This window comes from Agelaius tricolor, unplaced genomic scaffold, assembly GCF_023055355.1.
Source record: "Agelaius tricolor isolate 1412-34295 unplaced genomic scaffold, bAgeTri1.0.p SCAF_41, whole genome shotgun sequence".
NCBI classification, from domain to species: Eukaryota; Metazoa; Chordata; class Aves; order Passeriformes; family Icteridae; genus Agelaius; species Agelaius tricolor.
Window position 1 is genome coordinate 1548455 of NW_027269301.1, and position 66977 is coordinate 1615431.

The following is a 66977-nucleotide window of genomic DNA, read 5'->3' on the forward strand; positions in this document are numbered from 1 at the left end:
CCAATCCCAGATGTACCTGTTGCATTCCACAGCAGCAGATAACCATTGGTTACATTTTGTTCCTGAGGCCTCTCAGCTTCTCAGGAGGAAAAGTCCTAAGGAAAAGATTTTCCATAAAAGATGTGTGTGACAGGTGCAGCCAACGTTTCCAGCAGGAAATCGGGATTTGGGCTCCCAGCACTGGATTTCCCAGCTCTGTTAGGCTGGGCCGCCTCTGCTTGCACAGGGTTAAGCTCAGACCTGCAGCCACCTCCCCTTCCAGGACTCTGCAGCCACACGAAGATTTTTTTGTCCCACAAAGGAGGCAGACCCAGGTTTAGGGGACATTTGTGGAGCACAAGGCTCAGTTCCCCTGGGGCTGCTCACTGGGGGTTTGCCTTTGGTGCCTTTTGCTTTTGCAGGAATTTTAATTCCAGCTGGGGTTGGGAGCAGCCCCCAGAGCAGGGCCCTGGGCCAGGGATGGGACCCAGCCCAAGCTGTGACCTGGAGTGACCCCTGAGTGACCTCTGAGTAACTCAAGAGTGATCCCTGAGTGGTCCCTGAGTGATCCCTGAGTAGCCCCAGAGTTACCCATGAGCTATCCCTGAGTTATCCCCAAGTTACCCCTGAGTTACCTGTGAGTTATTCCCAAGTTACTCTCAAGTTATCCCTGAGTTATCCCCGAGTTACCCCTGAATTACCCCAGAGTAACCCCTGAGTTACTGGTGAGTTACCCCAGAGTAGCCACTGAGTTACCCCAGAGTTTTCCCTGAGTTACCCGTGAGTTATCCCTGAGTACCCCGTGAGTTACCCCAGAGTAGCCACTGAGTTACCCCAGCTCTCTCAGGTCCCCGGGCAGGCAGTTCCAGTTCCTGTAATTTATCTTGCATGAAATGAGCAGTGTGAGCGGCCTGGAGAAGCCAAGCCATTAATTCAGGATCGCTCCTGGACTCTGCAGAGCTGCAATTCCGTTCTGCAGACCCGCTGCTGTAAAAGTGATGGGATTTTAATGCCCTTTTTTTATTATTATTTTATTTTATTTTTATTTTGTCCTGCTGCAGTCACAGCCCCGGCTGCCCCTGAAAGCAGCTTCACCTCAGCAGTCACCTGTGAACAATTGAATAAGTTTGTAAATCCTGTAAATCCTCATCTCTAAACTCATTAAATTGTGCCCAGCCTCTCCAGGAGCCATTTGACAAAGTCTCCCGAGCAGCAAAGTCGTGTTTATTGTGATTATTATTACTATTATTATTATTTTTCTCTGCAATATAAACACCATTACGTTTTAATTATCTGCTTGAAGAGGAGATTTCAGAGTGAATCCTGCAGGAACCTGGCTGGAATAACAATGGGAATGTCCCTGGAGGGGAGGAGAGGGAGGCACCAGGACGGGACGGGGTGAAGGTCAGGGCCATGAATCCCAGGGAAGTGGGGCTGGGAGCTGAGGGATCCCCTCTCCAGGAGGGGTTTTCCAGCTTTACCCACAGTTAGGGGCAGGAAGGGGCTGGCAGAGGTTGTTTGGGTGGTTGTGGTGAAGGATGAGGAAGGTGATTTATGTATGACCAGAGCAGCCTCCAGTGGCTGCATCCGTGAACTTTTCCAGCTGTGCTCCCATCCCATCCCATGGATCCCATCCTATCCCATTGATCCCATCCCATCCCATGGATCCCATCCCATCCCATCCCATCCCATCCTATCCCATGGATCCCATCACTATCCCATGGATCCCATCCCATGGATCCCATCCCATCCTATGGATCCCATCCTATCCCACTGATCCCATCCCATGGATCCCATCCCATCCCACTGATCCCATCCCATGGATCCCATCTCATCCCATCCCATGGATCCCATCCCATCCCACTGATGCAATCCCATCCCATCCCATTGATCCCATCCCATCCCATCCTGTCCCATCCCATTGATCCCATCCCATCCCATTGATCCCATCCTATCCCATTGATCCCATCCCATGGATCCCATCCCATGGATCCCATCCCATCCCACTGATCCCATCCCATCAATCCCATCCCATCCTACTGATCCCATCTCATGGATCCCATCCCATCCCATGGATCCCATCCCACTGATCCCATCCCACTGATCCCATCCCATCCCACTGATGCAATCCCATCCCATCCCATTCATCCCATCCCATCCCATCCCATGGATCCCATCCCATCCCACTGATGCAATCCCGTCCCATCCCACCCCATCCCATGGATCCCACCCCATCCCATGGATCCCATCCCATCCCATCGATCCCATCCCATCCCATCCCATCCCGAGTGAGGGACTCTCAGGACTCAGCCTGCAGCAGTTTCCATTTCTCCTGGGTTTGTTTTTCCCACCACATTCCCACTTCCTGATCCGAGTCAAACTTTTTGTGGGGAATTCAGCACTTCCAAGGGAAAGGGAGCAAATTCAGCCTGGAAAATGTTTAACTGAAACATTGCAGCACTTGTGAAATCAATGGTGGCGTTTAGAAGCTGTCAAAACAACAAAAAAACTCTGCTTCAATCATTCCCTCTTTTTGTTTTAATTTTTCTTTATTTCTTTAAATTTTTCTTTATTTCTTTAAATTTTTCTTTATTTTTTAAATTTTTTCTTCTTTTTTTAAATTTTTCTTTATTTTTTTTAATTTTTCCTTTTTTATTTTTCTCTTTTTTTTAATTTTTCTTTCTTGTTTTAATTTTTAATTTTTTTAAAATTATTTTTTATTTTCCCCCTTCTGGAAAAATAAATATTCCCTGCCCTTGACAGGAATTTGTAAATTGTTTTAATTTGGAATAGAACCACAGGACTATGGAAGGAAGTGATGTTTAAGGTCCTGCCCAAGCCAAGCCATTCCGTGCTTTGCCATTCCCACTTAAATCCAGGGTTTATTTTCTTTGCACAAGGAGAAAAAAATCACTGAGGCCTGGATGTACAAAAAGGGAGGGGGGGATGAGGTCAGATGGGAAAAAAATACCAAAAAAATCACATGGGAAGGAAAAGTACAAAAAATACCAAAAAAAACCCCCAAAAATACAAAAAACATTGCCTGGAAAGGAAAAATACAAAAACAAATACAAAAAAACACTGCCTGGGAAGGAAAAACACAAAAAAAATAACGAAAAAATATCCAAAAAAATCACCTTGGAAGGAAAAATACAAAAAATACCAAATAATAATAAAAAAATGCCTTGGAGGAAAAATTCAAAAATAAAAAAAAAAAAAAATTACAAAAAAAAAATCCATTGCCTGAGGAGGAAAAATACAAAAAAATAACTAAAAAAATCACCTTGGAAGGAAAAATAAGAATAAAAAAAATACAAAAAAATTGCCTGGGAAGGAAAAATACAAAATATAATTTAAAAAATACCAAAAAATAATCGCCTTGGAAGGAAAAATACAAAAAAACCCCTAAAAAATAAAAAAAAACCTAAAAAAACCCCCAAAAAAATACAAAAAAATACCAAAACCCCCCCAAAAAACCCCAAAAACCACCAAACCCCGTCCCCATTTCCTGCAGCCGTGGCTCCGGCGGGGTGCGGGGGAGGCTCCGCGGAGGATTTGGGGACATCGCCGCCGTCGCCGTCGCTGCTGCGCGGGGCCGCGGGCGCTCCGCGGTGTCCGCGCGTCCCCTCCGCGCCCAGCCCGGCTCGACCCGCGCTGCCTCCGGCCATGTCATGGCTTAAAATAGCAGCTGCTCCATCCGCCTCCGTCCCTCCCTCCCGCGGCAGCCAGACATGGCCGACCGGAGCTGATCCCGCTGCTCCCGCTCCTGCCGCGGCTCCCGGCGCTCGCCCAGGTACGCTCGGGGGGCCCGGACGCTCCCCGCGCCTCCCGGGGGGGCCCCGAGGCGCGGAGCCTCCGCTCGGCTCCCTGAGGGAGGGTCCTGCGTCCTGCGGGAGCGTTCCTGAATCCTGAACCCTCCCTGGGTCCCTCGGGATCATCCTGCACCCCATGGGATCGTTCCTGAATCCTGAACCCTCCCTGCACCCCATAGGATCGTTCCTGAATCCTGAACCCTCTCTGGGCCCCATGGGATCATCCCTGCACCCCTCGGGATCGTTTCTGAATCCTGAACCCTCCCTGCACCCCTCGGGGTTGTTCCTGCACCCCACAGGAACGTTCCTGCATCCTGAACCCTCCCTGCACCCCAAGGGATCGTTCCTGCATCCTGAACCCCCCCTGCACCCTATGGGATCATCCCTGCACCCCACTGGATCCTTCCTGCACCCCACAGAATTATTCCTGCACCCCTCAGGATCATTCTTGCACCCCACTGGATCGTTCCTGCATCCTGAACCCCCCCTGCACCCCTCGGGATCGTTCCTGAATCCTGAACCCTCCCTGCACCCCATGGGATCATCCCTGCACCCCTCGGGATTGTTCCTGCATCCTGAACCCCCCTGCACCACACGGGATCATTCCTGCACCCCACGGGAGGGTTCCTGCGTCCTACGGGAACATTCCTGAATCCTGAACCCTCCCTGCACCCCACGGAATCATTCTTGCACCCCACGGGATCATTCCTGAATCCTGAACCCCCCTGCACCCCTCGGGATCATTCCTGAATCCTGAACCCTCCTTGCACCCCACAGAATGATTCCTGCACCCCACAGAATGATTCCTGCACCCCACGGGATCATTCCTGCGTCCTGCACCTCTCCCTGAACCCCATAGGACCATTCCCCCCATTCCCCAGGGCTCCATCCCCCCCATCCCAGGGCTCCATGCCCCCATCCCAGGGCTCCGTGCCCCCATCCCAGGGCTCCGTGTCCCCATCCCAGGGCTCCGTGCCCTATCCCAGGGCTCCGTGCCCCCATCCCAGGGCTCCGTGCCCCCTCCCAGGGCTCCATGTCCCCTCCCCGCCGGGCACAGGGGCCGGGGGGCAGCGGGCGATCCCCGGCTCTGCCCCCAGCCCGGGGCCAGCCCTGCCCGGGCGGTGCCCGGAGCCTCTCCCGACCCTGGGGGTCTGCCCGGCCTGGCTGGGCATGGCTGATTTTCCATGGCTGTTTTTCCATGGCTGATTTTCCATGGCTGTTTTTCCAGCCAGCTGTGGCCATTGTTGCGGCTGGAATTCCGTCGCTCCAGCCCCTCCCCATGCTCCAGCCGCTGATTCCGGGGCTGGGGACGCGCTGCTACCAAGGTCACACAAGGTTCCCCGAGCTCGGCCGTGCCCGGAGCCTGTCCCAGCCCGGGTCAGAGCAGAAGGAACCGGCCCTGGGGTGACACCTGGGCAGGGCTGGCACATCCCGGGTACAGGGAAGGGACATGGGGACATCCCTGGGCTCCCTCCGAGCTCCCCCCTGCCCTTGGCGCATTTCCCTCCGCGTTGCCGAGACACGGCTGGAGAGTCTGGGGGCTCCTTCCTCCTCCTCGGCTGGCTGGAGCCCCGGGAATGTCACAGAGGAGCGACCGAGGGGGGACCGGGAATGTCACACAGGAGGGACCGGGAATATCACAGAAAAGGGACCGAGAAGGGACCGGGAATGTCACGGAGAAGGGACCGGGAATGTCACAGAGAAGGAACCGGGAATGTCACAGAAAAGGGACCGAGAAGGGACTGGGAATGTCACGGAGAAGGGACTGGGAATGTCACGGAGAAGGGACCGAGGAGAGACCGGGAATATCATGGAGAAGGGACTGGGAATGTCACACAGGAGGGACCGGGAATGTCACAGAGAAGGGACCGAGGAGGGACCGGGAATGTCACAGAGAAGGGACCGAGGTCTCGTCGCCTCCCCCAGCCCAGCCGGGCAGCGCTGCGAGGCTCGGCTCCGCTGCAGGGCAGCTCCGGGCATCAGCAGCGATGTGAGAAGGAGAATTTCTCATTTCTCCTCCCGAGGGAGGGGCGGCAGCGCAGGGAACACAAAAACGCCGCTCTGACCACACCCGGCAGCGGGCACTGCCCGGGCTGGGTCCTTGCAGATGTGTGACAGCAGCGGATGAGGCAGAGCCGTGCCCTGCAGGAGCTGCTGGCTGAAAGCAGCTTGGTCATGCCTGCAGTTAACCCTTCCCAGCCCGGAGCAGCCCCGGCCGCTCCCGAGCAGCTGCGGGGCCGTGCCCGTGGAGGGTTGATTGTCCCAGACATCATTGATGGAAAATCCTTTCCTTGGGACTTTTCCTCCTGAGAAGCTGAGAGGCCTCAGGAACAAAATGTAACCAATGGTTATCTGCTGCTGTGGAATGCAACAGGTGCATCTGGGATTGGGCTCATGTGGTTGTTTCTAATTAATGGCCAATCACAGTCAGCTGGCTCAGACAGAGAGTCTGAGTCACAAACCTTTGTTATCATCTGTGACGATGCTCACAGGGGTCTGAGGATGAGGGAAGAGACGAGGATCTGACTCCATGTTTCACAAGGTTGATTTATTATTTTATGATATATATTGCATTAAAACTATACTAAAAGAATAGAAGAAAGGATTTCATCACAAGGCTGGCTAAGAATAGAATAGGAAAGAATGATAACAAAGGTTTGTGTTTTGGACAGAGAGCCCGAGCCAGCTGACTGTGATTGGCCATTAATTACAAACAATTCTGTGAGCCCAATCCCAGACGCACCTGTTGCATTCCACAGCAGCAGATAACCGTTGGTTACATTTTGTTCCTGAGGCCTCTCAGCTTCTCAGGAGGAAAAATCCTAAGGAAAGGATTTTTCATAAAAAGATGTCTGCGACAATCATTCTTTCTTTTTCTATTCTTAGCCCGCCTTCTGCTGAAATCCTTTCTTCTATTCTTTTAGTCTAGTTTTAATATAATATAAATAATAAAATAATAAATCAGCCTTCTGAAACACGGAGTCAGATCCTCATCCCTTCCCTCAGTGAACACGGTCACAGGTTGATGCTGCCCCACCTGCCCCGCAGGGTTTTGTGTCCCGGCCAGGCTGCCCGGTGCCATGAGGAATCCTCCACCTGCTCGGGGCTTTTCCTGGTGCCGTGCCCAGCCCTGGCCGCCTTTCCTCGCCTCCCAGCGCGGGTTGGCAGCGCCAGCCCCGAGCTGGCACCGTCCCCTGGCAGCAGAGCCACGGGAGGGGCCCCTGGGCAGGGCAGCTCCTGCCAAGGTGGCCTCAGCCCAAACCACGGTGTCACCGTAGGACACGAAACAACGCGAGCACACAGCGCTGCTCTCAAGGCGAAGAAAAAAGGGAAGTTTACTTCCTGACTCCAACATTTATAGTTTTTCCAAAAGTGACAGTGGATTGGAGGGTGACGGTGCCACCTCTCCAACGGCACTGGACAATCCATCAAATTTCTCCTCCTCCACGAAATAATGCAAGACAGTGAGTTATTTACAGAAAGTGTGTGAGAAAGTTTGCTACAAGAATGTCAACATCAGAAGGCTCAGAAAATCTTAAAAGATCAGGGCGACACCGCGGGGCTGGAGCAATGCTGGGCCTGTGGAGGCTCTGGAAGCTGGAAGCTCTCCCCGGCTCTGGAAGCTGGAAATTCTCCCCAGCCCTGAACTGGAAGCGCTCCCCAGCCCTGGAAGCTGGAAATTCTTCCCATCCCCAAACTGGAAGCTCTTCTCAGCTCTGGAAGCTGGAAATTCTCCCCAGCCCCGAACTGGAAGCTCTCCCCAGCCCTGGAAGCTGGAAATTCTCCCCAGCCCTGAACTGGAAGTTCTCCCCAGCCCTGGAAGCTGGAAATTCTCCCCAGCCCTGAATGGGAAGCTCTCCCCAGCCCTGGAAGCTGGAACTTCTCCCCAGCCCCGAACTGGAAGTTCTCCCCAGCTCTGGAAGCTGGAAGTTCTCCCTGGCTCTGGAAGCTGGAAGCTCTCCCCAGCCCTGAACTGGAAATTCTCCCCAGCCTTGGCACCCGGAAGCTCTCCCCAAGCTGGAAGCTCTCCCCAGCCCCATCAGCTGGATGTTCTCCCCGGGTCTGGCCCCTGGAAGTTCTCCCTGGCCCTGGAAGCTGGAAGTTCTCCCCAGCCCTGGCCCTGGAAGCTCTCCCCAAGCTGAAGTTCTCCAGCTGGCCCTGGAAGCTGGAAGTTCTCCCCAGCTCTGGAAGCTGGAAGCGCTCCCCAGCTCTGGAAGCTGGAAGTTCTCCCTGGATCTGGAAGCTGGAAGTTCTCCCCAGCCCTGGCAGCTGGAAGTTCTCCCCAGCACTTTTCCTTCTTGGAAGTGTGAGAAGTGCTACTCGTTTTCCAAAGATTTAAAAAGGTTTGTTAAAACCTTATCAAAAAATACAGCAGAAGACTGGAGAGAGAAAATATTACAGCGCTGGGAGCAGAGGGTTTTTCCACCATGTGCTCACCATGTCCACAGAGGAGGTTTTGCCTTTTAACCCTTTAACCCCTTCTTCTTGCAATCCAGGTCTAATTTTCCAAGTTCTGTTTGCTTTTGCCAAGGCATCCTGGTATCAAATCTCTGATGTTATCCAGGTCCAAACTCCACCATCTGTCTCGTGTCCCCCAACATTCCAACACCTTCCCAGCTCCCTCAGCCCCTCCTGGTGCTCCAGCCCCATTCCCAGTGTGGTGGCGAGCAGGGGTCCCAGGATGAGGGAAGGGACAAGAATCTTGACTCCATGTTTCAAAAGGCTGATTTATTATTTTATTATATATATTATATTAAAATTGTATATTAAAACTAGAGAAGGCTTGAAAGGAAAGAAGGAAGAATGGAATGATAATAAAATCTTGTGACTGACCAGACAGCTGACTGTGATTGGCCACCAATGAGAAACAACCACATGAGACCAATCAGAGATCCACCTGTTACATTCTACAGCAGCAGATAATTATTCATAATTATTATTAATAATTATTCACAATTATTCATAATAATTATTACTAATTTATTATTATTTATTAATATTTATTTATTACTATTTATTTATTAATTATATATAATATAAAATAATATAGTACTATAAAATTTAAAATAATATTAATAGTTATTAATTCTTAATACTTGTTATTAAAATAAATTATTTTAATTATTACTTATTAATATTAATATTGATTATATATAGTATAGAAATAATTGATTGATTATATGTAGTATAGAAATAATATAATAATATCTATCATATAAAAATGTAATAGTAGATATAATTCATTTTTATATAACAATATAATATATTTATATATTATATATATAAATAGGTAATATATAAATATATATAAATATATATAAATATATATATTATATATATTATATATATTTATATATTAAAAAAGTAATAATTATTACTACTTTCCTATTATATATCATTATATAATTTTTCTATTATATTATTATTATATAATAAGAATAATATAATAATATATAATATGGAATTAATAATAATTATTAATAATTTTAGTTATTAATTATTAATAATTGTTACTAATTGTTAATTCATTAATTATTATTAATAATAATTACTGTTAATTGCTCCTTGGCTCCCCAGCAGGACCGTGGGTGGCAGCAGCAGCAGCAGCAGTGACCCCCAGGCTCCGGTGCGGCCTCCCCGTGCCCTCAGGCATGCCTGGTGGGGCTGGGCAGCGCCCATGGCTTTCCTGTCCAGGCTCTACAGGAGCAGCAGCCGCTCCCCGAGCCGCGCCCCGCGGGACGAGCGCGGCACCCACCCCATCCTCAGCGTCTTCGAGCTGGAGCGGCTGCTCTACACCGGCAAAACCGCCTGCAACCACGCCGACGAGGTGTGGCCTGGCCTCTACCTGGGAGACCAGTGAGTGCGGCCAGCGACGGGGCTGGGGGATCATGGCAGGGAGGAATGAACCGTGAGGGGGACTCAAAACCGCCAGGTTCTTACATCCAGGTCTCTCGGCCAGGAACATTTATCCAGAGCAGCCTTTCCAACGTGATGGGACAATTTTAGTGCTCTGAGCTGTCCATCCCTGCTGTGCCTGCAGAGATTTTATATGGGACAAAGGAGGAAGGAGGTGGCAGGGACAGTGTCCACGGAGCCAGGGCTGTGAGATCGCCACAAAACCCAATAATCTCAAAAATGTACCAGGTTTTTACATCCAGGTCTCTCGGCCAGGAATATTTATCCAGAACAGCCTTCCACCATTCTGGGACACTTTTAGTGCCCTGAGGTGTCCCCTGCCTGCTGTGGCTGTTGTCCTTGCAGAGATTTAGCTGGGACAAAGGAGGAAGGAGCTGGCAGAGCTGTGCAGGGAGGGTGTCCACAGAGCCAGGGCTGTGAGATCACCGTAAACCCAAAAATCTCAAAAATCCGCCAGGTTTTTACATCCAGCTCCCTCAGCCAAAAACCTTTATCCAGAACAGCAGAACAGCCTTTCCAGTGCTCTGGGACACTTTTTCCCGCTCTGAGCCGTCCCCTGCCTGCTGTCCCTGCAGAGACATCGCGTCCAACCGGCGGGAGCTGCTGCAGCTGCGCATCACCCACGTGCTGAACGCCTCCCACTGCCGCTGGCGCGGCGGCGCCGACTACTACGAGGGCACGGGCATCCGCTACCTGGGCATCGAGGCCCACGACTCGCCCTCCTTCGACATGAGCCCCTACTTCTACCCCGCCGCCGACTTCATCCACCAGGCCCTCAACGAAGGTTCCCCGAAGGGAAGCGGGAGGAGAGGGAGAAGGGATGGGGGGAGCGGCGAGGGGGTGGTGGTCTGGTGGTGGTTGTTGTTGAGGGTCGTGGGAAACAAAGGGGTTTTGGGGTTTTGAGGATACATCCCATGTGTCCTCATGGGATGGTCTTGGTGGTGTCCCCTTGGATGAGATAAACCTGATAGTGTTTCCTCATGGGATCACCTCAGTGGTGTCCCTGTCATGAGTTAATCCAAATGGTGTCCCCTGGATGGGATCATCTCAATGGTGTCTCCCCATGGGATAACCCAAATGGTGTTTCCTTGTGGGATCACCTCAGTGGTGTCCCCTGGATGGGATCACCTTGATGGTGTCTCCTTGTGGGATAATCCCAATGGTGTCTCCTCATGGGATCACCTCAACAGTGTCCCCTCATGGGATAATCCCAATGGTGTCCCCAGGATGGGATTACCTCAATGGTATCCCCTCATGGGCTGAAAATGTGGGATTTTTGGGCTGAAAATGTGGGATTTTGGGGCTGAAAATGTGGGATTCTTAGGCTGAAAATGTGGATTTTTGGGCTGAAAATGTGGGATTTTTTGGGCTGAAAATGTGTGATTCTTGGGCTGAAAATGTGGGATGTTTGGGCTGAAAATGTGGGATTTTTTGGGCTGAAAATGTGGGATGTTTGGGCCTGAAAATGTGGGATTCTTAGGCTGAAAATGTGGGATGTTTGGGCTGAAAACGTGGGATTCTTGGGCTAAAAATGTGGGATTTTTGGCCTGAAAATGTGGGATTTTTGGGCTCCAAATGTAGGATTTTTGGGGCTGAAAATGTGGGATTTGGGGGCTGAAAATGTGGGATGTTCCCGGCCGTGCCGTGACGGGGCCGCCGTGTCCCCCCAGGGAGGATCCTCGTGCACTGTGCCGTCGGGGTCAGCAGGTCGGCCACCCTGGTCCTCGCCTACCTCATGATCCGCCACCACATGCCCCTGGTCGAAGCCATAAAGACGGTCAAGGACCACCGCGGGATCATCCCCAACCGCGGCTTCCTGCGCCAGCTGGTGGCCCTGGACAACGCCCTGCGGCTCCAGAGGAGCTCCTGAGGGGCTGCCACTGTGTGAGCTCTGCCCGTGCCTCCCCCACAGCCCCCTGCAGCTCGGGGGGTCCCCCATGGTCCAGCCCAGACCCTCCACCTGCACTCCTGGCCATGGTTTCCCTCCCAGCCCCACCTCACCGGCTGCTCCATCCCCGTGGCCTCCAGGGAGCCTCCAAGGCTTTGTTGTCCCCCCTGGCGTTTGTGTCCCCGGCTGCCAGGACAGCTCCGTGTGTCGCCTGCCGTGCGTGCCGTGTGTTTGTGGTGATGTCAGGGCTCAGGCCGGCTCCTGTCGCGGTGTTTGGGTGTTCTCCGTGCCTCGTGCCACCCTGTGACAATAAAGGCAGAGCTAAGGAACGGCCTGGACACGTCTGGTGGGGCTGGGGGCAGCTCAGGGTGGCATCGGGCATGGGAATGAGGGACAGAGCATCACCCGAGTGCTCAGGGTTGAGATGGACCCGAGTACCCCCAAACTCAGCCCAGGGATCAAACCTGGGATCCCACTCGGTGCCCAAACCTGAGATCCCACACAAACCTGAGATCCCACCCAAACCTGAGATCCTGCTCAGTGCCCAAATCTGAGATCCCACCCAAAACTGAGATCCTGCTCAGTGCCCAAATCTGAGATCCCACCCAAACCTGAGATCCCACCCAAACCTGAGATCCTGCTCAGTCCCCAAACCTGAGATCCTGCTCAAGCCTAAGATCCCACCCAAATCTGAGATCCCTCCCATACCTGAGATCCAGCTCAGCGCCCAAACCTGAGCCCCTGCCCAGGGCCCCTGCTCAGGGCCTGTCCTGGGGTTGTCCCCTCTTTTTCCCAGCAGTGGGGACAAAGGGGGGCTCCCGGTGGGAGGCAGAGCCAGGCTGGCAGTGCCAGTGTCCCCCAGCAGAGCTGGCAGTGCCAGTGTCCCCCAGCCTGTCTGGCTGGGGATGGAGCTGGGATGGACCGGGATAATCCTCGGGACACGGGACAGGCTGGGGATGGAGCCGGGGTGACCCGGGATAACCCCCAGGACACGGGACAGACCCGGGATGCGCTGTCCCGGGATGCGTGGGCTCGGATCCCGAGGGAATCCCCGTCCCCGCGGGTGCTCTGGGGACCGGGCTGAGCTCCCGGCTGGAAATTCCCGGGATTTCCCGATCCGTGGCGTTTCACGCCCGCCCTCAGCCGCCGTCTCACCTCCCACGGCAGAGCTGCGCCGTCTGCCTGGAGGATTTTGGGCTGCAGGAGGAGCTGGGGGTGCTGCCGTGCCAGCACGGCGGGAGCGGCCAATTCCCGCGGGGAATCCGCATTCCTGAATTCCTGCCCACAGGAATTGCGGGAATTCCCGGCGGGAATCAGAATTCCTGCAATTCTTGCCCACAGCTGCCTGCAATTCCCAGTGGGAATTGGCATTCCCACGTTCCTGCCTGCAGGTGCCAGGAATTCCCGGTGGAATCGGCATTCCCGAATTTCTGCCCACAGGAATTGCAGGAATTCCCAGTGGGAATCGGCATTCCCACAATTCCCGGTGGCATTTCTGCCTGCAGGTGCCGGGAATTCCCGGTGGGAATCGGCATTCCCGAATTTCTGCCCGCAGGAATTGCGGGAATTCCCGGTGGGAACCGGCATCCTCACAATTCCCAGTGGAAATCAGCATTCCCGCAATTCCCAGCGCCATTCCCGCGTTCCTGCCTTCAGGTGCTGGGAATTCCCGCCGGGAATCACCATTCCCCAATTCCCAGCACCATTCCCAAATTTCTGCCCGCAGGTGCTGGGAATTCCCGCCGGGAATCGCCATTCCCCAATTCCCAGGGCCATTCCCACGTTCCTGCCCGCAGGAATTGCGGGAATTCCCAGCGGGAGATTCGCTGCCTGTGCCCCGTGTGCATCAAATGCCTCAAACCGCCCCACACCAGCCTGGGGATCCTCCTGGAGGAGTTGGTGGAGGCAGCCCCGTGGCCGGATCGCATCTGCGGGATCCACAGGGATCCACAGGGATCCACCAGGATCCACAGGGATCCACAGGGATCCATAGGGATCCACAGGGATCCACAGGGATCCACAGGGATCCACCCCACCTGCCCCAGTCCCTCTGCAGGGATCCGCGGTTTCCCGGTTGGGATTTCACCCCCAAGGCCACGGCTCGGTTTGGGGTTTGGCCTTGTCCGCGTTGTGGAATTCCCGGCGGGAAGCTGAGCCCTGGGTGAGGGTCGGGATCCTCGTCCCCGCCCTTGGTGTGGGAATCCACAAAATCAGAGGGGTTTGGGAAAGCTGCAAAAGGCCCCAGAGGCAGCAGAACTGTGATTAGAGCTGAGCAGCAGCCATGAGATTGATTGGGCAGCAGAAAAATTATTTAAACTGTAGAAAAGCAAGGACAAATAGAACAATGGTCTGTGTATTAACACTTGTCTAGAATAACTCCCTAAGCTGCAGAAAAGTTTATCTAGAGAGATATTAGGGAGTTCTAAACTTAATAATGGAGCTCTGTGCATTGTGTTTGAAGGCTCACAAGCAGGGATTGTATTTGAAATAAGCAAGCATTGTTTAACCAAAGGTACCTGTGCTTACAGTGGTTGGATAGAACTACTGTCAATGTGCTTTTGCTTTGTGTGATTGGTCAAAACACTCATAAAGTGAGTTGTAACATTGAGTTCTTGGTCTGCTGGCTGGGATGTGAGCTGGTGGCATCTTCCCATTGTCATCACCATGGAATGAGGCTGATGCTGGAAAATCAAACAGCTCAAGGCACGTTCCCAGCAGTCCTGTCCTGTTTGTGATTTGTACACAGCCCCTGGCTGGTGACACCTTGGCTGCACTGAGTTGTTTTTGTATCCCTGGAGCCCCCCGGGATCCCCACGGGGCTGAGGGATTGTCTGGGGATCTCTGCTGCTCACAGGGACCCCGGGATGTGTTCAAGTCTCTTTTCCCAGCCCGGCAGTCAAAGAAGGAGTCAGAGCTCTTCTGTTCTCATTCCCAAGGTTGTTTATTGTTTCTTATCCATAAAATTCTTTCTCTGGCCTGCCGAGGTCCCTTCAGCAGGACAGACAGAGGCACACTGACACCCTCAGTTATCTTTTCATACTAAAAACTACCTGTACAATATTTACAATTCCTTCCCAATACTCATCACCTGTGTTAGACACTGAGCTTCTACTCTAAACCAATCCCAAAGTGCCAACATCACAGCAGAAGATGCAGGCCAAGAAGAAGAAGAAGGAGAAAGGCTGGACACACCCAGATTCCTCCATCTTGCCCCCTGAACCCCCATTCTAAAAACCCCAAAAAAATCTCTTTTTCACCCCATGACAAACTAATTATTATTCTATTTAGGCTTTCGTGGCTTGCAGATCCTCATATAAGGTTGGTGATTTTTTCCATGGGTCATAATCAAAGCCAGAGGGGTCTTGAGCTCTGTGCCAGGGTCTCTGAGCCCCCTGGCAGGGGTTTGAGCAATCCAGGACAGACAGGGATGTCCTGAATTCCAACTGGATTGTACAGTTTTGTGTCCAAAAAATTCTTAAATGGATGATTTTGAACCCATCTGAGCTGTGGGTGCTGCAGGGATGGGCCAGGGGACCCCAGGGGGTGCTGAGCCCCCCAAGGAGGGGACACAGCTGGCTGTGACCCTTTAAGGTGGTGACAAAGTGCCCAAAATACATCAAACTGCCCCCAAACTGTGCCCAAATCAGGGCAGGACCCCCCGAATCCTCCCAGTTTCCCCGCTTTACACATATCTGAGAGATGATGACGTCAGTAGTGACATCACTGACCCTTCCAGGGCCGGCCGCTCCCCAGGCTGTGCCCACATCAGGGCGCACCCCTGGATTTGCCCATTCCCGATGATTTTTGACACGTACAGGAGAATGTGACATCAGCAGTGACATCACAGAGAGCCCAGGGGCTGTGCACGCCCCCCTTCATTTGCTCATTTCCACGGATTATCGACATGGGAAGGAGATGACGTGGCGGTGACGTCACAGAGCCAATCGCCAGCACCTCACCCGCCGAGGGGATGACGTCAGCAGTGACGTCATGCACCCCATAACATCCTCCTACCTATTGAATTTGATGGTTTTGACATAAGGGAATGACGTAGCAGTGATGTCACAGGGCCAATTACCAGGCACCTCACACGGCATATGGATGACGTCAGCGGTGACATCATGCACCCCATAACATCTTCCTACCTATTGAATTTCGCTTGTTTTGACATAAGGGAATGATGTAGCAGTGACGTCATAGAGCCGATCACCAGGCACCTCACATGGAGTATGGATGATGTCAGCAGTGACATCACACACCCCATAACATCCTCCTAACTACTGAATTTCACTGGTTTTGACATAAGGGAATGATGTAGCAGTGACGTCACAGAGCCGATCACCAGGCACCTCCCATGGAGTATGGGTGACATCAGCAGTGACATCATACACCCATAACATCTCCTAGCTATTGAATTTAGGTGGTTTTTACGTATGGGAATGACGTAGCAGTGGCATCACAGACCCGATCACCAGGCACCTCACATGCCGAGGGGATGACACACCCCATGACATTTTTCTCGCCATTGAATTTCACTTGTTTTGTTGTTGCGTGGGGATGACGTAGCAGCGACAGCTGATCACCAGACAGCGCATGCAGTAAGCAGATGACGTCAGCTGCGACGTCACCTCTAACACATTCCTAGCCAGCCGAATCTCTGTTTTTGCCATACAGGCGGTAAAATGACGCCATGCTGACGTCAGGACCCCCCGGCGGTCAGATGGGACTGTGCAACGTCGTAACGCAGGGTGCACACATCACGCAGGCGCGTGCCACTCCCATTCATCATTTCCATGAACCGGAAGGATCGCCAAAATGGCTGCCGCGCCCGAACCTACCACCGCGCCACTGCTCTGTGGGCCACGGCGACATCACTGCCACACTCAGCTCTCCCCGATTTTATGTTTATCCCCTCTGAGCCGTTCTTTTTGTCCCTCTTGTTCCCGTTTTTTCCGTTTCGCACCGCCGCACGGCCGCTCTGCCGCGCTCCGCAGTCGGAAATTAGCGATGCAAATTTATGCGCGCAGAACCACGCCCTCCCCGCCGCCGGCTTTACGGCAAGCGGGAGGGTTTGCGACAGTACGCGCGCGTGGTGCGGGGGGCGGCGGTGGCGCGGTGACGGGACCGGGGGTGCTCGGGGGGTTTGTGAGGGATCCCGGGGTGCTCGGGGGTTTGTGAGGAATCCCGGGAGTGCTTGAGGGTCTCTGAGGAGAACCCGGGGGTCTGTGAGGGATCCCGGGATGCTCGGGGGTCTCTGAGGGATCTCGGGGGTCTCCGAGGTGTCCCGGGGGTCTCTGAGGTGTCCCGGGTTCCCCTCTCCCCGCAGTTCGCCGCTGCCCCCAGCGATGTGTCCCTAGCGGGGTTCCAGGGCGGGCCGATCCCGCGGTTCCCGTGCGAGGCCATGGCCGCCAGCAGCACCAGCAGCATCCCGAGCCCGGAGCGGGGCCCTGTCGCTCCCTCGGCCGAGCAGGCGCTGCTGCGGGCCGGGCGGGCGCTGTGCGAGCGGCCCGGGGCGCTGCGGGAGCTGGGCGCGCTGCTGGAGGCGGCGGATGCCGCGGCGCTGGCCCGGCTGGCGGCGGCGCTGGGCGGGCTGGCGGCTCCGCCGCAACGGGAGCGGGACGGGGCCGAGCAGCCCGGCCGGGACGCGGCGTTAGCGGCCGTGCCCGAGCGGGCAGAGCGCGTTGGCGCCGCGTTCCTGCTGCTCCTGCAGAAGCTGGAAGATGCCCGGAGCCAGGAGTCGCCACCGGTGGGGTCCGTCCCGCGCCGGGTGCTGGGACACGCGTTCATCTTTGCTGTCACACACAAAGAGGAGAGGCCCTGGACCACGGCGAGGAGTCGGGCGGTGGCTCAGGAGGTGCTGGAGCGGCTGCTCCGGACCGCGGGCTGCGGGTCCGTGGAGGAATTCCTGCAGGGGAAGGAGGGGGATGAGGAAGGAAGATTCGGAGAGGTGATGAGGCTCCTGAAGCAGGAGTTAACCAAGTGAGTGGGGAGCAGAGTGTGGCATGGTTGGATAGGAAATACTGGGAAATTTCTGAGGCTCAAAGAGATGATAAGTACGAAACCAGGAGCTTTCCAAATGGAAGGTGTTGGGGGATGATTATCAGGGTTTGCCGCTAGCTGAGAGCCTCAGGTGGAGGGGAAATGAGCACTGTGGTGGCTCAGGAGCTGCTGGAGCGGCTGCTCCAGGCTGCGGGTCCGTGGAGGAATTCCTGCAGGGAAAGGAGGGGGATGAGGAAGGAAGATTCAGAGAGGTGATGGGGCTCCTGAAGCAGGAGTTAACCAAGTGAGTGGGGAGCAGAGTGTGGCGTTGTTTCAGGGTCTCTGTAGGAAATACTGGGAAATTTGACACTCAAGAGATGATAAGTATGAAACCAGGAGCTTTCCAAATGGAAGGTGTCGGGATCTCTGCTGCTCAGAGTAACCTCGAAAAAAGTCCCAAAGTCTCTTTGCCCAGCCCAGCGCTTGAAGAAGGAGTCAGGGCTCTTCATTTCTCGGTCTCAAGGTTGTTTATTGTGTCCTATCTGTAAAAACTTTTCTCCTGCCCTGCTGAGGTCCGTCCAGCAGGACAGTTCCAGGCACTCTGCCTGCCCCCAGGGCAGGGTTATGTCTTTATACTAAAAACTACCTGTACAATATTTACAATTACTGTCCAATACCTATCACCTGTGTTAGACAGTGAGCTTCTACTCTAAACCAATCCCAAAGTGCCACCATCACAGCAGAAGATGGAGGCCAAGAAGAAGAAGGAGAAAGGCTGGACACACCCAGATTCCTTCTTCTTGCCCCCTGAACCCCCATACCAAAAACCCTAAAATCTACTTTTCCACCCCGTAATAACTGCACTAATATTCTACTTGAACTGTTGTAGCTTGCTGATCTTCATACAAGGTTGGTAATTTGCTCCACGGGTCATAATCAAACCCATAGGGGCATTTTGGGCTCTGTGCCAGGGTCTCTGAGCCCCCTGGCAGGGTCTGGGCTGCTCAGGACAGCCAGAGGGATCCCTGGGTGCTGACAGGAAGGTGTTGGGGGATCATTGTCAGGGTTTGCCGCCGGCTGAGAGCCTCAAGTGGAGGGGAAGTGAGCACTGCGTGTTCCCTGAGCTGTGCCTGTCTCTCCAGAGACACCTGGAAGTGTAACCCTGCCTCCAAGGACGTGTTCTCCTGGTCTCTGCTCCGTGTCAGCCGGCCCCGCCTGTGCCCGCACCTGGAGCGGGTCCTGCCGCCCGCGCTGCTCCTCTCCGACGACTTCCAGGAGGAGAACAAAGTGCTGGGCGTGCGCTGCCTGCACCACATCGTCCTCAACGTGGTGAGGAAGGGAGGGCGTGGAGCCCCCTGCGGCCGCTGTGTGACGGGAGGGGCGATCTCGGAATGTCCTGAGCTGGGAGGGACCCACAGGGACCCGAGTCCCAGCCCTGGCCCTGCACGGACCCCCCCAACCATCTCATCCTGGAGCTCGGGCAGCCTCGAGGCCGTGCCTGTTCCCTGGGCAGTGCCCAGCACCCTCTGGGGAAAGAACCTGTCCCTAAAATCCAGCCTGACGCTGCCCTCACACAGTTCCACCTGTGGGTCAGGTTCCTAACTTCTCTTCCTGGTGAATGGCAGGGCTTAACCTGCATTTCCTGCAGTTCCCCAGACTCTGGGAAGGCCATGGCAGGGTTTAATCTGCATTTCCTGCAGTTCCCCACACTCCCCAGGTTTTGGGAAGGCCATGGCAGGGTTTAATCTGCATTTCCTGCAGCTTTTTACACTCCCCAGGCTTTGGGAAGGCCATGGCAGGGTTTAACCTGCATTTCCAGCCGTTCCTCACACTCCTCCAGGCTTTGGGAAATTTAACCTGCATTTCCAGCAGTTCCCCAGACACTGGGAGGGCCATGGCAGGGTTTAACCTGCATTTCCTGCATTTCCTCACACTCCCCAGACTCTGGGAAGGCCATGGCAGGGTTTAACCTGCATTTCTTGCAATTCCCCAGACTCTGGGAGGACCATGGCAGGGTTTAACCTGCATTTCCTGCATTTCCTCACACTCCTCCAGGCTTTGGGAAATTTAACCTGCATTTCCAGCAGTTCCTCACACTCCTCCAGGCTTTGGGAAGTTTAACCTGTGTTTCCAGCCATTCTTCACACTCCTCCAGGCTTTGGGAAGGCCATGGCAGGGTTTAACCTGCATTTCCTCACACTCCTCCAGGCTTTGGGAAGTTTAACCTGCATTTCCTCACACTCCTGCAGGCTTTGGGAGGTTTAACCTGCATTTCCAGCAGTTCCTCACACCTTGCAGGCTTTGGGAAGGCCATGGCAGGGTTTAACCTGCATTTCCTCGCACTCCTGCAGGCTTTGGGAGGTTTAACCTGCATTTCCAGCAGTTCCTGGCTGGGCTGAGGGTCCTGTGCTGCCCAGCAGTGATGTCCTGCTCTCTGTTGTTGCAGCCAGGAGCGGATCTGTGCCAGTTCAACAGGGCCCAGGTGGTTTTCCACGCCCTCTACAACCACCTCTACTCACGGGAGGCTCCTCTCATCCAGGTAGGACGGGGCTGCCCTGGCCTTTGGGGGACCCTGGGGTGCAGGGAGCCCCTCAGGTTCAGGCAGGAGGCTGAGCCTGCCCCTGGTGACAGCAAACAGGGAAAACACCACAGAGGGAGGAGCTGCTCCCTCCTGCCCATTCCAGGTGGGCAGGGAACAGCTTTGAAGCACTCAGCTGAGCCACGGGGTTGGGGTTTGTTGTGCTTTGGAGAGAACAGGATCTCAGAGTCCCCGCTGTCCCCAAACCAGGCGGTGCTGCTGTGCCTGCTGGACCTGCTGCCCGTGCTGGAGCGATGGCAGCGGCGCCAGGGCCAGCCCAGGGCCACCTCCCCCTGGGACCAGGTGCTGCAGCTGCTGCTGACCCACATGGAGGCCGAGCACCGGCTGGCGCTGCGCAGGGTCTACGCAGGGAGCCTGCCTGCCTTTGTCACCAGGTGGGACACGGGGACAGGGCCACCTGAGCACCTGCCTGAGGGGTGGGAGCTGCACCTGGGGCACTGCACACCTGCCTGAGGGGTGGGAGCTGCACCTGGGGCTGTGCCCACCTTCCTGAGGGGTGGGAGCTGCACCTGGGGCTGTGCCCACCTTCCTGAGGGTCTGGGAGCTGCACCTGGGGCCGTGCCCACCTTCCTGAGGGGTGGGAGCTGTACCTGGGCTCGTGCCCACCTTCCCAAAGGGGGTGGGAGCACAGGGATGGGCCCTGGGCTTGGTATCCAAGGGTTGTTTCCCCCCTCAGGGTGTGTTTTTGGGATCCAGGGAATTATCCTCCTTCCTCAGGGTGTTTTTAGGATCTAGGGGATCAATCCTCCCTCCTCAGGGTGTGTTTTTGGGATCCAGGGGATTATTCTTCCCCCCTCAGGGTGTTTTTGGGATCCAGGGGATCTGTCCCCCCTCCTCAGGGTGTGTTTGTGCTCCCAGACTCGGCATCCTCATCGTGAGGCACCTGAAGAGGCTGGAACGAGTCATCCTGGGCTACCTGGAGGTCTCTGATGGCCCTGGGGAAGAGGCCAGGCTGGGAATCCTGCAGACTCTGCAGTGCACCATAGAGCACGCCTGGCCCAGGTACCACAAAACTGTCCTGCCATGAATGTGTCATTCCTACCCTGGATCTTCCCACTTTAAAACCCAAAGTTACTTCAGGAAAAGCCCTGAAATCATTTCATTCCTGTCCTGACATGAATGTTTCATTCCTACCCTGAATCCTCCCACTTTAAAACCCAAAGTTACTTTTTCTTCAGGAAAAGCCCTGAAATCCTGAGGGAAAATTGTCCCACTGGCATTATTGAAAAACGTGGCTCCAAAATTAAGCTGGGCCCTCATTTTGACCCAACTTGTGCTGTTCCAAAAGCATAAATTGCACCACCATGGAGTAAACCCTGTGCTGTGGGCTGCATTTGTGCATTACCAGCATCCCCAACACCATCCCTGGTTCCTGCCTGTCCAGGGCTGTCCTGGCAGCAATCCTGCCCCAGAGCAGCCCCAGGCTGTGCTGTCCCTGCCTGGGGAGGCTTTGGGATGAGCTCTTTCCCTTGCAGGATGCCCTGCAGGCTCCCTGTGCTCCTCAAGGCCCTGCTGAGGCTGCTCTGGGACGTTCACAGCGATCAGGGCCCGACCCCTGAGCCCGTCAGGGCTGCTCTGCTGCACGGGGCCACCCAGTGCCTCATCCTGCTGGACCACTGCTGCCAGGGCCAGGTCAAGGTGAGCCAGGGCTCCCTGGGGCTGCTGGGGACAGGGCAAGGTGAGCCAGGGCTCCCTGGTGGCTCTCAGGGCCCCTTGGTGGCTGCCAGGGCCAGGTCAAGGTGAGCCAGGGCTCCCTGGGGCTGCCAGGGCCAGGTCAAGGTGAGCCAGGGCTCCCTGGGGCTGCTGGGGACAGGGCAAGGTGGGCCAGGGCTCCTTGGTGGCTTTCAGGGCTCCCTGGGGCTGTCAGGGCCAGGTCAAGGCGAGCCAGGGCTCCCTGGTGGCTGTTAGAGCCCCTTGGTGGCTCTCAGGGCCCCTTGGTGGCTCTCAGGGCCCCTTGGTGGCTCTCAGGGCCCCTTGGTGGCTCCCTGGTGGCTCTCAGGGCCCCTTGGTGGCTCTCAGGGCTCCCTGGTGGCTCTCAGGGCTCCCTGGTGGCTGTCAGAGCCCCTTGGTGGCTCTCAGGGCCCCTTGGTGGCTGCCAGAGCTCCCTGGTGGCTCTCAGAGCTCCCTGGTGGCTCTCAGGGCCCCTTGGTGGCTCTCAGGGCTCCTTGGTGGCTGTCGGAGCTCCCTGGTGGCTCTCAGGGCCCCTTGGTGGCTGTTATAGCTCCTTGGTGGCTCTCAGGGCTCCCTGGTGGCTCTCAGGGCTCCTTGGTGACTCTCAGGGCTCCCTGGTGGCTCTCAGAGCCCTTTGGTGGCTCTCAGGGCTCCCTGGTGGCTCTCAGGGCCCTTTGGTGGCTTCCAGGCCCCTCTTCCCCCTCAGCCCAGCAGGAGTTTGGGTACCCCCTCCCCAGCAGTGGTGCTGAGGGACTCAGGAGCTGTTGCTGGATGGGCTCAGTGTGGGCTGGCCAGGCTGGGTGGCACCATCAGTGCCAGGGCTCTGGCAGTGCTGCTCTGCTCCCTGCAGGTGCTGCTGGCAGGGCTGCACAGCAGCTGTGAGGAGAAGAGGCTGCAGGAGTGCTTCAGGAAGGTTCAGGAGAGCACCTGAGGTGTCTGACACTGCTCAATTTTGTACAATAAAAATGTTGTGTTTATTTAAAATTCTGTCCTTCTGTCCCACCTGCGAGCCCTACACCTGACAGAGGGGACAGGGGCACCTGGGGCCGTGCCCACCTTCCCAAAGGGGTGGGAGCTGCACCTGGGGCTGTGCCCACCTTCCTGAGGGGTGGGAGCTGCACCTGGGGCTGTGCCCACCTTCCTGAGGGGTGGGAGCTGCACCTGGGGCTGTGCCCACCTTCCTGAGGGGTGGGAGCTGCACCTGGGGCTGTGCCCACCTTCCTGAGGGGTGGGAGCTGTACCTGGGGCTGTGCCCACCTTCCCAAAGGGGTGGGAGCTGCACCTGGGGCCGTGCCCACCTTCCCCAGGGGATGGGAGCTGCACCTGGGGCTGTGCCCACCTTCCCCAGGGGTGGGAGCTGCACCTGGGGCTGTGCCCACCTTCCTGAAGGTCTGGGAGCTGTACCTGGGCTGTGCCCACCTTCCTGAGGGGGTGGGAGCTGCACCTGGGGCCGTGCCCACCTTCCTGAGGGGTGGGAGCTGCACCTGGGGCCGTGCCCACCTTCCTGAGGGGTGGGAGCTGCACCTGGGGCTGTGCCCACCTTCCTGAAGGTCTGGGAGCTGCACCTGGGGCTGTGCCCACCTCCCTGAGGGGTGGGAGCACAGGGATGGCCCCGGGCCTGGTACCCAAGGCTTGGCTTGGGCTCTGTGCCAGGGCTCTGGCAGTGCTGCTCTGCTCCCTGCAGGTGCTGCTGGCAGGGCTGCACAGCAGCTGTGAGGAGAACAGGCTGCAGGAGAGCACCTGAGGTGCCTGACACTGCTCAGCTGCTGTTGTACAATAAAATTCTTGGTTTTATTTAAAGTTCTGTCGTTCTTGTCCCACCTCTGAGCCCTACACCTCCCCCAGACACAGCTGAGCTTTCCCCAGCCTTACAGGGAGCAGCAGGGCCCTTCCTGGAGCAGAGTCTGGGCTCAGCTTTTTGAGGTTGCAGAGGAGGGAGGTGGGAGATGTTCCTTTGAGCTGGGCTTCACCCATTGTACAAACTCACTGCAGCTGCCTGGGCTCGGGGCACAGACCCCAGAACATGCGTGGAGTATCAAACAGGCTCCTGTGAGGGGTGGGAGGTGGGTGACAGATGCTGCAGTCACACTCTGGAGGCACATCTGGAGTTCAGTCAGTACCAAATGGGATCAGGAGGGCTCAGGCTGCTTTTGTCTTGGTGCTGGGCTCTGTCTCCTCCTCGTACTCTATCTCGATGTGGGGACGTTTTCTCCTGGCTGGGCCCTTCAGGGGCGTTTTCCCTTTAGATTTGGAGTGGGAGGCTTTCTCCTCCTCTTCTTCCTCCTCTTCCTGCTCCTCTTCACTGCTTGTCTCCAGTTTATCCATGTCCTGGGGAAGAATTGAGTGAGCAGAGTGATGTCAGGGCAGGTTGTGTAATTAAACCTCCTCCTTCCCCAAAATCACCTCCTTACGATCCCACTCAGAGCTGGGCTGGGCTCCCACTGCACAATTCTCTTCCACAGCTGATTTTGCTGCCTCTTACCCCTCCCCAGAGGCACCCAGGGGTGCAGGTGCCCCTGCAGCTCAGCCTCAGTTGGGCCCTGGTGCTTCACCCACCTCAAAGTCGCTGAGCTCGCTGTCCTCTGCTTCCACAAACTCCCTTTTATCCACGTCCTGCAAGGAACAGAGCAGGGACTGAGCACTGCAGCGTCATGGAAGAGCCACCAAAAGGCTCTTCTGAGTTGTTCTCAGCCCAGCTCAGCACCACAGCAGGGCTGGAAGCTTTACCTCATCATCATCCTCATCTTCTTCCCTCTCTGCATCCGACTCGCTCTCGCTCTCTGCGTCTTGCTGCTGCAGGGCCTTGTCAAAGGCGTGGATGGGGAAGTTGTAAATGTCTCCATACTGAAAGGAAAATTGGCATTTTCCATGAGCCACAGGAGGAGGAAGATGCACTTTGGGCTTGGGGGGGCACTGACAGCCTGCATGGGGCAGCATGAGACTGAGGTGTGGGTCAGCCCCTTCCCAGCTGAGCCCACGCTCCTGCACAGGACAGGAGGGGAGCCCTCGTGTTTGGGGAGCCCTCGTGTTTGGGGGAGCCCTCGTGTTTTGGGGAGCCCTCGTGTTTTGGGGGAGCCCTCTTGTTTTGGGGCTACCTGTGCACAGAGCAGGAGGGCAGCCCTCGTGTTTTGGGGGAACCCTCGTGTTTTGGGGGAGCCCTCGTGTTTTGGGGCTCCCTATGTTTTGGGGAGTCCTTGTCTTTTGGAGCTCCCTGTGTTTTGGGGAGCCCTTGTGTTCTGGGGGTCCCTGTGCACAGAGCAGGAGGGCAGCCCTTGTGTTTGGGGGAGCCCTCGTGTTTTGGGGAGCCCTGTGCACATTACAGGAGGGGAGCTCTTGTGGTTTTGGGAGCCCTATGTTTTGGGGAGTCCTTGTCTTTTGGAGCTCCCGTGTTTTGGGGAGCCCTTGTGTTTTGGGGCTCCCTGTGCACAAGAGGGGAGTCTTCATGTTTTAGGGCTCCCTGTGTTTTGGGGAGCCCTCATGTTTTTGGGCTCTTTGTGTACTGGAGAAGAGGGCAGCCCTCATGTTTTGGGGCTCCCTGTGCACAGGACAGGAGGGGAGCCTCTGTGTTTTGGGGCTCCCTGTGTTTTGAGAAGCCCTCATGTTTGGGGGCTCCCTTTGCACAAGAGGGGAGTCTTCATGTTTTGGGACTCACTGTGTTTTGGGGAGCCCTCGTGTTTTGGGGCTCCCTGTGCAGAGAGCAGGAGGGCAGCCCTCATGTTTTGGGGCTGCATGTGCACAAGAGGGGAGTCTTCATGTTTTGGGGCTCCCTGTGCACCGAACAGGGGAGCAGCCCTCATGTTTTGGGGAGCCCTCGTGTTTTGGGAAGCCCTGTGCACGAGGGGAGCCCTCATGTTTTGGGGTTCCCTGTGTTTTGGGGAGCCCTTGTGTTCTGGGGGGTCGCTGTGCACAGAACAGGAAGGGAGCCCTCGTGTTTTGGGGTTCCCTGTGCACAATAGGGGAGCCCTCATGTTTTGGGGTTCCCTGTGTTTTGGGGAGCCAGGCATCCCCCAGGGCAGCTCCCTCACCGTGTCCTGCTTCAGCCTTTCCAGCAGCTCCTTCTCGATGGCGTTGTCCAGCTGGGCAGCGATCAGGGCTTTCTCCTGGGGAACACAGAGCAGCTGGGTGAGCGCCAGGGACAGTGGGGACAGCAGCAGTGGCACGAGGTGACACGGGGGCAGTGGCACGAGGTGACACAGGGGCAGTGGCACGAGGTGACACGGGGCACTCGAGGTGACACGGGGCACTCGAGGTGACACAGGGGCAGTGGCACAAGGTGACACGGGGCACTCGAGGTGACACAGGGCCAGTGGCATGAGGTGACACAGGGCACTCAAGGTGACACAGGGGCAGTGGCACAAGGTGACACAGGGGCAGTGGCACGAGGTGACACGGGGCACTCGAGGTGACACGGGGCACTCGAGGTGACACAGGGCCAGTGGCACAGTGGCACAAGGTGACACAGGGCCAGTGGCACGAGGTGACATGGGGCAGTGGCACGAGGTGACACAGGAGCAGTGGCACAAGGTGACACGGGGCACTCGAGGCAACACAGGGCCAGTGGCACGAGGTGACACGGGGCACTCGAGGTGACACAGGGCACTCGAGGTGACATGGGGCACTCAAGGTGACACAGGGCACTCGAGGTGACACGGGGCACTCGAGGTGACACAGGGGCAGTGGCACAAGGTGACACAGGGCACTGGAGGTGACACAGGGCACTCAAGGTGACACATGGCACTCAAGGTGACACAGGGGCAGTGGCAGAAGGTCACACATGGCACTCAAGGTGACACAGGGCACTCGAGGTGACACATGGCACTCGAGGTGACACAGGGGCAGTGGCACAAGGTGACACAGGGGCAGTGGCACAAGGTGACACGGGGCACTCGAGGTGACATGGGGCACTCGAGGTGACACAGGGGCAGTGGCACGAGGTGACACAGGGCACTCGAGGTGACACAGGGCACTCAAGGTGACACAGGGCACTCGAGGTGACACGGGGGCAGTGGCATGAGGTGACACAGGGCACTCGAGGTGACACAGGGGCAGTGGCACAAGGTGACACAGGGCACTCGAGGTGACACATGGCACTCAAGGTGACACAGGGCACTCGTTACCTCCCGCCTGTTCTCGCGCCTCTCGATCTTCCTGCGCAGCGGGACGAGCTTCCTCCTGCAGGGAGGAACAGGGAACGTCACAGCCCTGGCAGGCAGCACCAGCAGCAGCTGCACATTCCAAACCTCCTGAGGTGGGGATGCCTCGGGATAAGGAAGATCTAAAGCTGGTAGAGAGCATCCAAAGGATGGGGAAGGGTCTGGAGGGGCCACAGGAGGAGCAGCTCCTCCCGAGGGACAGCTCTGATCTCGGCTCTGTGTGACAGGGAATGGCTGGAGCTGGGGCAGGGCAGGCTCAGGCTGGATTTTAGGGGAAGATTCTTCCCCCAGAGGGTGCTGGGCACTGCCCCCAGGGAATGGGCATGGCCCAGGGGCTGCCAGAGCTCTAAGATGGACACTGCCCCCAGGGATGCACAGTGGGGTTGTTGGGGGTCTGTGCAGGGCCAGGAGTTGGGATCAATGACCCCTGGGTGTCCCTCCAGCTCAGGACATTCCCTCAGTGCATTTCTACACTGCAGTCCTGCAGCCAGGGATGCACAGGTGGGGATTTTGGGGGGCCTTGTGGCTCCCTCCAGCTCAGGACATTCCCTCAGGGCATTTCTACACTGCAGCCAGGGATGCACAGGTGGGGTTTTTTTGGGGACCCTGTGGGTCCCTCCAGCTCAGGACATTCCCTCAGTGCATTTCTACCCTGCAGTCCTGCAGCCAGGGATGCACAGGTGGGGTTTTTTTGGGGGTCCTTGTGGGTCCCTCCAGTTCAGGACATTCCCTCAGTGCATTTCTACACTGCAGTCAGGGATGCACAGGTGGGGTTTTTTGGGGGTCTTGTGGGTCCCTCAGTTCAGGACAATCCCTCAGTGCATTTCTACACTGCATTCCTGCAGCCAGGGATGCACAGGTGGGGTTTTTGGGGGGCCTTGTGGGTCCCTCCAGTTCAGGACATTCCCTCAGTGCATTTCTACACTGCAGTCAGGGATGCACAGGTGGGGTTTTTTTGGGGACCCTGTGGGTCCCTCCAGCTCAGGACATTCCCTCAGTGCATTTCTACACTGCAGCCAGGGATGCACAGGTGGGGTTTTTTGGGGGCCTTGTGGGTCCCTCCAGCTCAGGACAATCCCTCAGTGCATTTCTACACTGCAGTCAGGGATGCACAGGTGGGGTTTTTGGGGGGCCTTGTGGGTCCCTCAGTTCAGGACAATCCCTCAGTGCATTTCTACCCTGCAGTCCTGCAGCCAGGGATGCACAGGTGGGGTTTTTGGGGACCCTGGGTGTCCCTCCAGCTCAGGACATTCCCTCAGTGCATTTCTACACTGCAGTCCTGCAGCCAGGGATGCACAGGTGGGGTTTTTTTGGGGACCCTGTGGGTCCCTCCAGCTCAGGACAATCCCTCAGTGCATTTCTACACTGCAGTCAGGGATGCACAGGTGGGGTTTTTCAGGGCCTTGTGGGTCCCTCCAGCTCAGGACATTCCCTCAGTGCATTTCTACACTGCAGCCAGGGATGCACAGGTGGGGTTTTTTGGGGGTCTTGTGGGTCCCTCCAGCTCAGGACATTCCCTCAGTGCATTTCTACACTGCATTCCTGCAGCTCATCCATGTCAGATCCATCTAAACCCCTCAGGAAAACGGGACCAGCTCCGTGTCCCAGCAGCACCAGCAGCTCAGGAGAGGGGCAGTGGCTCTCCAGAAGCCACCAGAGGTCACTGCCATGGTCCCTGCCGTGTCCCTTACTGCCTCTTGAGGGTCAGCTTGCGGATGCGGATCAGGTACTGCGTGATCTTGGTGAACCTCTGCTTGCACTTGTGCCGGATGAAGCGGGGCCAGTAGATGAGGTTCTCATCGATCTCCTCCAGAGCCTTCTCGTAGTTCTTGCTCAGCAGCACCTGCAGGGACAGGGGAAGGGCTGGGTGACAGAGCAGGACAAAAAAGGGACGTTTGGGGAGGGGCTGCATGGCCCCCAGAATCACGGGATTGGTAAGGAAAAGCCATCCAAGGTGGTCCCCACCTTGTCCCCATCCCCGAGCACTGAGTGCCAGCCCCAGGATGGGGATTCCAAACCTCCCTGGGCAGTGCCATGTGGAAGGGGCTGCCATGTGACAGCAGGCCTGTCAGCCAAAGGAGCAAGAAGAAGCTGACAAGGAGCTCTCTCTCTCCAAGGCTGGAACCAAGGAGACAAGAGGAGTGAGGAACTGAAGAAAGATAAGAAGAGAACTTTGCAGCTGGATGAAGTATTTTTAGAAAGTTAGCTGAAGCCACTGTAACTTTTCACCAATGGTGTTATGTTGATTTATTGTGGCCAATAGCTAGGGTAGAAGAAGTATAAACAATTAGAAAGTGTATGAAAGGTCAGCCATGTTCAATAATAAAGAGTTGCCATCTGAGACTGCTTGTGGTCGTGACTGCCTCGACAAGGACGGTTCTATGCCATGGACATATTTTATGAAAAATCTTTCCATTAGGACTTTTTCTCCTGGGAAGCTGAGATGCATCAGAAATGAAATGTAAACAATAATTATCTGCTGCTGTGGAATGCAACAGGTGCATCTTTGATTGGTTTCTAATTAATAGTCAATCACAGCCCAGCTGTCTCAGACTCTCTGGTCAGTCACAAGATTTTATTATCATTCCTTTCTATTCCTTGCAAGCCTTCTGATGAAATCCTTTCTTCTCTTCTTTTAATATATAATTTTCTTTTAATATAATATAAATCATAAAATAATAAATCAGCCTTCTGAAACATGGGAGTCAAGATTCTCATCCCTTCCCTCATCCTGAGAGCCCTGAGAACATCACCACAGTTCCATGCCTGAGCAGCCTTTCCATGGAGAAATTCCTGCTGCTGCCCACCCTGTCCCTCCCCTGGAACAGCCTCCCTGCCCTCTGTGGGCACCCCAGGGCTGCTGTCCCTGCTGTGTCCCCGAGCTCACCCGTTCCCAGAGGCGCCGGGGAAACGCCGCCCGCTCGATGGTCTTCATGTAGAGGTAACAGCGACCTGGGGAAACAGGGGAGGTGGAAAATGCCTGTTTTATACCTGGCTGTTCACAAATATTCAAATGAATATTGTCTGTGTTGTGTTGGAAAGTGATGCTGTATGAATTCTCTTAAGTAGTGTGTTAAATATAGTTATAGGTTATAACATAAGGTTAAAATAGAAACTATGCTATGTAAGATACTTTTTTAAAGAAAGGACTTGCACTGAGATAGCAGCCACAGGACACCTGAATCTTTCAGAGAAAGAGAATTTATTGCTCCATTATCAGAAGAAATTAACTTCTTCCTGCCTTCCTCAGTCAGGATTCAGAGGAAGAAGCTGACACTGCCCAGACAGAATCCTGTGTTTGAATGGAATTTCTGCATCATCTATGAGTGTATGAATATGCAACAGGCTGCTGCTTTTAAGGGTTAATCCTCTGTTAATGTGGGTCCTTTTTCAGGCTTATTTTACCTAGAAAAAGGTACCTGGACTGTCCCTAACTCTTTGTTTTTATTGTCCCATATTGTCCTAAATCCTAATTGTCCAAATTATTATTACTGTAATTACATTACTATTTTTATAACCATTTTATTACTATTCAACTTTTTAAAAAATTTTTAAAAACAAGTGCTTGGTGTTTTTTCACAGGGAACAAACCCCCTGAGCCCCTCCCCAGAGCCAGGCTGCCCTCAGGCAGCACCACCCACCCCTCCCTGCCCACTGCATCCCAGCCCCATCCAGGCCGGAAAAGATCAAATCCAAACTTGGATCCCCAGTGCCACATCCCAGCATTCCCATGGCACCTCAAGGACTGGGGACTCCAAACCCCTCCCTTTTCAAGGCCTGATGCCCTCTCCATGCAGGAATCCCTGCTCCCACCTTTCTCCTCCCGGACCGTGGCGTACTGGCTGTTGGCCAGCGGGCAGGAGGAGCGGTTGCACAGCCCCGTCAGGTTGTACTCGTTCCTGCAGAAATTCTGCGTTTTGGTGCTGCAAAAAATGGGACAGGGAATCCATGAGGGGAGGGCAGGAACACCCCACTGCTCCCACAGCTCACCCCAGCCTCTGTGACTCTCACATGTGGTGGCACAGAGGGGACATTTTAGTGTAGGAGAGGTGGCCTTTGAGTCCTAGCAAAATAGAAGTTTTGTACTTGAATTTCTGTGGAGAGGCTTTGCCCTGGGAGGTCCTGGTTGTCCTTGATGGGCTGCAGCTGCCATGTCCTTAATTGGGCTGCAGCTGTGATTAATGAAGATAACTGGGATAAAAGGGGGTGGGTTGGCCAGGCAGGGAGAGCCTTGAAGGAGCCCTGAACTGAGAGAGAACAGCATGTAAAAGAAGGAGTCTGTGCTGTGAAGATCTACAGCCATAAGAATGCACTGAGGAGGTATGGACTTCAGAAATCCGATAACAACGGTATGGGACTTCACAAATCTGGTAACAACAGTATAGGACTTCAGAAATCTGGTAACAACAGTATGGGACTTTAGTAATCTGATAACAGCATTATGGGACTTTAAAAATCTGTTAACAACAGTATCAGGTGTTGTATGATGTATGGGACTCTAGAAATAACAACACTTTAGGGGGTACCCGAGCATGTCCCTGCTGGGTCCCCCAAAGCCCCCACCCCACCGTGTCCCCCCAAACTCACGTCATCTTGTAGGAGCAGAACTGCCTGTTCCCCAGCATGCTCCAGACAACCTGCAGGGGACACAAACAGAGGTGACCTCATTTATCATCCCCACAAAAACCCCTCCAACAACCACTTTCCATGAAAATAACTGCCCTGATCATAACAGCCCTAGGCAGCACTTTAGCCCTAGAAATTTCAGAAATAGCTCAAACACTCATCCTCACAAAGCAAACTCCTCTCTCAAACTTCTCCTAGGATACTTTAACCCTTTAATCCACCGCCTAAGCATAACTAACTTCCTCAACAGAGGACAAAACGTTGCCTCTTACCTAATTGAGCTCTCCTGATACAAAATACAAAAAGCCCAGAAGGACCAGCCAACCTGCAACTAATAGCAACCAAAGCTGCCACCACCCTCCACTCCAGCCTAATCAAAGCTTACTTAGGATCATTTGTTTATCCATTCTCATCATCCTCATATCCACATAGAGAAACAACCAATGGCCCTCAACCTTCGTAAACACCATCAAATCCTGAAAATCACCCACGACGCCCTAATCGACCTCCTAGCACCATCAAATACCTTAACACGATGAAACACCGTGACACCCCTCACCCGCGTGTCCCTGCCAGCTCCGGCAGCTGACGGGGGACACCCCACAAACATTGGGGTTTGCTCGGTGTCCGCCGGCAGGGACAGCGCCCGGGCACAGCACGAGTGCTGCTGCCAAGTCCCCATTCACACTCCCGGTGCCCCCGGAGCCACAGCCGCGCTGGGGACACACAGGGGACCCCCGGAGCCACAGCCGCGCTGGGGACACACAGGGGACCCCCGGCCACGTGAGGCGGGCGCACGGCCGGGCCCGGCAGCGGGGCGGACGTTTGACACGGGGCCGAAAGAACGGTGGGACTCACATCGTCGGAATGCATGGTGGCGGTGACAGAGGTGGCGGCGGTGACACAGACGGCGGTGGCGGTGACAGCGGGCACTGACGGCGATGAGGGTCCCGGCCGCGCGGTCTAGGGCGCCGCCATTACAGGAAAGGGCGGGGTGCTCCAAGTCTCGCGAGAGCGGCGGCCCTGAGGGAGGGGAAAAGGGCGGGAAGGAGGGCGGGCCGCGCTGTCATGGCGGCCGCGCCCCCTCAGGGCGAAGAGCCCGCAAAGTCACGCTCAAAGAGACGCTGAGGGAGACAGGCAATAAAGACCCACAGTTTAACCTGTCCCCTTTCCCTGCCGTGCGGAGCAGAGGAAAATGTTCTTACCCCCCGGCACCCGGCTGGGAGCCGCTGCCGCCGCGCCGAGCACTGCTCGCACCGGGATTTGCGGTTCCCGTCGGCAGCGAGGGGAGGAGCGGCCCCGGCCCCGCAGGTGTTCCCGGAGCCTCGCCGGTGTCCGGGAGCGACAGCGGGGCCGGGCCGGGGGGGCAGAAACAGAGATCCGAGCTCCGGGCTCGGGCGGGGCTGAGCCCTTCCGGGACACCGGGAACCCCGCCAGGATGGGTATCGGGAATCCTGCCGGGATGGGGAACCGGGAATTCCCGAGCACCGAGAATCCCCCCGGGATCGGGTACCGAGAACAGAGAATCCCGCTGGGATGGGGCACCTGGGCAGGGAATCCCGCCGGGATGGGGCACATGGCTCGGGATTCCCAAGAATCAAAATTCCTGCCGGGATCAGGCACCCAGCCCGGGATTCCTGCCAGGATGGGGGCACCCGGCCTGGGAATCCTGAGCACCGAAATTCCTGCTGGGATGGGGCACCTGGCCCAGGATTCCCGGGATTCCTGCCTGGATCAGGGCACCTGTCTCGGGATTTCTGAGCTCTGGGGATGTTGGCACCCGCAGGTTTTGGTCCCTCCTGACCTCGGGGCTCTCTCCTGCCCTGGGATGCTCTCCCTGCCTTTTCCAGGCCGGCTCCTCCCTGGCAGAGCTGGAAAATCCCCCAGGCCTGGTGAGGTTTTGCAGTGGGGCTCTCTCTGTCCTTCCATCATTCCTGTTTTCCTAAACTTCTGACACTTGGCTCCGTGAATCCCTTTCAAAGCCCAAACCGAGGCTGTTGGGAAAGATGAAATAGGAAGGCCTCTTAAATATGATTGTCTGGCAGAAGATTTTGAGAATATAGAAACTATAAGTGAGATTGAAATAAAAGCAACTTTGAGATACCTCAGGTACTGAACAACTGGAAAACAATGGTGTGGCTGGCTGAAGGTGATCCCCTTTTGATGGAACAACACCCTCTGCTTGCAGACAGCTTAAAATGTTAAAATGTTAATACAGCACTAATAATCAACACAATACAGATAGTAAATATCTGCCTAGAGCCATTTAATCTGCACTTTTCACAGCGGGGCAGCAGCACCATCTGCTGAGGGAGCATGGAGCTGTCACTGTCATTTTTTGTGGAAAAACCCTCTTTGCCCAGGGCTTTGCTCCTGGGAAGCTGAGAAGCCCCAGAGAAAAAGGAAAACAATAATTATCTCATTGCTTCCCCTGTGTTTTGCTGCTTTGGAGGGTGGTTGGAGATTGTTTATCCAACTTGTGAATTCTTTTAACTTAATGCTCCGGCTGTGTCAGACTCTGGAGAGTTACAAGTTTTCATTATTATCTTTTAGCCTTCTGTCTGTATTTTTCCTGTATTCTTTAGTACAGTTTAGTATAGCATTCTATAATATAATATAATATAATATAATATAATAATAAATCAGCCTTCTGAAAACATGGAGTCAGATTCTCAATTCCTCCTTCATCCTGGGATCCTGCAAACTCAACAGAAGGCTCCCAATTCTCCTTCGCCTTCCCCCTTTTTTTTTTCCTTTTCCCCTCCTGTTTTTCTGCATTTAACCCTTTCTGTGGAGTTATCTGTTCTGTTTGCTGCCCCCTCGGGAGGTTTCCTGTCTCTCTGCCTCCTTGCTGCCCCAGGCAGAATCACCCAGATCTCTTTGCAGATGTTTTCCCCAAATATTTCCAGTTCTGAGCCAGCGGGGGGGGAATTGATTTAAAACCCCAACCCGTTCTGTCTCACGGCTCCATCTTTCTCACTTTACTTCCCTTTTCCTTCCTTTTCCTTTTTATTCTTCTATTTTGCTATTTTTCTGTCTCTTATTATTTTAATTTTAGTTTTTAATTTTAAGTTTTTAAAATTTTTCTTCATTCCTTTTCCTTATTTTCCTCTTCCTCTTTTCTCTTGCCTTTTTCCCTCATACCTTTCTCCTTTTGACTTTGCAATTTTTTTTATTCTTATCCATTAACCTTTTTCCTTCCTCTTCCCTTTTCCTCTTCCTCTTCCCTTTAACTTTTTCCTATTTCCTCTTCCTCTCCTCCTTTTCCTTTTTCCCTTTTCCTTTTTCCCTTCCTCTTCCTTTTCCCCTTTCAGGACCTGGGACAGCTCTGGCCCCGCCCCTCCCCGCTGGTGGGCGCGTCCTGTGCGTCGCGGGGCGTGCCCGTGCGTCGCGGGGCGTGTCCGTGCGTCGCGGGGCGTGTCCCTGTGCCCGCTATAACAGCGCATGCGCGGCCGCCCCCCCCTTAGCAGCCGGTCCAACATGGCGGCGGTGCGGGCGCTGCGCGGGGCCGTGAACGGCGCCGGGCCCGGCGGGCCCCGCGAGCAGGCGGCGGCTCTGACCCGCGATTTCCTGTCCCAGCCGCGCCTCAGTGAGTGCGGGGGGACCCGGGGGGCTGCGGGAGGGGGGATCCGCCCGTCTCGGGGGCTGCAGCGCCGGGCCCGGGCAGGCCGCAGCGCCGGCTCGCCCACCCTCTCATAACATCTCGGGTTAATTAACACCGTAATTAACCCGCCCCGCCTGGCCCGTGTCCCTCCCGAAAAGCCGGGGTTTGTTCCGGGAGCTCTAAGTGCTGGCGGTGGGATGGAGTCTGTATTTAACACTGAATTGAGAAATCGGGGGTGAAAAAGGGGAAATGCGGGGCTTTGGTAAAATCGCTTTACGGTAGCGCAGTGGGGAGAAATCAGAGTGCGCGAAGGTGTTTTTGTGGCTGCAATTACATAAAATGGCTTTACCTGCGCCCTAAATAGCACCGGGAGCTGCAGGGGCTGCCCAGCAGCTCCTGGGTCACGGATCCTTTGGGAATTTCAGCCAGGTTTGGAAGCCAAACCTATCGCTGCAGCTCCAGGGCTTCACCCTGGAGCAGAGGCTGCTGGCAGGGCTGGAGCCAGGGGGATTCCAGGGTTTTCCATGGAGATTCTGGATTTTCCCTGAACTGGGAAAATGGGAAATGTTCCGGGCTGCCTTTGGTTTGCCGTGGAACTGCCTGAGAGGCTGATTGAGGAAGGAGAGCTCATGAGACAGTCACGGGGTGAAATGCCTCACTCAGGGTCAGTCTTTCCACGTGAAATGCCTCACTCAGGGTCAGCCTTTCCACATGAAATGCCTCACTCAGGGTCAGCCTTTCCACGTGAAATGCCTCACTCAGGGTCAGCCTTTCCACGTGAAATGCCTCACTCAGGGTCAGCCTTTCCACATGAAATGCCTCACTCAGGGTCAGCCTTTCCACATGAAATGCCTCACTCAGGGTCAGCCTTTCCACGTGAAATGCCTCACTCAGGGTCAGCTTTTCCATTCCTTATGTCCTGGTCCCATTCCTGATTATCTCAATCCCATTCCCTGTTCCTATTCCCTACATCCCATTCCCCGTTGCCAATCCCATTCCCTATATCCCAATCCCATTCCTGGTTCCCAGTCCTATTCCCTGGTGCCGTTTCTAATCCCTATCCTGGTCCTCAGTCCCCATTCCCCATGGGAAATGGGATGTGGGAAGGGATGGAGTGGGAAATGGGACATGGGAAGGGATGAAATGGAAAATGGGAAGGGATGAAATGGGATGTGGGAAGGGATGGAATGGGAAATGGGAAGGGATGAAATGGGTTGTGGGAAGGGATGGAGTGGGAATTAGGGGGTGGGAAATGGGATCTGGGCTGTTCCTGAGGAAGTTCCTGTTCCTGACTCCTGCCCTGTGGTTTTTGGGGTTTTTTTCCAGCTTACAAAACCGTGTCAGGTGTGAACGGGCCCCTGGTTATCCTGGACCAGGTTAAGGTAAATTCTCAGCTGTTCATGGAGATTTTGGAGGGAGAGTTGGCAAGAAAAGTTGGGAAAGGTAAAATCCACCTGCTGGGAAGTTCCCCAGAGGCGTTTTGGTGATTTGGGGAAAGAAAGGAAGCAGAGTTTGGGTTTTTCTTTCTTGGGGAAATGAAGCAGAGTTTGGGTTTTTCTTTCTTGAGGAAAGAAAGGAAGCAGAGTTTGGGTTTTTCTTTCTAGGGGAATGAAAGGAAGCAGAGTTTGGGGTTTTCTTTCTTGAGGAAAGAAAGGAAGCAGAGTTTGGGTTTTTCTTTCATTTCTTGGGGAAAGAAAGGAAGCAGAGTTTGGGTTTTTCTTTCTAGGGGAAAGAAAGGAAGCAGAGTTTGGCTTTTCCCAGACCCCTGGAATGCTGGTGCCATTCCAAGCTGAAGTGAAGCTTTGCTTTGCTCCCAACCTTTCTGTTTGCTCATCAATGCTCTGGAAAAGGAAGCTGTGGACAATCCTGGCTTCTTTTCAAGCTGCTCTTAAGGGCAAAGCTGCTGCAGGTTTTTCTTCCTGTGCAGAGGCTGCACTGGATCTTTCTGCCACTATTTGGACATTTTAGAACTAATTCTGGCACCTCCAACCATCCAAATACTCCCATAAAAACGGCTTCACCTTGAGAGGTTTAATATCCTGGGCAGGAGTTTGGTTCTGATGATCAAATGATTCTTTAAAATGGAGTTGTTTATAAGAAACCAGGCTGGGGGAGGAGGTGATTTTTGTTTGCTGGCTGGAGTTTAACCCCTTCCCTCCTCCCTGTGCCCCCTCAGTTCCCCAGGTACGCCGAGATTGTGCACCTGACCCTGCCTGATGGCACCAGGAGGAGTGGGCAGGTGCTGGAAGTCAGTGGCTCCAAAGCTGTGGTGCAGGTAGGAGCAGGAAGCTCTTTTCTCATCATTAACCCATCAGGATGAGCCTCAAACCAAATCAAACCTGTCTGGAGATTTGTTCTGTATAATGGAAACAAAAAATCACCTGCTTGTTCCAGTGCAGGTGGCGTTGATGATTTGAGGAGATTCTGACTGTGCACAATCACATTTTTGTTTCCATCCCCACTGGATTTATTTCCACCCCACTGCATTTATTTCCACCCTCCTGGATTTATTTCCACCCTCCTGGATTTATTTCCACCCCCCTGGATTTATTTCCACCCTGCTGGATTAAAGGAATCCCCTGGAATTTGCAGAGCTGGATTCCAGATCAGCCCCGTGCTGATATTTCAATTATTTCTCCTGTTTCTTGTTCACATGATTGAATCTGGCAGGGGGAAACACTTGAGAGCAAAGGAATTGCACCAGGTTTGGTGGTTGTTGCTGATAGAATTCAGGATTTTTTAGGGAGCTCTTTTCCCATCATTAATCCATCAGGATGAGCCTCAAACCAAATCAAACCTGGCTGGAGATTTGTTCTGTATCAATGGAAACAAAAAATCACCTGCTTGTTCCAGTGCAGGTGGCGTTGATGATTTGAGGAGATTTCTGACTGTGCACAGTCACATTCTTGTTTCCACCCCACTGGATTTATTTCCACCCCCCTGGATTTATTTCCACCCTGCTGCATTAAAGGAATCCCCTGGAATTTGCAGAGTTGGATTCCAGATCAGCCCCGTGCTGATATTTCAATTATTTCTCCTGTTTCTTGTTCACATGAATGAATCTGGCAGGGGGAAACACTTGAGACCAAAGGAATTGCACCAGGTTTGGTGGTTGTTGCTGATAGAATTCAGGATTTTTTAGGGAGCTCTTTTCCCATCATTCATCCATCAGGATGAGCCTCAAACCAAATCAAACCTGTCTGGAGATTTGTTCTTTATCAATGGAAACAAAAAATCACCTGCTTGTTCCAGTGCAGGTGGCATCAATAATTTGAGATTTCTGACTGTGCACAGGCACATTTTTGTTTCCACCCTCCTGGATTTCTTTCCACCCTGCTGGATTAAAGGAATCCCCTGGAATTTGCAGAGTTGGATTCCAGATCAGCCCTGTGCTGATATTTTAAGTATTTCTCCTAAAAAGCTGTTTCTTGTTCACATTAATGAATCTGGCAGGGGGAAACACTTGAGACCAAAGGAATTGCACCAGGTTTGGTGGTTGTTGCTGATAGAATTCAGGATTTTTTAGGGAAGCTCTTTTCCCATCATTCATCCATCAGGAAAAGCTCCAAACCAAATCAAACCTGCCTGGAGATTTGTTCTGTATCAATGGAAACAAAAAATCACCTGCTTGTTCCAGTGCAGGTGGCATTGATGATTTGAGATTTCTGACTGTGCACAGGCACATTTTTGTTTCCACCCTCCTGGATTTATTTCCACCCTGCTGGATTAAAGGAATCCCCTGGAATTTGCAGAGCTGGATTCCAGATCAGCCCCGTGCTGATATTTCAATTATTTCTCCTAAAAAGCTGTTTCTTGTTCACATTAATGAATCTGGCAGGGGGAAACACTTGAGACCAAAGGAATTGCACCAGGTTTGGTGGTTTTGTTGATAGAATTCAGGGTTTAATTTTTTTTGCGTTTTTTGGGATTTTCTACCAGCTCTTGACGCCCTTTCAGAGCAGCTCCTGCTGTGTGCCCTGAGGCTGCAGGTGAAGCAGCATTCAGGATTTACTTTGTGAAGCACAAATCTCCTGTCCTGTGGTTTATTTTTCTTTTTCCTGCTGCATTTGCAGGTGTTTGAAGGCACTTCAGGGATTGATGCCAAGAAAACCTCCTGTGAATTCACTGGGGACATCCTGAGAACCCCGGTCTCAGAGGACATGCTTGGTGAGGATTTACCTGTGGATGTGAGCAGATTTATCCAAATTTACCTGCTTTTCACAATAATTCTCATTTTTCTTGCTGTTTCCTACAGGCAGAGTGTTCAATGGCTCAGGAAAACCCATAGACAGAGGTCCCATTGTCTTGGCTGAGGATTTCCTGGACATTATGGGTTTGTTCTTAATCCTTTTCTGAGGGGGAGTAAAGTCAAACCTGGTGTGTTTCAGCTTTCTGAATTTCTGTATTTGAACACAAGAACTAACTCTAGGTATATATTAGAACACAAGATCTAACTTGGGAGGAGCTTCATCTCATTTTTGAGTATGTGTATGGCACCAAATTCTAATTAAATTACCCAAGTGCAGGGAGATGAGGGAGCAGAAGATTTTCTGCAATGTTTCAAGATGCTCTTTGTTATTTGTAGACACCTAAAGGTGAAATGCTGATAACCTGGCAGAGTTTTGAATAATTTTTACCACTGACATGAGCATCTAACAGCAGATCTTGAGAGGTCAGGTGTGCCCAGGTGCAGCTGAAGATCTGTTGGTGTCACAGTGGGGTTTGTACCCATTTTTGAGTATGTGTATGGCACCAAGTTCTAATTAAATTACCCAAGTGCAGGGAGATGAGGGAGCAGAAAATTTTCTGCAATGTTTGAAAGATGCTCTTTGTTATTTGTAGACTTAATTCTGCAACACCTAAAGGTGAAATGCTGATAACTTGGCAGAGTTTTAAATAATTTTTACCACTGACATGAGCATCTAACAGCAGATCTTGAAAGGTCAGGTGTGCCCAGGTGCAGCTCAAGATCTGTTGGTGCCACATTGGGATTTGTACCCATTTTTGAGTATGTGTATGGCACTAAATTCTAATTAAATTAGAATTTAAGTGCAAGGAGATGAGTGCAAGGAGATGAGGGAGCAGAAGATTTTCTGCAACGTTTGAAAGATGCTCTTTGTTATTTGTAGACTTTTACCACACCTAAAGGTGAAATGCTGATAACCTGGCAGAGTTTTAAATAATTTTTACCACATGAGCATTTAACAGCAGAGTCTTGAGAGGTCAGGTGTGCCCAGGTGCAGCTGAAGATCTGTTGGTGTCACAGTGGGGTTGGTACCCATTTATCAGGGTGTTTGATAAAGCTCCCAGCATTTCCAGGGAGTAATCTTGTGTTCTCTCCAAAAATCCCACAGGCCAGCCAATCAACCCCCAGTGTCGGATCTATCCGGAGGAAATGATCCAGACTGGGATTTCTGCCATAGATGGCATGAACAGTATTGCCAGGGGCCAGAAAATCCCCATTTTCTCAGCTGCTGGGCTGCCCCACAACGAGGTGAGGCCCTCAGAGCTGCTCTGAACCTGGTGGGAGCCAAAACTAAATTGAATTCTGGGCCATGGGACAGCATCAGGTGCAAACCCTGGGGTATTTCTCGCCTAGATTGCAGCTCAGATCTGTCGCCAGGCTGGCTTGGTGAAGAAATCCAAAGATGTGATGGATTACAGCGAGGAGAACTTTGCCATCGTCTTTGCTGCCATGGGGGTGAGCCCACAGTGCTGGGGGAAGGTGGGGCTGGAGGAATCAGAGATAATCTGAGTGTGGCTGAGGCCTGAGCAGCTTTTGTGTGTGTGGAATTAAAGAATGGGTGAAAATCCCCAAGGCTGGAATCTGCCTCTGGACAGGCTGCCCAGAGAAGCTGTGGCTGCCCCATCCCTGGAGGTGTCCAGGGCTGGATGAGGCTTGGAGCACCCTGGGATAGTGGGAGGTGTCCCTGCCCATGGCACTGGAGGGGTTTTTGGGGTCCCTTCCCACCCAAACCATTCCATGATTCCAGCAAAGCTTGGCTGGTCAGGATAAAGGATCTCAGACTTGATCTGATCTCAGACTTGATCTCCACCCTGGAATTCCAGAATTGTTGCTCACTCTGGCAGTGTAGAGGAACCTGATAGCTGGAAATCTTTGCTGTGGGTTATTAATGAGCTCACCAGCCCTTAATTGGCTGGGAAATGTGCCAGGTTCAACCCAGAGCTGTGCTTTAGGTGAACATGGAAACCGCTCGGTTCTTCAAGTCGGACTTTGAGGAGAACGGCTCCATGGACAACGTGTGCCTGTTCCTGAACCTGGCCAACGACCCCACGTGAGTGGCACCCCCTGAGGGGGGCAGCACAAACACCTGGGGGGGGTGGAGCCTTCTGGGAGGGGGTGTGGCAGCAACGCTGCAAGTGAAATCCTGCTGGAGCTGCAGGGGCGGCGGGGCTGGTGGAGCTGCAGGGGCGGCGGGGCTGGTGGAGCTGCAGGGGCGGCGGGGCTGGTGGAGCTGCAGGGGCGGCGGGGCTGGTGGAGCTCCAGGCGCAGCGGGGCTGGTGGAGCTCCAGGCGCAGCGGGGCTGGTGGAGCTGCAGGTGCAGTGGTGCTGGTGCAGCTAAAATGCTGCTCCAGGTGCGATGGCGCTGGAGCTGCTGCAGGTGTTAGAGAAGATGAAACAGATGATTGTCTGGCAAAAGATTTGGAGAATATGGAAACTATAAGCGAGATATAAATGAAAGCAAGCTTTGAGATCCCTCAGTTACTGAACAACTGGAAAACAATGGTGTGGCTGCTGAAGGTGATCCCCTTTTGATGGAACAACACCCTCTGCTTGCAGACAGCTCCAAGGGTCAGAGCAGACCCTGCCAGCTTGGCAGAAGGGCCCAAAGAGGAGTTTGTAGGGTTTAAAATGGAACACAGTGTGGTGATGTAGTGATTCTGATAGGCTGTATGGAAATGCTGTAGGATCTGTATATTGGACTAGATTGGTTAGTGAGAATTAGAATATTCAACACAGAAGAATTATTGTATTGGAATGGGAACCTTGCTCTCTTAGCTCTTGCCTCTCTTAGCTCTTACCCTTTTTGCTCTCTTATGCTTTTGCTCTCTTGCCTCTTTTACTCTCTCACCCTCTCATCCTCTCTCCCCCTCTCTTCTCTCAGTCCTGCTCTGAGCTGTGCCTGGCAGCTCCCAGTGGGGCCCTTTGCATAAACCCCAAGTTCCACACCCTGGCTTCAGAGATCTCTTGTCTCTGTCTATCCCAACTCTGCTACCCCCGTGGCTCCTACATGCTGGGGCAGTGCTGGGGCAGTGCTGGGGCTGCGGGGGCAGTGCTGGGAGCTGCAGGGGCAGTGCTGGGGCAATGCTGGGGCTGCAGGGGCAGTGCTGGGAGCTGCAGGGGCAGTGCTGGGGCAATGCTGGGAGCTGCAGGGGCAGTGCTGGGAGCTGCAGGGGCAGTGCTGGGGCAATGCTGGGGCAGTGCTGGGGCAATGCTGGGGCTGCAGGGGCAGTGCTGGAGCTGCAGGGGCAGTGCTGGAGCTGCAGGGGCAGTGCTGGGGCAATGCTGGGGCTGCAGGGGCAGTGCTGGGAGCTGCAGGGGCAGTGCTGGGGCAATGCAGGGGCAATGCAGGGGCAGTGCAGGGGCAGTGCAGGGGCTGCAGGGGCAGTGCTGGGGCTGCAGGGGCAATGCAGGGGCAGTGCTGGGGCAATGCAGGGGCAGTGCAGGGGCAGTGCTGGGGCTGCAGGGGCAGTGCTGGGCTGCAGGTGGTGCCAGGCAGCCCCGTGTGGCCCTGCAGGTGACAGCAGTTGTGTTGCAGCATCGAGCGCATCATCACGCCCCGGCTGGCGCTGACCACGGCAGAGTTCCTGGCCTACCAGTGTGAGAAACACGTGCTGGTCATCCTGACAGACATGAGCTCCTATGCTGAGGCTCTCAGAGAGGTGTGTGTGCTCATTAAGGTGTTAATTAATGTGGGTGTTGGCAGAAAGGGGGGCTCTGAAGCGAGGAGCTGAGCTGCTGCTCCAGCTGTTGGAATTAATGCTCATTGGGATGGTTGGGAGCAGGCAGTGAGGATTTTAGCTGATCCTTGCTGGGCTGGGATTTGCTTCACTGGTGGCAATTCCACCCCTGGAAATGTCCAAGGCCAGGTTGGACAGGGCTTAGAGCAGCCTGGGACAGTGGCAGGTGTTCCTGCTATGGCAGGGGTGGCACTGGGTGATGCCACCTTGGTTGGCTGGGATTTACTTCACTGGTGGCAATTCCACCCCTAGAATTGTCCAGGGCCAGGTTGGACAGGGCTTGGAGCAGCCTGGGGCTGTGGGAGGTGTTCCTGCCATGGCAGGGGTGGGTCTGGATGATGTTTAAGTTTCTTTCCAACCCAAAGCACCCCATAATTCCATGAATCAGCAGCTTGATCCCCTGATTCTGGATTTGCCGTGTCCTGTCACAACTCAACCCTTAAGGTGTTAATTAGTGGGATGCAGCCTCCCTTTTTATCCCAATTTCCAGCCACATTTCCCTTCTCTCTTTCCCCATTTCTGAGGTACTTGAGAGGTTCAGACTCCCCAGAACACCTGATCCCAAAGATTTCCCTCTAATGTATAACCCTCCCTTTTAATTTTTAATTCTTAATGAATTTAGGGATTTTTCCCCATTGGCTGAGGTACTTGAGAGGTTCAGACTCCTCAGTACACCTGATACTGAATATTTCTCGAAGATTTCTCTCTAATGTATAACCCTCCCTTTTAATTTTTAATTATTTCAGAATTTAGAGGTTTTTCCTTCCCATTGTTTCTTTCATCTTTCAATGCCTAATTTCATTTATCAGCAAACCTAGAGTTTATTTGTAAAAGCAAATCTCTTTTTCCATTCATCCATCAGTAGAATCTTTCTCATTGTTTCTTTCATCTCCCAGTGCTGGTTTTATCTCTACAGCTGGTTTGGAAACACAAATCCCCCATTCCTCTCATAACCTAAAACTATATTTTTAAGAGAATCAATACAGCATTCCTTTCCAGCACAACACAAATAATACTCATTTGAAAATTTGCCAAAAGCCAATCATAAACCACTCATTTTTTCCCCATTTCTGTGCCTGCCCCAGGTGTCAGCAGCTCGGGAGGAGGTGCCTGGGCGCCGAGGCTTCCCTGGCTACATGTACACGGACCTGGCCACCATCTACGAGCGCGCCGGGCGCGTGGAGGGCAGGAACGGCTCCATCACCCAGATCCCCATCCTCACCATGCCCAACGACGGTGAGTCCCTGGGGGAATGGGCCTCAGTCCCCGGGGGAATGGGCCTCAGTCCCCGTGGGAATGGGCCTCAGTCCCCGTGGGAATGGGCCTCAGTCCCCGTGGGAATGGGCCTCAGTCCCCGTGGGAATGGGCCTCAGTCCCCGTGGGAATGGGCCTCAGTCCCCGTGGGAATGGGCCTCAGTCCCCGTGGGAATGGGCCTCAGTCCCCGTGGGAATGGGCCTCAGTCCCCGTGGGAATGGGCCTCAGTCCCCGGGGGAATGGGCCTGCAGTCCCCGGGGGAATGGGCCTGCAGTCCCCGGGGGAATGGGCCTGCAGTCCCCGGGGGAATGGGCCTGCAGTCCCCGGGGGAATGGGCCTGCAGTCCCCGGGGGAATGGGCCTGCAGTCCCCGGGGGAATGGGCCTGCAGTCCCCGGGGGAATGGGCCTGCAGTCCCCGGGGGAATGGGCCTGCAGTCCCCGGGGGAATGGGCCTGCAGTCCCCGGGGGAATGGGCCTGCAGTCCCCGGGGGAATGGGCCTGCAGTCCCCGGGGGAATGGGCCTGCAGTCCCCGGGGGAATGGGCCTGCAGTCCCCGGGGGAATGGGCCTGCAGTCCCCGGGGGAATGGGCCTGCAGTCCCCGGGGGAATGGGCCTGCAGTCCCCGGGGGAATGGGCCTCAGTCCCCGGGGGAATGGGCCTCAGTCCCCGGGGGAATGGGCCTCAGTCCCCGTGGGAATGGGCCTCAGTCCCCGTGGGAATGGGCCTCAGTCCCCGTGGGAATGGGCCTCAGTCCCCGTGGGAATGTGCCTGCAGTCCCCGTGGGAATGTGCCTGCAGTCCCCGGGGGAATGGGCCTCAGTCCCCGGGGGAATGGGCCTCAGTCCCTGGGGGAATGGGCCTCAGTCCCTGGGGGAATGGGCCTCAGTCCCTGGGGGAATGGGCCTCAGTCCCCGGGGGAATGGGCCTCAGTCCCTGGGGGAATGGGCCTCAGTCCCTGGGGGAATGGGCCTCTTGTTGACAGAGTGATAAAACTGTCCTTGGTCGCCTCAAAAAGGAAAGAAGTTTAGAGGTTTAGGTGAAAAAGGCCTCTCATAGGACTTTGGTTTGTTCTGAAGTCTCAGGATTTCACCTCAAAATTAAGGAGAGCAAATCGCTGAGTCCCTGTAGGAATGGGCCTGGAGTCCCTGTAGGAATGTTCCTCTTGTTGATGGAGTGACAGAACTGTCCTTTGCCCTTTCAAAAAGGAAAGAAGCCCAGAAGTTTCTTTCCTCAATGAGGTAAAAAAGGCCTCTTGTAGGACTTTGGTTTGTTCTGAAGTCTCAGGACTTTGCCTCAAAATTAAGGAGAACAAATTGGTGAGTCCCTGTGGGAATGTGCCTCGAGTCACTGTAGGAATGTGCCTCTTGTTGACAGAGTGACAGAACTGTCCTTTGACCCTTAAAAAGGAAAGAAGTTTGGAGGTTTAGGTGAAAAAGGCCTCTCATAGGACCTGGGGGATTTCACCTCAAACTTCAGGAGAGCAAATTGGTGTAGGAATTCACTGTAGGAATGTTCCTCCTGTTGTGACTGAGTGACAGAACTGTCCTGTGCTGCTGTACACAGGGGTCTCAGGACAAGAGAAGAGATGAGAATCTTGACTCCATGTTTCAGAAGGCTGATTTATTATTTTATGATATATATTATATTAAAAGTAAATGCTCTATTGAAACTATTCTAAAAGAATAGAAGAAAGGATTTCAGCAGAAGGCTTGAAAGGAATAGGAAAGAATGATAATAAAATCTTGTGACTGAGCAGAGAGTCCGAGACAGCTGGGCTGTGATTGGCCATTAATTAGAAACAACCACATGAGACCAATCCCAGATGCACCTGTTGCATTCCACAGCAGCAGATAATTATTGTTTTTCTTTTCCTCTGAGGCTTCTCAGCTTCTCAGGAGAGAAATCCTGGCAAATATCAGAAAATATCATGGCTACATCCAATGGTCACTGGAGCCACTCATCTTGGTGCAAATCCAAGTGAGAGTAATGGACCTTGCACGAGGTGAAAAACTTCAGGTGAAAAAGGCATCTCAGAGGCTTGGGGGACTTCACCTCAAACCCAAGGATACCCAATTGGACAAAGCCAAAAAGTCCCACCTGAGCAATTTACAGAAAAAGGAGAAGAAAGGAATGAATTGGTTCTGTGAGGTGTTTTACCAGGAGGAAGAACCTCTGGCACCTGGCTCGGTTTTTCTCTGTGAAAAGTTTTGTTATTTTGCATTTTATCAAAACCTTTTTGTTCCCAACACTACCCCAGAAGCCATGCTGCTGATTTTGTGCCTTCTGAGGCAGCTGAGCTATCCTGGGTGTGAAACAGATCTCCAAGAGCTTGTGAGACCTTTCAGGTCACAGCCAGGGGCCTTCCAGGAGCTGCCTTGGGGTCACCCAGCAGCACAGCAGTCCTGGGGCCTTCAGGTTTCCTTCCTGTTCCAGGTTTTGGCTGCTTTCTGCTAAAAATGCTTTGCCCTTTGAGGGCTCAAGCTTGGTGCTCATCCAAGAGCACTTGGGGATTTGTGGAGGGAATAATTGCTGAAGTCACCTGGCAACCAAAAGCTCCAGCTCAGTGCTGAAATGGATATAAAAGGGCTGAAAATCATCAAAACTTTATTTTTTTTTTTTTTTTCCCACAGATATTACTCATCCCATCCCTGACTTGACTGGATACATCACTGAGGGACAGATCTATGTGGACAGGCAGCTGCACAACAGGCAGGTGTGTGCCTGGCTGCTCTCAAGGTGCTGAGGGTTATTCTGATTTTTAAGGATTCCTGTTAATTCCGGGGTTTTTTTTCCCCCAGATTTACCCTCCCATCAACGTGCTGCCCTCCCTGTCCCGGCTGATGAAGTCGGCCATCGGTGAGGGCATGACCAGGAAGGACCACGCTGATGTGTCCAACCAGCTGGTGGGTACAGAACCCCTGGGCTGCCCAGCTGAGGGGTCCAGAACATTCCTGAGGCTGCTTTAGTCAGGCCTTGTGTTCACTGAGAGGTTTTGGGTCTGAAGAGGAATTGTGGATGATTTGAGAGAGCTGAGCTGGGGGTGTTCACCTGGAGAGAGCTCAGAGCCACTTCCAGGGTCTAAAGGGGCTCCAGGAGAGCTGGAGAGGGATTGGGGACAAGGGATGGAGGGACAGGACACAGGGAATGGCTTCCACTGCCACAGGGCAGGGATGGATGGGATATTGGGAAGGAATTCCTGGCTGGAATTCCCAGAGGAGCACCAGGAGAGCACCTGAGGATGAGGGATGGGAGGGACTGGACACAGGGAATGGCTTCCCACTGCCAGAGGGTAGGAATGGATGAGATATTGGGAATTGGGAATTCCTGTGCTGGAATTCCCAGAGGAGCTGGGGAGGAACTGGGGATGAGGGATGGAGGGACAGGACACAGGGAATGGAACCCACTGCCAGAGGACAGGGATGGATGGGATATTGGGAATTGGGAATTCCTGGCTGGAATTCCCAGAGGAGCAGCAGGAGAGCTGGGGAGGAATTGGGGACGAGGGATGGAGGGACAGGACACAGGGAATGGCTTCCCACTGCCAGAGGGTAGGAATGGATGGGATATTGGGATTGGGAATTCCTGGGCTGGGATTCCCAGAGGAGCACCAGGAGAGCTGGGGATGAGGGATGGACTGGCAGGACACAGGGAATGGAACCCACTGCCAGAGGGCAGGGATGGATGGGAGATTGGGAAAGAATTCCTGGGTTGGAATTCCCAGAGAAGCACCAGGAGAGCACCTGAAGAGGAGTCACTGTAGGACACGAAACAGCACAAGCACACACTGCTGCTCTCAAGGTGAAGAAAAGGGAACTTTATTTTCTGACTCCCAGCATTTATAGTTTTTCCAGTGCCACCTCTCCAATGACACTGGACAAACCAACAGTCCATCAAATTTCTCTCCTTCCATAAAAGAATGCAAAAAAAAAAAATAATTATTTAGAGAAAGTGTGAGAAAGTTTGGTACAAGAATGTGAACATCAGAAGGCTTAGAAAATCTTAAAAAAAAATCAGGGCAACAGGGAAGGACTGGGGATGAGGGATGGACTGGCAGGACACAGGAAATGGCTCCCACTGCCAGAGCACAGGGATGGATGGGATATTGGGAATTCCTGGGCTGGGATTCCCAGAGGAGCAGCAGGAGAGCACCTGAGGATGAGGGATGGAGGGACAGGACACAGGGAATGGCTCCCACTGCCAGAGGACAGGGATGGATGGGATATTGGGAATGGGGAATTCCTGAGCTGGGATTCCCAGAGGAGCACCAGGAGAGCTGGGGATGAGGGATGGACTGGCAGGACACAGGGAATGGCTCCCACTGCCAGAGGACAGGGATGGATGGGATATTGGGATTGGGAATTCCTGAGCTGGGATTCCCAGAGGAGCCGTGGCTGCTCCCGGATCCCTCCAGTGCCAGGCTGGGGTAAGCTGGGGCAGAGGGAGGTGTCCCTGGCGTGGCAGGGGTGGGATGGGGTGATGATGATGATGATGATGAGGTTTGAGGGCCCTGCCAGGCTCCCTGAGCCCCTTCCTCCCCCAGTACGCCTGCTATGCCATCGGCAAGGACGTGCAGGCCATGAAGGCCGTGGTGGGCGAGGAAGCCCTGACCTCGGACGACCTCCTGTACCTGGAGTTCCTGCAGAAGTTTGAGAAGAACTTCATTGCTCAGGGTAAGGCTGGCAGCAGCTCCCAGGGGCAGGGATGATGCCAGGGTGGTGGTGTTGGCGTTCCCTGTGGCACTCCCTGGCCCCGGGCTGTCCCCGCAGGGCCCTACGAGAACCGCACGGTGTTCGAGACCCTGGACATCGGCTGGCAGCTGCTCAGGATCTTCCCCAAGGAGATGCTCAAGAGGATCCCCCAGAGCACCCTGGCTGAGTTCTACCCTCGGGATGCCAAGCACTAGCCCAGCTCCTCGTGCCCCTGCTCTGTGGTTTGGTTTCCTTTTCCATGTGTTGGTGTTTCCCTGTCGCCCTCCCAGCTCCACCCAGCAGCAGGTGACACTTGTGGCGGTGTTCCCCACCGAGAGCAGTTTGGAAAATTATCCCTTCTCCCACAGCCTGCACCTCCAGCAGGATGCTGTGAAAATGTGCAATAGCCACCATGAGGTTTGGGCTTTGAAATGAGCTTTTTTTTTCTGTGGGGCTTCTCAAGGCTGAGCGTGACCAGAAATTGCAAACCTTCACTTTGAAACCGTGAGAGAGGAAATGTGGCCTGCAAGGACAACATTCCTTGGTGAAAAATGCAGGTTTTTAACCAGGGCTGCACTTTCTGAAAGGATCTGTGGAGGTGACACTGGGGACTTCCCCACCAGCAAAGGTGGAAAAGTCCTTGTCCTTTCAGAGGACAAAGGCCAGTGAGGTGCTACCTAAAAATAGCAGGATAAAGCTTAATTACTGAATTGCAGGTTTTAAATTGAAGTTTGCAGAGTAAATTTCCTCCTCCACCCTTTTTTGGTTGGATTCTGGAGGTGCCAAACAGAACCAGCAGCTCAGTCTGGGCTCAGAAGTGTCACCACAGCTGTTGGTGGTTCAAGGCTTTGTGCTGCTGCTGAGGGGGATCCTGAGAGGTGAAAACCAGCCTAAAACCTGGCCTAGGTCTGCTGGTGTGAGCTCAGCTTTTAAACCATGGCCTGTACATACAAGAAAACAGGAGTTGATGAAAAAGGCAGCTTTTAATGTGAGAAAGGATATTTCCAACCTGCTCCAGGCGTGCTGGGCCCGTGCCGTGGCTGGAGCTGTTGTGGTTTGCACTCCAGGCACGGATTTGCCTCGGCATTCCCAAACTCTGCAGTCCTGGCTGGGCAATTCCGTGTTGTTCCTTTTCCAGCGGGTTCAGCCAAGGCTCTGGGCCCTGCTGCTGACACAGTTCCATGCTTTTCCCAGGCTTTCCTGTAGTCTGAGCTCTGGGCTGGCTCAGCAGAGCATGTTACACCTCCCTGCACTGTCTGGGAAGGTGCTAACATGACTGGGATGTGCAAATTCCAGCTTTCCCTGGCGTCTCCATGTGCAGTTCTCTGGTTTGTCCCGTGTTCTCCGTGGCTGCAGCAGCGACTTTATTCCAGTGCATTCCACCCAAAGCTGTGTCCAGTCTCTTTTTCCTGAGGTCAGGATGGGAGGGCAAGAAGCCTTGGCATGAAAACACTTTAATGTAGAGAATCTCTAAATAAATTAAATATGGAAGGTGTTGAACAAACGGGAGCTTTGCTGGTTCTGGGGGTGAAAATTCACCTGGGCTGTTCCTGTCCTGGGGAATGGGAATGGAGCAGCTCCAGTGTTGGATCGTGGGTCACTGGAGCCACCCCCACATTGTCCCTGAGAAGGAGGAGGAGGGTGTGACCTTCAGCCTCAGTCACGGGGAAAGGCTTTGCAGGAATGTGCAGGGAATGCGATCCCTCTGTGCTCACCTCCCTCCCTCTGCTGGGGGAGGCCTGGAAACCTTCAGCTCCTGGAAAATGAGCTCGAGGCCCCCCTTGGGCTGGGATTTGGGGTGAGCCCAGAGCCTCCATCACCCCTGGGCAGGTTCAGGCTTAGGACAGAGCCTGGCCCAGGGGGGGGACAGCCTGAGCCTGCACAGGGCCCTGGGAACCCAGGAATGGGCAAATCAAACCCTGGAATGGGCAAATCAAACCCAGGAAATGGGCAAATCAAACCCAGGAATGGGCGCAAACCCAGGAGTGACCATACCAGGAATGGGCAAATCAAACCCTGGAATGGGCAAATCAAACCCAGGAAATGGGCAAATCATACCCTGGAATGGGCAAACCCAGGAATGAACAAACCAAACCTAGGAATGAAAAAATCAGACCCAGGAATGGGCAAACCTGGAACGGGCAAATCAAACCCAGGAATGGGCAAATCAAACCCAGGAATGGGCAAATCAAACCCTGGAATGGGCAAACCCAGCACAGATTCCTGGCAAACCCAGGAAATGGGTAAATCAAACCCAGGAATGGGCAAACCCAGAAATGACCAATCCTAGGAATGAACAAACCAAACCCAGGAATGGGCAAACCATGAATGGCCTGGGCAAACCCAGGAATGAACAAAAGCAGGAATGACCAAACCAGGAATGACCAAGTCAAACCTGGAAATGAACAAAAGCAGGAATGAGCAAACCAAACCCAGGAATGGTAAACCTGGGAATGAACAAACCCGAGAATGGGCAAAACCAGGATTGACCAAACTAAACCTGGGACTGGCAAAACCAGGAATGAGCAAAACCAGTAATGAACAAATCAAACTCGGGAATGGAAAAATGTGGGAATGGGCAAATCCAGGAATGGGAAAAACAAGGAATGACCAGACCAAACCCAGGAGTGGCAAACCCAGGAATGACCAAATCAAACCTGGGAATGGAAAATGTGGGAATGGGCAAACCCAGGAATGGGCAGAACCAGGAATGACCAGACCAAACCCAGGAGTGGCAAACCCAGGAATCAACAACCCAAACCCAGGAATTGGCAGACCCAGGAATGGGCAAACCCAGGAATGAACAAATCAAACCTGGGAATGGAAAATGTGGGAATGAACAAACCCAGGAATGGGAAAAAACAAGGAATGACCAAACCCTAGGAATGGGCAAAACCCAGGAATGGCCAAACCAAACCTGGGAATGGCAACCCCAGGAATCAACAACCCAAGGCCAGGAACTGCAAACCCCCGCAGGTTTCCTCTCTCCCCGGCCCCTGGGAGCTGCTCGGCGCTGTGTGGTGAACAAAGGCTCCGGGGCTGTCCGTCTGTCCCTGGCGGCGCTGTGACAGCTCCTGGCACGGCGCTGGGGACAGGGGACAGCAGGTACCGGCTCAAAGGGCCGTGCTGCTCTCCCAGCTGCCGCTGCTGGGCCTTTCCAGCCCCGGCCGCTTTTGGAATTGAGATTTGCTGATCCCATAATGAGTAACGAGCAGCGCCCGGGGGATGGCAGCCGGTGCCTGCCAGGGGCACACGGCAGCTGTCCCTGCCTGGGGACGGCGCGGGCGGCCCCTCCTGGCCCGGGGCTCCGGGCCGGTGGCAGATGCGAGGCGGGGCCGGCTCCGGGCGGGCGGGCAGCGCGGCCGGGGCTCATTTGCACATCAAAAGCGGCTTTTGCTCCCCAAAGCCGGCCCTGCTCTGGGGGCTCCGTCCGAGTGCCCGGCCCAGGCAGCGCCGCGGAGGGGCTGGGGTGGGGCTCGGGGTCAGGGTTGGGTTTAGGTTCGGGTTTGGGGTTGGGTTCGGGTTTGGGTTTGGGTTCGGGTTTGTGGTTGGGGTTGGGTTTAGGTTTGGGGTTGGGTTTAGGTTCGGGTTTGGGGTTGGGGTTGGGTTTAGGTTCGGGGCTTGGGTTTAGGTTTGTAGTTGGGGTTGGGTTCGGGTTTGGGGCTTGGTTCGGGTTTGGGTTTGGGCTTAGGTTTGAGGTTCGGGTTTGGATTTGGGTTTGGGTTTAGGTTCGGGTTCAGGTTTGGGTTCGGATTCGAGTTTGGGTTTAGATTTGGGTTTGGGTTTGGTTTCAGGTTTGGGTTCGGGTTTGAGTTTGGGTTTAGGTTCGGGTGTAGATTTGGGATTTGGGTTTGGTTTCGGGCTTGGGTTTAGGTTTGGGTTCGCATTTGGGTTTGGTTTCAGGTTTGGGTTCAGGTTCAGGTTTGGGTTCAGGTTCGAGTTTGGGTTAAGGTTTAGATTTGGGGTTTGGGTTTGGTTTCAGGTTTGGGTTCGGGTTCAGGTTTGGGTTCGAGTTTGGGTTTAGGTTTAGATTTGGTGTTTGGGTTTGGTTTCGGGTTTGGGTTTAGGTTTGGTTTCGGTTTGGGTTCGGGTTGGGGTTTAGATTTGGTGTTTGGTTTCAGGTTTGGGTTCGTGTTTGGGGCTGGCTCTGCCCTGCACACAGCCAGACACGCGTGCGGTGCCACCGGCGCGTTTTAAGGAGATGCAAATCGGCTTTTCTCCGTGCCGGGGCTCATTTGCATACGCTCATTTGCATACTCTCATTAGCCCAACGACCACGCTGCTGCTGCGGCAGCTGGAGCGGGGCAGGAGCAGAGCAGGGACCCCCAGAAGGGCTCGTTCTCCCTTTTGCCCCCCAAAACCCAGCCTGGCTGCCTCAGCCCCTGCTCGCGCTGAGCCTCACCCCGAGGGTGCTCGGAATGATTTCCCCTGGGATTATCCAGCCTTGCCTCTCCTTCCTGCTCTGTGTCCTGCAGGAGCAGGGACCCAGCTGCCCTGGGGCTCTCCCAGGACCAGTTCACACCCTGGGGCTCTCCCAGGACAGGAGCATTTCACATTTCCTGGGGCTTTCCCAGGACCAGTTCACATCCTGGAGCTCTCCCAGGACCAGTTCATATCCAGGGCCTCTCCCAGGACCAGTTCACATCCTGGAGCTCTCCCAGGACAGGAGCATTTCACATCCTGGGGCTTTCCCAGGACCAGTTCACACCCTGGGGCTCTCCCAGGACCAGTTCATATCCTGGGGCTCTCCCAGGACAGGACCAATTCCAATCCTGGGGCTCTCCCCGGCCAGGTTCGTGCCAGGTTTGTGCCAGGTTTGTGCCAGGTTTGTGCCAGGTTTGTGCCAAGGCTGGCACAGCTCAGCCCCAGCTCCAGGAGGGGTTTGCTGGAAAAGGGGCAGGATCAGCACCTGCTTTTCAGGAGAAGCAGCCCAGGTCCCTCAGGGCTGGGATTTTGAGTCTCCAGGGATGAGGTTTTGTCTTCCTAAGAATTCCCTGGGGTGTTGGTGCCCTTGGGGATGCTGCTGTCCCTCCTGGCCCTGCCCTCGCTCCTCCAGGTGCTGCTGAGCTGGGCTGTGACCTCGGAGGGACAGGGACATCCCCGGGCAGAGCTGGGAGCTCAGGGCTCTCCTTGCTGCTCCCTTGGCCGCATTCCTGGCTGGGAAGGGCTGGGCTGCACCCCCAGCCAGGCTGGGGTGGCTGTGACAGGGGGGACCCTCAGGGCACAGAGCCCTCACAGGGAATTCCTGGCCTTCTCCTCCCCAGCAGTTCCAAAATAAAATAAAAATATAAATAAATTTTCCTGGAAAGCAGCAGCAGGTGCCAGGTGCCTTCTTGGGGTGCCCAGATCCACCCCCTGCCCCATGGGTGCAGCCAGAATGAGCAGAGTTTCCTGAAATTGGAAACTGGAAATTGGAAATGCCTGAAATTTGAGAGTTTTCCCCATTTTCTGCTCCCCAACCTCCCCCTTGGCCTCCCCCGATGCTGTTTTGATTTGGTTTGGAGCAAAACAGCTGAAATATTCAAAATTCAGCCTCGGGTTTGTTCCAGCAGCCAGGCTCCACCTCTCCCTCGGGAATTGTTTTCCCTGGATCCCCTCAGGGTCAGGAGCTGCCTGCTCAGGGATGGGCTGGGGCTGAAATCCAGGCCCCCCTGCAGGGGCTGGGGGCTCAGGCTGGGAGGATTATCCCGAGCCCAATCCCTGCTCCTCCATGCTCGGGTTATCCCAGCTGCAGAGCAGAGATAACGCCAGGGCCAGGTGCGGGGATGTCCCCAGAGGGGACTCTGTGGGCTGTGATAAATTCACACAATCCCAGGATCCCAGAATCCCAGGATCCCAGAATCCCAGGATGATGAGGTTGGCAGAGACCTCTGAGATCATCCAGTCCAACCTGTGCCCTCACACCTCACCCAGACTATAGCACCAAGGGCCATGTCCAGGCTTTCTTTAAACACACCCAGAGATGGTGATTCCACCACCTCCCTGGGAAGAGCATTCCAGTGCTTTATTATTCTTTCAGTGAAAAATTTCTTCCTAATATCCAACCTACACCTTCCCTGCTGTAGCTTGAGGCTGTGCCCTCTTCTGGTGGTTCAGGCATGGAGAATGCCCAGAACACCAACAAGCTCCTGTCACACACATCTTTTATGGAAAATCCTTTCCTTAGGATTTTTCCTCCTGAGAAGCTGAGAGGCCTCAGGAACAAAATGTAAGCAATGGTTATCTGCTGCTGTGGAATGCAACAGGTGCATCTGGGATTGGCCTCATGTTGGTTGTTTCTAATTAATGGCCAATCACAGCCTAGCTGTCTCAGACTCAGTCAGACACAAGCTTTTGTTATCATTCCATTCTTTTGCTTTCCTTGCTAGCCTGTTGATGAAATCCTTTCTTCTATTCTTTTAGTATAGTTTTAATGGAATACATAACATAAAATAATAAATCAGCCTTCTGAAACATGGAGTCAGATCCTCATCTCTTCCCTTGTCCTGGGACCCCGCTGAACACCACCACAAGCTGGGGAAGTTTTAAAAAATTTATTTATAAATAAAAAACATAAAATTAACCAGTAGTTTACATCAGTCACCAGAAAGAACATAAAAAAAAAAATCAACAAAACCAAACAAAAAAAAAAAAAAAAAACTGCAGAAAAATAATTCTCTGTCCAGGCCGGGGCCTGGAGCGACACACCTGGAATGCGACGGGCACACACAGCGCGGTTGTGCAAAGGCAGCACGGCGAGGCCTCTGGAGATCACATCACAGAGCTGGGGGGGACACGGGGCCGGGGGACACGCCTGGGGACAGGGACAGGGACAGGGACGGGGACGGGGCCGGCGGGAGCAGGAGCGGGAATGGCCGGGCCGGGCTCTGCTCCCTCCCCGCGGCTCCGGGCCGGGCTGCGCCCGTTCGGGGGAGGCACAAAATCCCTGCCGGCCTCGCTGCCCCTGATCCTTCAGCTTGGCAAACATCCTTCGGCTGGGCATGGGCATGGGCAGGGGTGGGCAGGGACTGGGGCAGGGCAGGGATGGGCAGGGACTGGGACAGGACTGGGACAGGGCAGGGATGGGCAGGGATGGGCAGGGCTGGCCCCGGGGGGCACCCGCAGGAGCCTGAGGTTGGCTTTTCCACGGGCCAGGGGTGAGCATCGCTTGTGCCATTGCCAGGATGGGCTGGGCAATGCCAGAACTGACTGGGCAGTGCCAGGTATGGCTGGGCAGTACTAGGCTCAGCTGGACAGTGCCAGGCCTAACTGGACAATGCCAGGACTGGCTGGGCAGCGCCAAACCGAGCTGGACAGTGCCAGATCCAGCTGGTCAGTGCTAGGAGTGGCTGGGCAGTACCAGACCCAGCTGGGCAGTGCCAGAACTGGCTGGGCAGTGCCAGGACTGGCCAGGCAGTGCCAAGAAAGGCTGGGCAGTGCCAGACCCAGCTGGGCAGTGCCAGACCCAGCTGGGCAGTGCCAAGACTGGATGGGCAGTGCCAGGTATGGCTGGGGAGTACTAGGCTCAACTGGGCAGTGCCAGACCCAACTAGGCAATGCCAGGACTGGCTGGGCAGTGCCAGACCGAGCTGGACAGTGTTAGGAGTGGCTGGGCAGTGCCAGGACTGGATGGGCAGTGCCAGGACCAGCTGGGCAGTGCCAGGACCAGCTGGGCAGTACTAGGCTCAGCTGGGCAGTGCCAGGAGTGGCTGGGCAGTGCCAAGACTGAATGGGCAGTGCTGGGTTATGGCTGGGCAGTACTAGGCTCAACTGGGCAGTGCCAGACCCAGCTGGGCAGTGCCAGACCAAGCTGGGCAGTGCCAGGAGTGGCTGGGCAGTGCCAGGCCCAGCCAGGAGAGCTGGGGCAGTGGTTTGGGGTGCTCGGGGCCGGGCGCAGAAGGCACAGACTGGTTCCTGTGTGTCACCTTTCCAGGCTGCAGTGGCGCGAGGGATGCGGAATTTTGCACAGCTCGGAGCCCGTGGCCGAATTGGCGGCGTTGGGATTGTGCAAGAACCCCCCCCAAGAGCCCTGGAACGGGGCAGTGGGTAAATAATTGCAGCAAAAATATCATTGCACTGGCACAGAGGGGTCCCCTGGGGCCCCCACCCCACAAACTGGGTCCTGCTGGTTCCCTCCCCAGCCAGGGGGACACAAGGGTCACCAGCAGGGCCACCTCCTTGTCTGTGGAGCCACTCACTGGTGGCAGGAGGAACTTTTAAGAGCTGGGGTAGTAATTAAGGTGGACGTGGTTGGTTTGGGGTGTTCAACCAGCTCCCCTGGGCCGGATCCTGCAGGATCAGGGCAGGGAGGAGATAAGGCAGCTGGGAGGGACAGCCCCAGCGAGTGCAGGGGCTGTGGGGCGAACACAAACCCCAATCCCTGGTCAGAACGTGGCTGGGACATTCCTGTGAATCCTCAGATCCAGCTGCTGCCTGGCAGCCGGAAGAAGGGACGGGGTCCTTGTCCGTGGGAGCTGGGAATGCCAGCAGAGAGAGGGTGGTGGGTGCTGTGCTCGGACTGAATGGGAGCTCAGGGTGATCTCAGGGTGATCTCAGGGTGATCTCAGGGAGTTGGGCCATACTGGGGGGGTGTGAGCAGGTGGGGAACCTTCCTGAGGCCCTCCTGGGCTGGCAAGGGTGGATGTGGCAGTGGCAGGAGGTGGCTCTGTGCTCCCACAGTGCTGAACGAGGCTGAGGAGGAGTGGGAGCTTCCTCCACGGAGCTGGGGCTGATTCCTGCCACCCTCAGCGGGCAGGATGGTTCTGGGCCATCCTTGGAGCTGGGCACAAATTGGAGCTGATTCCTGTCATGGGCAGTGAGCAGGATGGTGCTGTGCCATCCCCACAGTGGGCACACACTGGGGCTGATTCCTGGGCACACATTGGGCTGATTCCTGGGCACACATTGGACTGATTCCTGCCACCATCAGTGGGCAGGACGGTGCTGGGACATCCTTGGAGCTGTGCCATCCTTGGAGCTGTGCCATCCCCAGAGCTGGGCACACATTGGGGCTGATTCCTGCCACCATCAGCAGGCAGGACAGTGCTGGGCCATCCTTGGAGCTGTGCCATCCTTGGAGCTGTGCCATCCCTGGAGTTGGTCACAAATTGGGGCTCATTTCTCCCACCATCAGCGGGCAGGACGGTGCTGGGCCATCCTTGGAGCTGGGCACACACTGGGGCTGATTCCTGGGCACACACTGGGGCTGATTCCTGCCACCATCAGCGGGCAGGACAGCGCTGTGCCATCCCAGAGCTGTGCCATCCTTGGAGCTGTGCCATCCCTGGAGTTGGGCACAAATTGGGGCTGATTCCTGGGCACACACTGGGGCTGATTCCTGCCACAGGCAGCGGGCAGGATGATGCTGGGCCATCCCTGGAGCTGTGCCATCCTCGGAGTTGGGCACAAATTGGGGCTGATTCCTGCCACCATCAGCAGGCAGGACGGTGCTGGGCCATCCTTGGAGCTGTGCCATCCCTGGTGCTGTGCCATCCCCAGAGCTGGGCACACACTGGGGCTGATTTCTGCCACCATCAGTGGGCAGGACGGCGCTGTGCCATCCCTGGAGCTGTGCCATCCCTGGAGCTGTGCCATCCTTGGAGCTGTGCCATCCCAGAGCTGTGCCATCCCCGGAGCAGGGCCAGGCTGTGTCCCCCCAGCCTGGAGCAGAGCATCCCCTGGGCGCTGGGCACGGATGGCAGAGAATTCCCTGGAGTCCTGATCCCTGCCCGGGGGCAGAGGGGGCAGTGCCAGGGTGGGGGAGCTGCGGGCACGTCACCATTGGCACGAGTGGCTTGGTCACCTCTGGAACACGACGGGCGGCGGAAGGACGGGGGGACACTGCACGGCGGGGAGGGGACAGCTCCCCCGGTGGCTCAGATCTCGGTGGCGATGATGTCCTCGTAGGGGACGTCGGTGCCGCCGGGGATCTCCAGCTCGATGGGCTCCTTGCCATCCTCTCCCGCCGCCAGCTGCTGCAGCATCTTCTCCAAGCTCTGGTTCCTCTTGTACATGTGCAGGTAGCTCTGCTGCAGCTGCTTCTGGTAGTGGATCACCTTCTCCTTCTCCTCCTTCCACGTCTGCCGCTCGTGCTGGAAGCTGCAGCTCATCTGCTCGTTGTTGTCGCGTTCCGCCTTCAGCTCCGCCCGCAGCCTCTCCAGCTGCCCCTGCAGGGCCTGGGCATCCTCCCCGCCCGGCCGGGGCGCCTGGAGCTGCTCCCGCAGCGCGGCCAGCTCGGAGCGCAGCTCCAGGATCTCCTGCTCCAGCAGGTTCACCTTCTCCCGCAGCAGCTCCGACTCGTTCTTCTTGCGCTGCAGCTCGTTCTCGCACACCTCCAGCTCCATGGCCTTGGTGCGCAGCGACACCTCCAGCTCCTGGCTCTTCATCTCCAGCCCCTCCATCTTCAGCCTCACCTCCTTCAGCTGCGCCTTCAGGCTCAGGATCTCCGTGGTCTTGGTGGTGAGCTCGGTCTGCGATTCCTTCAGCTGCTGCTTCAGCAGCGAGATCTCCCCGGATTTCTGGCACACCTGGGGGGGAACACCTGAGTTAGGGATGGCCCAGGGCTCAGGGGAAAGCTGCTGGCTAAAACTGCTGGGTTTGGAAATCAAAGGATCCAAACCCTTCAGTGAACACCTGAATTAGGGCTGGACCAGGGCTCGGGGGAAGCTGCTGGCTAAAACTTCTGGGTTTGGAAATCAAAGGATCCAAATCCTTCGGTGAACACCTGAGTTAAGGCTGGACCATGAGTTAGGGCTGCACCAGGGCTTGGGGAGAGCTGCTGGCTAAAACTTCTGGGTTTGGAAATCAAAGGATCCAAATCCTTCAGTAAACACCTGAATTAGGGCTGGACCATGAGTTAGGGCAGGACCAGGGCTCAGGGGCATGCTTGGGGAGAGCTGCTGGCTAAAACTGCTGGATTTGGAAATCAAAGGATCCAAATCCTTCAGTGAAAACCTGAGTTAGGGCTGGAGCAGGGCTGGGGGAAAGCTGCTGGCTAAAACTGCTGGGTTTGGAAATCAAAGGATCCAAATCCTTCAGTGAACACCTGAGTTAGGGCTGGACCATGGGGAAAGGCCGGGGTACCCCGTGTGTGTCGCTCTAGGACATGAAATAAAACCACACACACGCTGGAACCTCCAAGGTTGAAAGAAGGGCAGTTTAATTCCTGATTCTAACATTTATAGACTGTTAAAAGTGGCAGTGGACTGGAGGATGACAGTGCCACCTCTCCAATGACACCGGACAAACTAAGAGTCTACTAAATTTCTCTTCCTCTAGAAAAGAATGTAAAACAATAATTATTTAGAGAAATGTGTGTGAGAAGGTTCGTTACAAGAATGTAAACAGCAGAAGGCTTAGAAGAACAGGGTGACACGTGTAAGCCAGGCACAGCTGGGGCGCAGCACGTGGCGACCCTGAATTTAATTTTCTTACCATTATTTGTTAGAATTCTAATTTAATTACAAACATTATTTATCATTAATACTACATTAAATAATACTGCATATTTTTAATGTAGTATTAATTATAAATATTATATATTAAATAATAATATATTATTATATATTTAATTGTATATTATTAATTTATAAGTTGTAAATATATTGTATATATAGTGTATGTATATTGTATATATTTATATTGTATATTTATAATTTATTAATATATTAATTTAGTTGTATCTTATTAATTGTATATATATTTAATTCTATATTAAATATTACTATTATATATTGTATATATTGAATATTAACATTATATATTTATTTATAATTACCTCTTCCTAAATGTTGGAATTTCCAGCAGATTAACGGTGTTTGCTCAGCAGTACCAAGGAGTGAGCAAATTAAGGTTAAGCAGAGAGTGGAAGGTTTTACTGCTCCCTAACAAACGGCAAGCCCAGGGAGTTCCTATTTCCTTGTGGCAGTTTTACAGCTCCTGTGGGGCAGGAAAAGCCGAGCTGGAGGCCGGGAATGCCGAGTTAATTCAATGCCTGAGGGGGTTTGTGCTGTGCTTGCTCCCTTGGGCGAGGGGAAGGGTTCAGGGGGGCCGTGAGAGCCTCAATCCCACTCCCAGGGGGCTCTGCTGGGATTTCACACCCATTTCCTACAGCCTGGGATGGGATGGGATGGGATGGGATGGGATGGGATGGGATGGGATGGGATGGGAAGGGAAGGGAAGGGCTGGGGGGTTTGGAGCTCTCCCTGATCCCCCTTTGCCTCTCACCTCCCACTGCGTCTCCTCCAGCGCCGGGGCAAAGCTGGTCTTCTCCTTCTCATAGGACCTCAGCTTGGTCTCCAGCAGGTTCTGCTCCTTCATGAGTTTCTCCAGCTCCTCCCTCAGCTGCTGCTTCTCCTGCTGCAGCTGGAACACCTGCAGGTGCAGCACCTGCTGCGTCCGCTGCGTTTTCTGCGAGGTTTGCTTGAGTTTGCTGTTGCATTTCTGCTTCAGCCCCTCCAGCTCCTCCTTGCAGCGCCGCTGCTTCTCCTCGTAGGCCTGGCAGGAGCTGATTTCCTTCTCCTCGAAGCTCGACTGCAGCTCCTGCAGCTCTCCCTCCCTCTCCAGCAGCTTCTGCTCCAGCTCCTGGATGGTGGATTCATCCGTGGCGATGGGCGAGCGCACGCAGGCGCTCTTCTCGGCGGCGGCGCGGTGCTGGGGCGCCTTGCCGGGGTTCAGGATCTTGTTGCCGCCATCAGAGAAGGACATGGCCTTGAGGCTCATCATGTTGCTGTCCTGGATGATGGCACACTGCAGGATGTTGTGGGCAGAGCCCCCGAAGCGGCTGATGGGGCCCATGGGGGTGACCAGGGGCTCCAGCTGGTAGCTGCTGCTGGTGCTGTGCGTGGGCAGGCTGGACATGGAGTTACGGCCGGAGTCGGACAGGCCCCCCGAGCAGGGCAGTGGCCGCAGCTCCTGCTCCTTGGCCTTCTCTGGGGGGTGCAGCTGCTGGGCCAGGGGCCCCCCGCTCTCGGGGGACGAGTGCAGGATGGCCCCGGAGCGCGGCAGCACCGGCTTGAAGGCTGTGGGACGAGGCAGCGGCTTCTCCCCGCCCTGCAGGGAGAGCAGAGCCCGTCAGCACCGAGCGAGCCCCGCGTGTGTCCTCCCACCCCACAGCACCCCCAGTGCAGCAGACCCCATAGAATTGTCTAAGACCCCGTGGCGTGCTGAGATTTAACAGTAGGAACTGCTGAGTCAAGATGAGACAGCAAAATAAGCTCCTGTCTTCTGCCTCTCGCCCCATAGCTTATCTCTGTAACCCCCATAGGTGACTTCCCCCTAAACCCTACTATTGGACAAGTTTGGATCCCCCTTTACCCTATAAAAAGGGGCTGTTTTAGCCCATTTGGGAGAAGAAGAGCCAACACTGGAACCCTTGCAATGTAATGGCAATAGAACTCTTGCACTATAGTGACAACAAGTGGTGATCCCGATGTGATTCAGGAAAAAGGACTTGACTGTATGATCCCATGGATTCGGGAACCCTGTGGATTCGGGACTAAACTATAGGACCATGTGGATTCAAGGAAAAGGACTTGAATGCTAAACTATTGGTAAAACATATCAATTGCAGCTATTAATGTTTGTTAAATACGAGTATAAAAGTATATAAAACTCTTGCACTATAAAGACAACAACAGTGGGACACGCCCCTGCTCCCAGGGCCGCTTTTTTCCCCACTCACCACTTCCAGCTGGCCGGGGAAGGGCATCAGCTTCTGTGGCGTGGGCGTCCCGAAGTCCAGCGCGCCGCTCCCGGCGGGCACGGCCAGCTCCGCGCCGCCCAGCGCGGTGTAGTCCGGCCGCTGCGAGCCGTGCGCCTTCTGGCTGACCTTGATGTAAAAGAAATCCTCATTCTTGCTGCTCTTGGAGCCGGACTTGTGGCCGGAGTCCTGCGAGAAGCCGAAGCGGAGCAGCCCGTCCGAGTAGCGGTTGAGCTTCTTCAGGTGCGAGGATTTGCGGAGCTTGTACTGGGAGGCGCGGCAGTGCTTGCTGTGGAAGCTGTGGCCGGAGATGAGGCTGCTGACGCTGCCCATGCTGCTCCCAGCGCCGCCAGATCATAGCAGAGCCTGCGGTGAGGCCGGGAGCGCCGAGCCTGGGGACACAGGGACACACGGCGTGAGCCAGGAGAGGCCACCCGGGGGTGGCAGAGCTCCCCGCTTTGGGGATGGAGTGCTAAAAATAGGTTAGAAAGTGTAAAATAGTTGATAGATCGTTAAGCATGTACTGTTAATTTGGTTACAAGGTGTCTGAACCCAGGACATTGCTCTGGCTGCCCTGGAGGGCTCCAGACCCTGGCAGGGGCTCAGAGCCCTTGGCACAGAGTCACAAACACCTGTGCCTTTGATTTTAGCCCATGGAAACAATTCCCAACTTTGTGTGAGGAGTTACAAGCCACAAGGGTTTGAGTGGAATGACAGTGAATTTATCACAGGGTGAAAAAGAATTTTGGGGATTTAGAATGGGGGTTCAAGAGGAAAGATGGAGGAATCTGGGCGTGTCCTGTCCTTGTTCTCCTTCTTCTCCTCCATCTTCTGCTGTGTTGGTGAGACTTTTGGATTGGTTTAGAGCAGAGACAGACTGTCTAACACAGGTTATGGGTATTGGGAAGTTATTGTAAATAAAGCACAGGCAGTTCTTAGTATAAAAAGCCAACAGCACCCCAAGGGCAGGGACTGTGCCACAGCCCGACCTGCTGGACAGATCTCAGCAGGTCAGAGAAAGAATGGAAGAGATAAGGAAAAATAAACAACCCTTTCACTGGCCGGGCTCTGGCTGGGCTTGGGAGCATCCTGGATAAAGCCAGGAAATGGCTTGAAACGGCTTTGATTTATTATTAATTTAAATGTTTTTTTATGAAATATTTTATTAATTGGAGTGGATTTTATCCATCCTGGATAAAGCCAGGAAAGTTCTCTAAAAACGCCCAGAGGAGGCAAAGGGATTTGTGGTCATTTTTGGGTGTAATCCCAACAGGTCCCCGCATCTCCCGCCCATTCCTGGCCAGATCCCGGCTCCACAGCCTCTCCGCATCCCTCTCCACTTCCCCCTCTTAACCTGCCTGAAAAGGGGCTCCACGAGCCTTAATTAGCGTTAGGCTTAATTAGCGTTAATGGCTGTGCGGCACTCGAGGGGATGAGAGACCCCGGGAGCGCTGAGCGCTGCCATCAGAGGCACGCGGGGCTCCTCCGCTTTGTTGGGAGGGGGAAAATGTAAATAAAATAAACCCCCAGCTCCTGGTGGCCTCTGCGACACTCGGCTCTAATGGGGACGCGGATCCAGCTCGGTAATTAGCGGTGAGAAAGGGGAAGGCACGTAAATAAAATTATCTGGGTGCTGTTTGCACTGGAGGAGGAGGAGGAGGAGGAGGCAGGGAAGGTTTCTGCTCCGCGCAGTGTTTGAGCAGCTCAGAGCTCCCACTGGGGGCTCCAACCCTCTCCAGTCTCCCCAGGCCGAGTTCCGGTGCTCCAAGCAGGAATCTGGGGGTTAAACTGGGGGTGGGAGAGGGTTCAGTGGTGGAGGGGGTGCAGGAAGGCTCTGCCAGGGCCCCCTCACTGCCCTGTCCTCAATCCCAGAGTCAGGCCTCTGGTTTCCCATTCCTCTTTTCTCATTCCTCTTTCTCCCCTCCACTCTTTTCCCCTTCCTCTTTTTTCCCACCCCTCCTTTCCCATTCCTCTTTTTTCCCATTCCCGTTTTCCCCTTCTCTCTTTTCCCACTCCTCTCTTTTCTCATTCTTCTCTTCCTACTCCTCTCTTTTCCCATTCCTCTTTTCCTACTCCTCTCTTTTCCCATTCTTCTTTTCCTACTCCTCTCTTTTCCCCTTCCTCTCTTTCCCCACTCCTCTCTTTCCCCCCTTCTCTCTTTTCCCACCCCTCTTTTCCTATTCTTCTTTTCCTACTCCTCTCTTTTCCCCTTCCTGTTTTCCCACCCCTCTTTTCCTATTCCTCTTTTCCCACTCCTCTTTTTTCCCATTCCCGTTTTCCCCTTCCTCTCCTCTCCCACCCCTCTTTTCCCATTCCTCTTTTCCTCCTACTCTCTTTTCCTATTCCTCTTTTCCCACCCCTCTTTTCCCATTCCTCTTTTCCTCCTACTCTCTTTTCCTATTCCTCTTTTCCCACCCCTCTTTTCCCATTTCTCTTTTCCCACTCCCCTTTTCCCATTCCTGGCTCCGGCCGCTCCCAGCCCCACCCACTCTCATCCCTCCCTTTATTTCTTTTCCTCTCCCCGTGCCCGAGGGCCGGCATGGCTGAAGGGCAGAGGGAGGACAGACAGACTGCCCGCCTAATCCCCAAATCCATTTTGTGGGAGATTAAGAGACGCGAGAAAGGCCTGAGCGGCTGCCGGGGCGCTGCAGATACGGGACAAGCTTTGGGAAGAGCAGGAGGGGAGGGATGGCTGCGGGGGACGCGACGGTTGTCCCCACAATTGTCCCCACAATTGTCCCCACAATTGTCCCCACACAGCCCGTGCCCGTTGGAAGGCGCTGTGACAATGACACAGGTGCCACCTGTGCTGTCCCCAGGCAGCGCACAGTGCTCAGCTCAGCCCCGGGCTGTGACATTTATTTTCCACCTGGGGGGATTTAAACTCACCCACAGCCCCTCCTTGTACATTTATTTTCCACCTGGGGGGATTTACACTCACCCACAGCCCCTCCTTGTACATTTATTTTCCACCCAGGGGGATTTACACTCACTCACAGCCCATCCCTGTACATTTATTTTCCCCCCCCAGGGTGGTTTACACGCACCCACAGCCCATCCCTATACATTTCTTTTCCTCCTGGGGGGTTTACACTCACCTACATCCTGTCCCTTTACATTTCTTTTCCTCCTGGGGGGTTTACACGCACCCACGGCCCCTCCCTATACGTTTATTTTCCTCCTGAGGGGTTTTACACTCACCTACTACCCATCCCTATATATTTATTTTCCCCCCCCAGGGGGGTTTACACTCACCCACAGCCCATCCCTGTACATTTATTTTCCTCCTGAGGGGGTTTACACTCACTCCCAGCCCATCCCTGTACATTTATTTCCCCCCCAGGGTGGTTTACATGCACCCACAGCCCATCCCTATACATTTCTTTTCCTCCTGGGGGGTTTACACTCACCTACATCCTGTCCCTTTACATTTATTTTTCCCCCCCAGGGGGGTTTACACTCACCCACAGCCCATCCCTGTACATTTATTTTCCTCCTGAGGGGTTTTACACTCACCTACAACCCATCCCTATACATTTATTTTCCCCCAGGGGAGTTTACACTCACCCACAGCCCATCCCTGTACATTTATTTTCCTCCTGGGGGGGGTTGAGCCCCTAAAGAGGTCGGGTTTTCTCGCTGCCCCCTCGGGCAGATCCCCCGGGTTTTTGGGTGGATTTTTGGGTGCCTGTGGGAGACGGGAGAAGGGAGGAGGCAGCGCTGGCACTTCACAGCCTCTTGGCAGGAGGCGTTTCCATCAACCCCAGCCCTCCCACGCACGCCCCACAGCGCTGGGCACGGTTTTCTTCTCCTTCCCTGTTAAAAATGAGCACTTTGAAAGCCGAGGGGGAGTCGGAATTCGGGGGGAACAATGGCAAAAAGAGGAGGGAGCAGAGCTGGGAGGGCACAGGAGCGCAAGGAGGGGTCAGAGCTGTCCCCTGGCCTCGTTCAGCACCTTCCCAGGGATCCAGAGGGGTTTGCTGAGCCACCAAACCCGGGCACGGAGGACACTGAGGACACTGAGGACATTCACACGCGAGAACTGCGAGGAAAAATCGGGGCTGGGTGTTCAAGGGGGTTTGGCTGTGTCAGAGCAGGCGTCTTGTGAAATGCAAAAAGGGAAAAAAATAAAGTAAATAAAAAAAAA

The 66977-nt window shown here is 54.3% G+C and overlaps 5 protein-coding genes, 1 long non-coding RNA gene and 1 other non-coding gene across 16 annotated transcripts in view; 3 read left to right on the plus strand and 4 right to left on the minus strand.

The window, feature by feature from the left end:
* Positions 1–3518: 3518 nt before the first annotated feature.
* On the plus strand, positions 3519–11924 carry DUSP26 (dual specificity phosphatase 26). Of its 2 annotated transcripts, none has more exons than XM_071454642.1 (4): positions 3519–3772; positions 9369–9647; positions 10283–10491; positions 11378–11924. In XM_071454642.1, the coding sequence occupies exons 2-4, from the start codon at positions 9469–9471 to the stop codon at positions 11575–11577; spliced, it is 588 nt and encodes a 195-aa protein (XP_071310743.1). In that variant the 5' UTR covers positions 3519–3772; positions 9369–9468; the 3' UTR covers positions 11578–11924. The 2 variants fall into 2 exon arrangements, with proteins under 2 accessions (XP_071310743.1, XP_071310744.1); XM_071454643.1 differs by having other exon boundaries at positions 9372–9647.
* LOC139603742 (uncharacterized) lies at positions 11667–12415 on the minus strand. The gene is made up of 2 exons (XR_011683792.1): positions 12207–12415; positions 11667–12084 (listed from the first exon to the last, which is right to left on the minus strand). It is a non-coding gene; the product is annotated as an uncharacterized lncRNA (long non-coding RNA).
* A 3894-nt stretch (positions 12416–16309) lies between these two features.
* On the minus strand, positions 16310–16403 carry LOC139603867 (small nucleolar RNA U13). Its single transcript, XR_011683838.1, has one exon. It is a non-coding gene; the product is annotated as a small nucleolar RNA U13 (small nucleolar RNA).
* Positions 16404–16425: 22 nt separating this feature from the next.
* On the plus strand, positions 16426–22828 carry TTI2 (TELO2 interacting protein 2). Of its 6 annotated transcripts, none has more exons than XM_071454637.1 (8): positions 16444–17477; positions 17782–17878; positions 18717–18903; positions 20021–20113; positions 20363–20547; positions 21032–21175; positions 21649–21851; positions 21913–22065. In XM_071454637.1, exons 1-8 carry the CDS (start codon positions 16997–16999, stop codon positions 21954–21956), a joined length of 1434 nt encoding a protein of 477 aa, XP_071310738.1. In that variant the 5' UTR covers positions 16444–16996; the 3' UTR covers positions 21957–22065. The 6 variants fall into 6 exon arrangements, with proteins under 6 accessions (XP_071310736.1, XP_071310741.1, XP_071310737.1 ...); XM_071454638.1 differs by lacking the exon at positions 21913–22065 and adding an exon at positions 22695–22828 and having other exon boundaries at positions 16447–17477; positions 21649–21811; XM_071454635.1 differs by lacking the exon at positions 17782–17878 and having other exon boundaries at positions 16426–17574; positions 21953–22649.
* A 783-nt stretch (positions 22829–23611) lies between these two features.
* On the minus strand, positions 23612–32637 carry MAK16 (MAK16 homolog). The gene is made up of 10 exons (XM_071454641.1): positions 32482–32637; positions 31585–31634; positions 30811–30920; positions 29885–29949; positions 28689–28840; positions 26962–27016; positions 25870–25944; positions 24572–24688; positions 24401–24457; positions 23612–24172 (listed from the first exon to the last, which is right to left on the minus strand). The coding sequence occupies exons 1-10, from the start codon at positions 32494–32496 to the stop codon at positions 23984–23986; spliced, it is 885 nt and encodes a 294-aa protein (XP_071310742.1). The 5' UTR covers positions 32497–32637; the 3' UTR covers positions 23612–23983.
* Positions 32638–35055: 2418 nt separating this feature from the next.
* ATP6V1B2 (ATPase H+ transporting V1 subunit B2) lies at positions 35056–50656 on the plus strand. The gene is made up of 14 exons (XM_071454653.1): positions 35056–35212; positions 36554–36609; positions 37404–37502; positions 39301–39394; positions 39483–39560; positions 40582–40721; positions 40827–40928; positions 41426–41523; positions 43009–43132; positions 44296–44446; positions 47095–47177; positions 47263–47367; positions 49005–49134; positions 49231–50656. The coding sequence occupies exons 1-14, from the start codon at positions 35068–35070 to the stop codon at positions 49365–49367; spliced, it is 1542 nt and encodes a 513-aa protein (XP_071310754.1). The 5' UTR covers positions 35056–35067; the 3' UTR covers positions 49368–50656.
* A 5014-nt stretch (positions 50657–55670) lies between these two features.
* Positions 55671–66977, minus strand: part of LZTS1 (leucine zipper tumor suppressor 1) — a 25593-nt gene continuing 14286 nt past the window's right edge. Inside the window, exons 2-5 of one of the 4 annotated variants that reach the window (XR_011683837.1) lie at positions 62813–63222; positions 61357–62181; positions 58455–59657; positions 55671–58203 (exon numbers count right to left, since the gene is read on the minus strand). Coding sequence is in view for 1 of the 4 variants with exons in the window: in XM_071454871.1 (XP_071310972.1) it covers positions 59007–59657; positions 61357–62181; positions 62813–63163 (1827 nt within the window). In the remaining 3 variants the exon portion in view is untranslated. Of the gene's footprint in view, positions 59658–61356; positions 62182–62812; positions 63223–66977 lie in introns of all 4 variants that reach the window. The other 3 variants (XR_011683836.1, XR_011683835.1, XM_071454871.1) reach the window with 3 other exon arrangements.

Excerpts from the sequence above, each read along its gene's own strand:
- MAK16 (XM_071454641.1), bottom strand. Across the intron at positions 30,921-31,584 it reads TTCTGCTCCTACAAGATGAC|CACCAAAACGCAGAATTTCT; the intron begins GTGAGTTTGGGG and ends CATTTTTTGCAG. Across the intron at positions 24,173-24,400 it reads GCGAGCTCAGCGACTTTGAG|GACATGGATAAACTGGAGAC; the intron begins GTGGGTGAAGCA and ends ATTCTTCCCCAG.
- DUSP26 (XM_071454642.1), top strand. The coding sequence starts at position 9,469 with ATGGCTTTCCTGTCCAGGCTCTACAGGAGCAGCAGCCGCTCCCCGAGC. Across the intron at positions 9,648-10,282 it reads GGCCTCTACCTGGGAGACCA|AGACATCGCGTCCAACCGGC; the intron begins GTGAGTGCGGCC and ends CTGTCCCTGCAG. Across the intron at positions 10,492-11,377 it reads CCACCAGGCCCTCAACGAAG|GGAGGATCCTCGTGCACTGT; the intron begins GTTCCCCGAAGG and ends GTGTCCCCCCAG.
- ATP6V1B2 (XM_071454653.1), top strand. The coding sequence starts at position 35,068 with ATGCGCGGCCGCCCCCCCCTTAGCAGCCGGTCCAACATGGCGGCGGTG. Across the intron at positions 40,929-41,425 it reads TCGTCTTTGCTGCCATGGGG|GTGAACATGGAAACCGCTCG; the intron begins GTGAGCCCACAG and ends GCTGTGCTTTAG. Across the intron at positions 47,368-49,004 it reads CTGATGTGTCCAACCAGCTG|TACGCCTGCTATGCCATCGG; the intron begins GTGGGTACAGAA and ends TTCCTCCCCCAG.
- TTI2 (XM_071454635.1), top strand. The coding sequence starts at position 16,997 with ATGGCCGCCAGCAGCACCAGCAGCATCCCGAGCCCGGAGCGGGGCCCT. Across the intron at positions 17,575-18,716 it reads CTGAAGCAGGAGTTAACCAA|AGACACCTGGAAGTGTAACC; the intron begins GTGAGTGGGGAG and ends CTGTCTCTCCAG. Across the intron at positions 20,114-20,362 it reads GGGAGGCTCCTCTCATCCAG|GCGGTGCTGCTGTGCCTGCT; the intron begins GTAGGACGGGGC and ends TCCCCAAACCAG.